General features: G+C 43.2%; 7 protein-coding genes and 2 long non-coding RNA genes across 16 annotated transcripts in view; 4 read left to right on the forward strand and 5 right to left on the reverse strand.

Annotated features, from left to right (window-relative positions):
- The first annotated feature begins 9,301 nt into the window (after positions 1-9,301).
- LOC4325271 (uncharacterized) lies at positions 9,302-12,263 on the forward strand. The gene has a single exon (XM_015780064.3). It carries the CDS (start codon positions 9,339-9,341, stop codon positions 12,135-12,137), a length of 2,799 nt encoding a protein of 932 aa, XP_015635550.1. The 5' UTR covers positions 9,302-9,338; the 3' UTR covers positions 12,138-12,263.
- Positions 12,264-16,299: 4,036 nt separating this feature from the next.
- LOC136351319 (uncharacterized) lies at positions 16,300-17,350 on the reverse strand. Its single transcript, XR_010734330.1, has 2 exons — positions 16,783-17,350; positions 16,300-16,670 (listed from the first exon to the last, which is right to left on the reverse strand). It is a non-coding gene; the product is annotated as an uncharacterized lncRNA (long non-coding RNA).
- A 2,204-nt stretch (positions 17,351-19,554) lies between these two features.
- Positions 19,555-33,894, reverse strand: LOC4325272 (two pore calcium channel protein 1-like). The gene is made up of 24 exons (NM_001406232.1): positions 33,537-33,894; positions 32,255-32,398; positions 32,041-32,148; positions 31,520-31,615; positions 30,891-31,000; positions 29,648-29,708; positions 29,004-29,170; positions 28,811-28,916; positions 28,610-28,687; positions 28,126-28,187; positions 26,914-26,986; positions 25,994-26,059; positions 25,500-25,643; positions 24,811-24,868; positions 24,041-24,148; positions 23,393-23,456; positions 22,821-22,989; positions 22,402-22,466; positions 22,171-22,261; positions 21,631-21,717; positions 21,360-21,431; positions 20,758-20,798; positions 20,580-20,679; positions 19,555-20,007 (listed from the first exon to the last, which is right to left on the reverse strand). The coding sequence occupies exons 1-23, from the start codon at positions 33,750-33,752 to the stop codon at positions 20,592-20,594; spliced, it is 2,274 nt and encodes a 757-aa protein (NP_001393161.1). The 5' UTR covers positions 33,753-33,894; the 3' UTR covers positions 19,555-20,007; positions 20,580-20,591.
- A 1,368-nt stretch (positions 33,895-35,262) lies between these two features.
- On the forward strand, positions 35,263-37,283 carry ASL1 (Albino Seedling Lethal1). The gene is made up of 3 exons (NM_001406233.1): positions 35,263-35,442; positions 35,524-35,729; positions 36,756-37,283. The coding sequence occupies exons 1-3, from the start codon at positions 35,295-35,297 to the stop codon at positions 36,990-36,992; spliced, it is 591 nt and encodes a 196-aa protein (NP_001393162.1). The 5' UTR covers positions 35,263-35,294; the 3' UTR covers positions 36,993-37,283.
- Positions 37,284-37,845: 562 nt separating this feature from the next.
- LOC4325274 (transcription factor-like protein DPB) lies at positions 37,846-41,394 on the reverse strand. Of its 2 annotated transcripts, XM_015776206.3 has the most exons (9): positions 41,263-41,394; positions 41,045-41,163; positions 40,030-40,073; positions 39,395-39,448; positions 39,176-39,316; positions 39,022-39,090; positions 38,818-38,913; positions 38,302-38,372; positions 37,846-38,221 (listed from the first exon to the last, which is right to left on the reverse strand). In XM_015776206.3, exons 1-9 carry the CDS (start codon positions 41,364-41,366, stop codon positions 38,134-38,136), a joined length of 786 nt encoding a protein of 261 aa, XP_015631692.1. In that variant the 5' UTR covers positions 41,367-41,394; the 3' UTR covers positions 37,846-38,133. The 2 variants fall into 2 exon arrangements, with proteins under 2 accessions (XP_015631692.1, XP_015631684.1); XM_015776198.3 differs by having other exon boundaries at positions 41,045-41,394.
- Positions 41,395-42,958: 1,564 nt separating this feature from the next.
- LOC4325275 (heavy metal-associated isoprenylated plant protein 39) lies at positions 42,959-43,974 on the reverse strand. Its single transcript, XM_015769242.3, has 3 exons — positions 43,803-43,974; positions 43,631-43,703; positions 42,959-43,542 (listed from the first exon to the last, which is right to left on the reverse strand). The coding sequence occupies exons 1-3, from the start codon at positions 43,806-43,808 to the stop codon at positions 43,184-43,186; spliced, it is 438 nt and encodes a 145-aa protein (XP_015624728.1). The 5' UTR covers positions 43,809-43,974; the 3' UTR covers positions 42,959-43,183.
- A 3,062-nt stretch (positions 43,975-47,036) lies between these two features.
- Positions 47,037-47,914, reverse strand: LOC4325276 (uncharacterized). Its single transcript, XR_010738965.1, has 2 exons — positions 47,547-47,914; positions 47,037-47,409 (listed from the first exon to the last, which is right to left on the reverse strand). It is a non-coding gene; the product is annotated as an uncharacterized lncRNA (long non-coding RNA).
- Positions 47,915-51,761: 3,847 nt separating this feature from the next.
- On the forward strand, positions 51,762-59,918 carry LOC4325277 (uncharacterized). Of its 7 annotated transcripts, none has more exons than XR_010738966.1 (14): positions 51,762-51,873; positions 52,012-52,156; positions 52,246-52,352; positions 53,519-53,610; positions 53,771-53,915; positions 54,362-54,508; positions 54,705-54,815; positions 55,234-55,333; positions 55,801-55,941; positions 56,983-57,020; positions 57,134-57,226; positions 57,430-57,595; positions 58,787-58,936; positions 59,591-59,918. XR_010738966.1 is itself a non-coding variant. In XM_066306938.1 (14 exons), exons 1-14 carry the CDS (start codon positions 51,805-51,807, stop codon positions 59,687-59,689), a joined length of 1,521 nt encoding a protein of 506 aa, XP_066163035.1. In that variant the 5' UTR covers positions 51,762-51,804; the 3' UTR covers positions 59,690-59,918. The 7 variants fall into 7 exon arrangements, 4 of the variants coding, with proteins under 4 accessions (XP_066163035.1, XP_066163036.1, XP_015635009.1 ...); XR_010738968.1 differs by having other exon boundaries at positions 59,681-59,918; XR_010738967.1 differs by having other exon boundaries at positions 53,519-53,606; positions 53,767-53,915.
- A 9,671-nt stretch (positions 59,919-69,589) lies between these two features.
- Positions 69,590-70,119, forward strand: part of LOC4325280 (aspartic proteinase NANA, chloroplast) — a 4,841-nt gene continuing 4,311 nt past the window's right edge. Inside the window, exon 1 of the mRNA XM_015774375.3 lies at positions 69,590-70,119. This exon is cut by the window's right edge and continues 316 nt beyond it. Within this exon, the coding sequence (XP_015629861.1) occupies positions 69,882-70,119 (238 nt within the window). The 5' untranslated portion in view covers positions 69,590-69,881.

Below are 70,119 nucleotides of genomic sequence, written 5' to 3' on the forward strand. Positions count from 1 at the left end.
TTTTCACCGGCTTATGCCCGAGGATGGAATAACGGAGTGGTGGACCCAACTCGGCAACAGAGCGAGGAGCTTGGATCGATCTACACATGTTTTCCCACGTGTCCAATCTGAATCGGTATTAACCAGACCAATTCACATGTGTACACGTAGGATACATCACCAAACTGTGTCCCTGTGCAATAGCAAACATGCATACGTGGATACAAATTGAGTACTGATGCACGAGCAGCTACCAGTACTCTTATGTCCATCAATACCCCGCTAAGGTAATTAGCAGATTGATTTTTTTAAATTAATCTACTAATTCCGTAGATACATCCTGCATGTATCTACAAAGGTACGCAATATTTTATACACAATTTACCGTACCTATTTTCAGATATTGTCAGACCAATAATTTATTATGTTTATCTAGAGCATGTTTTTTATACAATATCTATTGCGCGAGTGTCCCCGATGTTAAATCGACTACGATCTAACGCTGGGGGCTCGCTCTATTTTCTTCCGCATAAGTCATGCTTGTTTACGGTCTACATAATGCCTGATATTTACATCTGCTCGTTATGTCCTGATAATGTTAGAAGATCCATGCAGTTTTTTAGTACATACTCGATATTATCTGCTATATGTCTTGTCTTCTAGAAAATATTTTTCAGGAACAATTGAGCACTCGAGTAGGTTGTGGTCAAGTACACCGCATTATCGAGAATGATCTTGACGAATGCAGAGTCATCGCGTCCAACCTACCAACGAAGACCGACGACCTATCTCATAGCACCGGCCATGGCTGGACTACTCGAGAAAAGGTTGTTAATGGATAATTCCTCGCAAACGCCGTCGGCTTGATCACCCGACATGATTGCGAACGAACATCCGGATATACTACAAGTTGGGTGTGTGAGTCATGCTAGCCACATGAGACGCACATGTAATAAACCAACTCTAGCACCTCCATTGGTGTTCGAGAGATGATTTACTCACTTGCTGGTTCTCGAACTAGTACGTAGCAATCTCCCACACCATAACCTCCATTGGTGTCCGAGAGATGATTCTACTCGCTCGCTGGTTCTCGAACCAGTACGTAGCAATCTCCCACACCACAACCCCCATTGGTGTTCGAGAGATGATTCTACTCGCTCGCTGATTCTCGAACCAGTACGTAGCAATCTCCCGCACCGCAACCTCCATTGGTGTTCGAGAGATGATTCTACTCGCTCGCTGGTTCTCAAACCAGTACGTAGCAATCTCCCGCACCGCAACCTCCATTGGTGTGCGAGAGATGATTCTACTCGTTCGCTGGTCCTCGAACCAATATGTAGCAATCTCCCGCACCGCAACCTCAGATGGTCGAGGTACAACTACAGCAATAACACAACGGTCCTCGCACCACGACTTCAAATGATCGAGAGACACCTACTCACTGGTCCTCAACCAGTCAATTGTAGCGATCTCTCGTACATTACTTCTAGTGGTTGAGTTACGACTACTACCTGGTTCTTGACCAGAGGTGTAGCGATTCTCCCATTACCTCTACTTCAACAAAGTTGATATCAGGTACACAATATCGCCAAGTGTTTTACCTAGAGATCCCTTACCACAAAAGACACCTAGCGTTGAAACCTATCCTAATGTCTCTTTACGCCGTCTTGACAAAGCCTCTGAGGAACCTAAGGGAACTTCGGCTGGGGACGCCCAGAGCGGATAAGGCTTTGTCGGATCCTTCAGAGACGAAAGACCATGTAAGATCTGGTCGTGTAAGAGTTCTCGTCGTGCGTATTAACCAAGCCGTGTAATAGGAAATTGGGTTTTCCAACTTCACGGCTGGGGGCTAGGATCAGTGCTTGTTCAACCGAGGCAGGTCAAAGGTCCAAGAGTCTTATCTTTCGAGAACGATTCTCCGACGACAAGGCTGGGGGCTAGAGAGAGTGTATAACTCAACAAACTGACTGATCGAAGTCGGTAAAAGAGTAGACTCTCATATACAAAACATTGGTCTATAAGTTTGATTCATTTTCGGTTTTCCATACATATTATAACATGTTACCCTTTGAGCACTCGCTCGGGGGCTATTTCTATCTTATATTCTTTTCTGAGTATTGATTTCAGGAAAATTCTATTCGACATTGTCGAAGACTTCATGTCTCTATGGTTCTACACGAAGATCGACTAAGGCGAGTATGACAAATGTTGACAAGGCTCCGTCGCAGACTCTACGCCTACTCGATTACTCGAGAACGATTGGTGGATCTCGACAATGAATGCGGAATGAAGAGATGGTGTACTCGCCGAGATAAAATTTCTTGACTTCAATCCAAATTCTCGATTACAGCAAGACGGGAGACTTAGTCATATGCTCTGTACTTTCTTGGTTGATGTCGGAGATTGACTCAGACAAACCCTTTAGGTGCCCGCACGAGGCTGATAAAGGAAGTATAACGTTATCTCTGAACTCACCAAGAACGGTCACATGAGCTCGATAACAGTTACTCCAAAGTCTGCGCGCGGTTGAGAATATGAATCCGTTCATTTGCATTGAAGTCGGGGGCTACTATCAGGGTTATGAATACCACATACCTAATAGTAGTTGACTAAATCTCGGCAAGACCCACCACATACCATGTCCTATATGGAAACAACCTGCAGATATAGGAGGAGTTCCGAATAAGGAAAGACAACTAGAGTTCTACATGGAAACGACAAGGACTACTCGGATTGTATCCATATTGGTTTCCCTAGTTCTACTTGGACAAGGGGACACCTATGGGTATAAATACAAGGCCCCCTAGGAGGAGAGGGGACACAGACAACATAGACGCCACAAGCCAATACAAGCCAACATACGCCAAGACAAGACGCCGGATATCGACTTCAGAGATAGGCACGGCTAGTCCCCTACGGTGTCTCCGGATGCTGATAGGAGAGACATTGCGCTATTTCTGATCTCGCCGGGCACGGATTCGAGGAGGAAGACTACCCTGTTGTCGACTACGAGTCAGAACTACAGACCGCCATATCGACAATAGTTAGATAGGCTACCCCAAATATTGTACTGGTGTGATTATGATGAATAAAAGCGACGACCGGCTTCGACCAACAGGATGTAGGGTTATTGCCTGACAATTCAGGGGCCCGAACCTGTATAAAAATCCATGTCTCCGTCTCTTTTACCTCAGTCTCGCGTAAACCCTAGTACCAACGATCCCCATACTATGCAAATACCGGAATCGCGACATCAAACGTCGACAACTGTGAATATACGTTAACTAGTCATAGTTTAATTTATTTTTTTCATTATAATTATTAGAAGTTAAATTTGACCTTATAGTTTTGTGAAGTGGTCTATCATATATTGTTATAAAACCAGCCCCGAAATCGACATCGGTAGCTAAACGCAGAAGAAAATGCCATAGGAGATCCAAAACAATGACGACACCGAGGCACAGTATTTGATAACGGAGTTCAGCTGAGGCCTACATCTCCGGGGCACTGATTACAGGTGCTCCTCCCCGATCCAGCATATTACAGCGTATCAGAGTTACAACGACTCACGGTCAGTCGTCGCCGGCAACCGCTCCCTCTCGCTATGCTATGTCGCCATGCAGTTACAACAGGCACGCCCCTCTATTTATGAGAGATCCTAGGATAGAGTCCGACTCATACTCTATTCTTATACCTACTACAACTCTAAGTTCTAAACTGTAACCAACTACGTACACATATTTGACACAAACTCTAATAAACTCCACCTTGGCGAATATGCCATGCCAACCTGAATCTGTTACTCGCTCGAACTTCCGTGTACTAGGACTTGAGTTGATCCTTTTTCGCCGCTCACGCCGAGCCGCCCCGACAAGCCTCCACCAGGCTCACCGTAAACAAGAGACACCGCTATCCCTGCAACTTCTTCCACTTGACTCCACCTGCAACAGTGCTCCACCTTCTCTCATATCACCACAGTCGTCTTGCCAAGCGAAATTGGATTCTTTTCTAGCTGTCATGTCATAGGCTTCCCGAAGAGCATGTTCACCTCCATCTACCGTCTTAAATTTGACTTGATCAAACCCATGGCTAGATAACCGACGTCATCACCAAATAGATAAATCAAACTCACCAGACTTGAAGAGAACCTTTTCTTCCTTGTCATCTTATGAATCAAGCTAATAAATCCAACATACACGCTTTCCAGCATTCATATATTGAATTCCTGATAATCTAAGAAAATTCACTATTGCCTTGTATCACCCGAAGAAATTACCACCATAGCGCTTACTCTCCTCCTTCAGTGACGCAGATTTCATATATCCCCATCATGCAATCCCCGCAGATCCTGGATATACCCCTGTACTGCCAAACAGCCCGTTGACGCCCTCAACGTTTTCACCCGCTGTTGCTCGGGACCTTCACCTGTACAACTACTTGACAAGTCAAACTACCACCGTGCTGTCTTTCTGTCGAGCCATCGCTTTGACTTAACATGCCCATCTTGCTACAGGAGCTTCTCTGTACATAGCATGGTTCTATAAACCAAGTCTCTATGCACCATCAAATGACATGCAACTTACTCAGTAATCACGTTAAGCCACCAGTGACCCAAACCGAACAAGCACATTAAGGTCAATGACTAGTCAACAACCCTAGTACTTGAACCAACCGGACCACCGAACCCACCTTTTTTTCAGAAAAAAAAAAAGAACCGCTCGGTTTCTATCCTTGGTCAAAGAAAACCAGTCAACAGGAAGTCTGGAGATCAGATCGATCCCCTTCCTTCCTCGCTCCTTTCTACTCGCCTTCCTCAGCCCAATAGCGCCGCTGCCCAGCGCCTATCGCGCCCTTGCCGCGCCGCTAATTCCTGCCAACCGTCGAGCACTGGAGCCGCGCCGCCTCACCGTCCTCCACGCCGCCACCGAAGACACCGCCGCCGATTACGTCGGTCGCCTTGACGCCGCCGCCCGCCTCCCTGCGGGACCTTGCCGGTGAGGGCTAGTGCCGCCGCCACCATGGGCTTCCCGCCGGTGAGGATGCCGACACCCACGAGAGGCTGCCCTTCCCCGACACAAGAGCCTACCGCCCCTGACGCCGGTGTCTGCCGCCTCCTCCTGGAGCCGGCCCGCGTCGAGCTCCTCCATGACATGTACTGCTGCTCGCCGAAGCCATACACCGCCGCCCAAGTTCGTCGCCAACAAACCACGCTGCCCACGAAATTGATTTCGCCCTTGCCTTGTGATTTGCTCGATTGCATGTTGCAATCCCGTGGAGTCCCTTTGCTGTAATTTTGGGAGATTAATCATCCGATTTTGAGTCCAAATCGAATCCTCCTCGTCCCCCTTCCGTGTCCGACGCGGTATCCTTCTCGATCTCTTCATGTCCGACGCGGTATCCTTCTCGATCTCTTCTTTGTCGTGTGTATTGAAGCCGAACCTGTGCTCGACTCCTTTTCTACCACAGCCTCTCCGAGTCGAGTCCTGCATGAAACAAAACGGTTTGCTACTACCAGCACTGCTTCTGTCTCCGCCGCCGGCTCAGCCTCAAAACCGCACACACCGCCGTGATCCTGACCTCCAAGCTGTTAGTGATATGCCCTAGAGACAATCATAGAGATGATTGTATCACATACTATGTTTACATATTTATCCGACATTGTTTCTTGAAATAGATAACTCCTTATTGGTTAATGAATATGTGATTCTTTCATGAGACTCTTTATGTTGTTTGTTACTATTTCTAAAGGTTCCCTGATCAAATATCATATGTGGAACAAATATGTTTATATGATTAGCACATGTATTAATTGATGATCATGTCTCATGAATCATGGTATAGAGATACCAAATTAATAATGTGGACACATGTTGGTGAACATGTTGTTGGATAGACCCAACATGAGACACTGCAAGAGTCATATGTGTTGTGTCATCAGTGATCTCATTGAGTGTTGGTGTTGAATCCTTAGACCTGAGATTATCATGGTTCTCAACATGTGTAGTAGCTTACTTAGGGACTGCTAAACGCTACTCCGTAATTGGGTAGTTATAAAAGTAGTTTTCGGGTATGCTATGAAACATGTAGTGGGATATGAATAATCAAGATGGGATTTGCCCCCTCCTATGGAGAGATATCTCTGGGCCCCTCAATGTTGTAGATTATGGAAGTGCATGGCCATGCCAAAGGTGATTGAGGAGTCAATCACAAGTTATATAATCTATCAACAGGTTCGAGTGAATGATTGAGCTATTAGAGGATGGCACATATCTAGCCTTGAGCTTAATCGATATCGTGAGGCAAAGGGGTTCATACAAGTATACACTAGAGGTTTAGCCGATATGATCTTTATGTATGCCCGGTGGGTCAATACGTTCTGCTAGGGGCCGCTGTTGATGCATGGACCGAAAAGGAGTTTTCAGGTTACAGCCGAGTATATATGAACCTACAGGGTCGCACGCTTAATGGGTCGGAATAAGGGGATTGGATGGAGATCCAATATGAGCTTACTTCGGATAGGGATCCGAATAGGAGTCCTACGGGCTTTGAAGGCCCGAGTGATGGATCCTATATATTCGTGAGAGGTGTGACCGGCGGAGGCATTGCATCACGTGAGAAACCCTAGCCGTCACTTCCCTCCCCGAGCAAAACCCTAGTCGCGCGCGAGTGCTAGCACATCTGCGTGTGGCGTTCCGTCCCTGTACGTGTGGATACCGGTAGAGGCGCCGCTGGTTTGCGGTGCTGATCGGCGTGAGAGTACGGCGAGGAGAACGCACGAGGAGGAGAAGGTCGAGCCGGTGCGATCGACTACTTCCTCTACATCAACGCGTGCTACTTCGCGAGAGTTCCTTCGACTTCTCAGCGTCTTCTTCCGCTGCACAGCGCGTCGAGTGGTAACGATATATGATCTAATACTTACATGGTTCCTGGTTTACACGATAGAAAATTTTGATTTATCCTATCGTAGCCTACGCATATCCCAACACAAGCTTCACGTACCCCTAGCAACGTCCTGGTTCCAGATCAAACGCTTCTCTGTTCTGCCATCCATTGCATGTACGCTACTAAGTAGCAATCCCCCATGCAGTACCTTGTCGTTAACACCTCCAAAACAGCCTGTAGGATCCACCCACTCCGACTTCCGATTGAACGCCATCAATCTAGTCACGAGCCAAAGCCGACAAGTCGCATGCCGTCTTCCCAGCCACCAAACGACCCAAGCGCTACATCTAGCCATCTCCCTGTCGAACGCAGCTCATTGAAAGGCCCAGGCCACCCCGCCAAGAGTGTTCGATCCACCGACCGAGAACGCCGATCGCCTCCAGCTTCAATCAACGTGAGCATGGGGCCCCACGTCTCCCTGTTGAGAGTAGCTCACCGGAAAGTCCGGGCCACCCCGCCCGAAGTGTCCGACCCACCGATTGGATCGCCAATCGCTTCCGCCGCCATCAACCCGAGCACCACGTCTAGTCATCTCCCTGTTGAAAGCAGCCATCTAATGGTTCAGACCGCCGCCTAAAGTGTTCGATCCACCGATCAAATTCCGTTGATCACCGTCGTGCTCCACCTTGCGCACATGTCCCTCCCTAGACATAAACCGCGAGCGGCGCGGTGTGAAGTACCTCCATCACGCCTCTAACATGGATCTCCCGCAGGCTCTGATACCACTTGTTATAAAACCAGCCCCGAAATCGACATCGGTAGCTAAACGCGGAAGAAAATGCCATAGGAGATCCAAAACGATGACGACACCGAGGCACGATATTTGATAACAGAGTTCAGCTAAGCCCTACATCTCCGGGGCACTGATTACGGGCGCTCCTCCCCGATCCAGCATATTACAGCGTATCAGAGTTACAACGACTCACGGCCGGTCGCCGCCGGCAGCTGCTCCCTCTCGCTATGCTATGTCGCCATGCGGTTACAACAGGCACGCCCCTCTATTTATAAGAGATCCTAGGATAGAGTCCGACTCATACTCTATTCCTATACCTACTACAACTCCAAGTTCTAAACTGTAACCGACTACGTACACATATTCGACACAAACTCTAACATATATTAATCTATCTTATTGAATTTTCTGAATTTTTTTCATAATCGTTTGGATGATATGCAAACAACGAGTTGACGTTTTCTCGAGAGTTTAGAATCCACTCCCCGTACTGAACAAGTTGTTTCTGAGTTTGTGAGTGAACAAGTTGTTTCTGAGTTTGTGAGTGGTCTCAGTGTCTTGGGCTGTGTAGAGTACTTCAGTAGTAGTAGATAGCTGGTCATGTTAATGTACACGCTGGTGTGTGTGTTTTAGTCTTGTTAGAACCAAGAACAGCCTAATCTTTATCATGCTTGCTAATGAAATAAAGTTTATTTGTTTTATGTTGGCTTAACTCACTGTGAATGTGGTGACGTCTTTTTCCTCTTGTGCTCACTTGCCAAATTGAGACTTAGAGAGAGCCACAGAAATGACGTGATTGACGGCAGGGTTGTTGGACGGCAGCCTTTCTATCGGAGAATTGGGTATATCTTTTCTTTTACGCTTATACTTATCAGTAAAAATTTAAATTTTTAATTTTTAATTTAGAGTTGATTTTAAAGGTTTTTTTTATTGAAATTTATTTTTCAGCTTTCACTTTAAGATCGCTAAGAACATGTATATAAAAGTTTTATTTATAAATTATTTTTCGTTTGTAAATATGTCGTTTGACTTATTTAAAAATAAGTGAAACAATGGGGCCAAAATGGGCCTGGCCCAAATTGCGGGAGCTTACGCATGTTGCCCAGGCCGTATCATCAGTGATGCACACTGTAGAGTGTAGACGGTACACTTTCAAAGTATTAGCTTGACAAGTGGCAGAATAGTCAAATCACCTCTTTGCTGGAGTAGGACTGCTTATCAATTATCAAGTCGAAGTTTGGCTATTGGGTAGTTTCGGCGATCCATCAGGAACGTGCCCACCGTAACACCCGAATTAAAGAGCATCCACCATCCTTAAACTCCCCACCCTTATCAACTTAATCCATCTGGAAGTATCTCAAAAGTTAAGATTCCATTCTCTTAAAAAAATGGCTAAATCCCACGTTTTCGAAAAGAGCATTGCATCGGAATCGCCATTTAATTGCATCAGCATTGCTGAAGAGAAGGATAGTGCCATATGGTTCAAAAGGGCTTTGACGTTTACTTTGAAGTTGGTAAGCATTTACGTTAGCTACTTGCAAATCCAAGGACCAACGGCGGGAAGCAAGCGTGTTTCCGGGCGTCTTCCGACGACGACGGCAGACAACGCCGTACTATTTAAATGTCTCACCGTGGGCGCAAGGTATCGAACTTGCTAGCCTCATCCTCCCTCGGTGTCTCTCAGATGGCGGGGCTAACCAAGAATCGTAGCACCTCTGCTTGCCGCCTCTGCTTCATCCTCCTCCTCGTCCTATCCGCCACCACCACCACCCTCTCCACCGCGCTGTCCGGACCCTACTCCTCCCGGTGCGCGTCCCCGTCACCAGCTGCCGACCAACACACCGGCGTGGACGACGCCTCTGCGCTCCTCCGATCGTTCCGGATTACCTCTGGCATCTTCTCCGGCGAAGGGGCGGAGACCCTGTTCTCCCCTCGTTCCTACTACTCAATCGTGGGTCAGCACTCGTTCACCGACAGCTTCGCCAGGCGCTCCTTCTCCCTTCTCCCCCACGCCGTGTCCCGCACCACCGAACCCAGCGTCATCCACCTCACAGCCACCCTCACCCTGTTCGGCAGCCGCGTGCAGTTATTCGAGAGCGACCTCACACGTGAATCCGCGAAGGAAGGACATTCCATCTCCTTCTACCTCGACGGATACTACTCGTCCGCAACCACGCAACTCTGTATGGTCGGCAAGGGGAGTGACCTTTCCATTGATGGTTCAGTGAAACATTACATGGACGTCGCTCTCCGCCTCCGGATCCCCAGCATTTCCAGCCTCACCGACCCCTTCGTCACCGGCATCCTCGAGGGCGCCGACTTCGAGCCCTTCTCCCTCCTCACGTACGCCGAGGGGAGCAGCTACAGGTACAGCGAGAACACATCCTGCCTGCCGCTCCCGGTGCCGGAGGCCGCTGCTGCCGCGCGGCGGGCCATCCAGACGACGCCGGACGGCAACTTCTCGTGCGACACTCTCAAGGCGCGGCTCGCCGCGTCGTACCGGCTGGAGTACGGGCGCGCGCACGCGGTGAGCTTCCCCTCGCTGCACGAGCCACGCCTGCACGTCAACCAGCTGCACTGCACCGCGGGCGGCGCGGTGCGAGCGTACGCGGTGTTCTCCAACGACACGGCCAACATGTGGGGATTCAGGGACTTCTTCTCGTCCCAGGAGGCGGCGGTCGTCGCGGACGGGCACTGGGACAGTGACACCAACCGTCTCTGCCTCCGCGCGTGCCTGGTGGCGCGCTCCTCGCCGGCGACGCCGTCAGCCAGCACTGAGCTTGAGGTGCGCGAGTGCGGGATCGGGATGAGCTTCTGGTTCCCGGCCGTGTGGACGGTACGGGACCGGAGTGTCACCGCCGGCGTGCTCTGGAACGCGACCCAGCTGAACAGCAGCGACAACCACGCAAGTGTAGGCTCCGACGTCGCTCTGATAACCGCGTCGAGCTTCGAGGAGTGGAAGGGTAACCTCTCCGACGTGAACTACAACTACAGCTTCACCATGCTTGAGGAGGCCAAGAAGCATTACCTCAAGACCGGGCCGAGCGATAGCAAGAAGAATAGCAAGGGTTCGTTCCCGGGGAACTACTCTCACTCATACCGTGACTTCCGTTTCCCGTTCTTCTTGGAGGGAGAAACAGGGTCTGGAACCGCCTACCCGGTCGCGATCGGCTCGGCGATGGTCGACGGTGACAGGCTGGCTGCCGAACATTCGTTCTCACGGCACGCGGCGGCGCAACTTGAGCAGGGTACACTGGTGAATGTCAGCTATGGTGTGACGTACTACGTTGCACCTAAGAATTGGTCTTCCTTTGGCCAGCTCAAAGACCGGTATATCAGGGCAGAGGGTGTTTACGATCCTACCACGGGCTCCCTGTGCATGGTTGGCTGTGGAGAGCTGAACGGCTCAATGGACTGCCAGATATTGATAACCGTTCAGTTCAGTTCGTTTGGTAATGGTACGGGATTCAGCCATGGCAGGGGAAGGATCAGCAGCCTGAGGAATAGCACCGACCGTCTCTACTTCCCAAGGAGGGATATTACCTTATTTGGCATGTACTCGCACGAGGTGTCCAAGTCAATCTGGAGGATGGACACGGAGACCGTCGTGGTGGTGATCTCCACGACGTTGACCTGCGTCTTCACCGTCCTGCAGATCCTCCACACCAAGAGGAACCCCAGTGCGGCTGCTTCCACATCGATCACCATGCTCGCCGTCCAAGCCTTGGGGCTCGTCACCCCTCTCGTAGTGAATTCCGAGCTCCTGGTCATGAACAAGAGGAGGCAATTGGGTGGGCTCGACGGAGACGGGTGGCTCCGGCTCAACGAGCTGATGCTGAGGGTGCCCACGCTGATCGCCTTCGCGCTGCAGCTGCGCCTCCTTCAGCTGGCATGGTCCGGCCGGACAACGGCGGCATGCAGCAGCGAAGGCGAGACCTCGCCGGCGCCGGCGCCGGCCGCCGAGAGGAAGGTGCTGCGGACGTGCCTGCCTCTGTACTTGCTCGGAGCCGCCGTCACCGCCGTCGTTCACGTGGTGAACGTCCGCGCCGCGAGGGAGGCGGGGCTGGTCGATCGCCGTTTCGCTCCGGCAGAGGTCACCACGCTGTGGGCTGACCTGGCGTCGTACGCCGGGCTCGTGCTGGACGGGTTCCTGCTGCCCCAGGTGGTCTTCAACGCGGCGTCCGGCTCGAGGTCGAGGGTGAGGGCGATCTCGCCGTGGTTCTACGCCGGGGGAACCGTGATCCGCGCGGCGCCCCACGCGTACGACGCGTTCAGGGCTGTGAGCTACGCGGCGACCCACGTATACGCGAGTTCGCGCGATGACTTCTTCGGCGTCGCGTGGGACATCGTTGTGCCGTTGGGAGCGGCGTTGCTGGCCTTCGTGCTGTTCTTGCAGCAGCGGCTTGGAGGTGACTTGTTGCTTCGTTCAAGGAACAGGAGGAGGCCGTGTGATTATCAGTTGGTTTCCACTTTCCAAAGATAGCTCAATCTCAGTAGAAAATCGAGAACGCAGGCACTCAATCGGAATGAAGCCTGTCAGATGTTGAGATTATGGGCATATAATGATTTAATTTATTCCATAAATAAATCATGACATTACAGATGAAAACTAGCATGAACGCATCATTAGATCTACACATGTAAACTACGCAGAATAACATGAACAGATCAAATATGCGCAACATATTGAACACGTACCGAGGTGACGAAAAGACCGGCTGCTTGGTCGAAACTTTTCGCAGGTGTCTACGAAGGCACGAAACACGCGAGCGAAGAGGAAGGCGAGCCGTCGCGAACGAACAGGGAGCAGTCGCGCGAAGCGCTTCCCAAAAACCTTATTGCCGCCTTCTCCCGGTGCAGGACGTCAAAGGCAGAGGTTCCGGAGACCTGCTCTCCCGATCGCTGGTGCACGCCGGCGAGCGGGATGGAGTAGTCTACGAGCGACGGTGCAGTTCAGAGTAGGAGGCAAACCCTAGATTGATTTTCGCATATCCTGCGTGAAGACGGCGGGTCGGTTTATATAGAGAAGGGTCGCTTGATCAGGGCGCCCGCACGATCTCTACTGCGCGTAACCGAACCGGATAAGTCGCGCGTAACTTATCCGGACTCCACGCCGTTTGCACGCACCGGATTTTTCGGAACGTTTCCAAAACAAAAACGAATCCGAATTTGCAGCAAAACAAAACTGCAAAAGGAGGCTGCATCTGCGCAAGGGTGAGGAGCCAATTTTTCGGACCATTCGACGCGTACGTCGTGCACGCGCGCCGCCTGCCCTGCCCTGCCCTGCCAGGCCAGGCCAGGCGAGCGAGCGCGCACGTGTTTCCCCTCTTCTCTCCACCACACATGCTTCAAGTGGTTAGGAGGGCATCCTCCCTTTTAAGGAGGTCCCCCTCTCCTAGAATAAGCAAGGTGGTACTAAACTCCACATGCATGCCATCCCATGAGGTGGGCTTTTTGTGATTTTCCAAAGAATTAATCTTCGAGTGGGCTAAGGCCCATTCATTAATTCCAACAATCCCCCACCAAATCTCAAAATCCCACTGAGATTTGCCTTTTCCAATGTACTGTTTATATACCAGCGGTTCGATGGAGACCAATTAAGGTTGAACATCCACCTAGAACTCCAAGCTACACTTACTCACAACTTGAACAATGGACTACGCCTTGAATTGCAAGTCTTGTGCAAGCAAGTTTCACTCAAAGTCTTATCTGGTACTAGACCGTCTGTAGACTACCCCTCGGGTGGAGCGTATAAGTCATACTCCTAGGTCTTTAGTAAGCTTCCTAGAAGATTCACCCAAAATCTTCATAGACTGCGACCAACAGTCAAGCTCACAAAGGTGAGTTCTTTCAAGAATGCTCTGCAGGACAACATCTTTGCTAATTAAAGCCAACAGAACTCATTAAGGCATAGCCAACCTGCCTTGCAGCTCACGAGAGTATATGCATCTTCACTTGGAGAGGGTATATATATTGGTACTCTCCTATAGTTTATTAATGGTTTGTTCTTCCCAGGATCTAATTCACGGGATCTCCGATCACATAGACTGGGTTACCACCATAGTATAACTCACATGGGTCTCAAACCCATCTCCTTCGATGCATTGTCTATCACATTTCGTGATAGTCCCTTCGTGAAGGGATCTGCCAGGTTTCTCGCTATTTGGATGTAATCCAACGTTATAACTCCGGAGTTTCTTAATTTCCTGACAGACTTCAATCGTCTTTTCACATGTCTAGACGATTTCATATTATCCTTAGAACTATTCACTTTGACAATTACCGTTTGATTGTCACAGTTCATAAGATTAGCCGGCACCGGTTTTTCAACAACAGGCAGATCCATTAATAGATCACGCAGCCATTCTGCCTCAACAGTAGCAGTATCCAGTGCCGTTAGCTCTGCTTCCATGGTTGACCTCGTCAAAATTGTCTGTTTGCAAGACCTCCATGAAACAGCACCACCACCCAGTGTGAAAACATATCCACTAGTGGCTTTGATCTCATCCACATCAGAGATCCAGTTAGAATCACTATAACCCTCCAGTACCGCAGGATACCCAGTATAGTGAAGCCCCAATTCCACAGTACCTTTCAGATAGCGTATTACTCGCTCAAGCGCACGCCAGTGATCATCTCCCGGATTAGAGGTAAATCGGCTCAACTTGCTCACAGCAAAGGAGATATCAGGCCTAGTTGCACTAGCCAGGTACATCAACGAGCCAATGATTTGGGAGTATTCCAGTTGATTCCTAGCAATTCTCTTGTTCTTGCGAAGCAACAAGCTAGGATCATAAGGTGTTGGAGAAGGCTTACTATCAATGTAGCCAAAGCGATTCAAGATCTTCTCCACATAATGGGACTGCAAGAGTGTAATCCCATTCTCACCTCTAATTAGCTTAATGTTTAAGATAACATCAGCTACTCCCAAATCTTTCATATCAAAATTTTGAGACAAGAATGATTTAACCTCATTTATCACCTCAAGGTTTGTCCCAAATATCAGTATGTCGTCAACATACAAGCACAAAATAACTCCCTCACCCCCACCATGGCGATAGTACACACATTTATCTGCCTCATTGACTCCAAAGCCTGCAGATGTCAATGTTTTGTCAAATTTCTCATGCCATTGCTTAGGAGCTTGTTTCAGACCATACAAAGACTTCAACAATTTGCACACTTTGCCTTCTTGACCTTCAACTACAAACCCATCAGGTTGATCCATATAGATCTCCTCATCCAGCTCTCCATTAAGAAAAGCTGTCTTAACGTCCATTTGATGAACGAGAAGACCATGTGAGGCTGCTAGGGAAAGTAGCACACGAATTGTGGTCAATCTAGCAACAGGTGAGTAAGTGTCAAAGAAATCTTCGCCTTCTTTCTGAGTATAGCCCTTAGCAACAAGCCGAGCCTTGTACTTTTCAATAGTACCGTCAGGCCTAAGCTTCTTCTTGAACACCCACTTGCACCCCACAGGTTTACACCCATAGGGTTGCTCTGTCACCTCCCAAGTCCCGTTAGCGATAATGGAATCCATTTCACTATGGACAGCCTCCTTCCAGTAGTCTGCATCAGGAGATGCATATGCTTCTGAAATTGACTTAGGAGTGTCATCCACGAGGTACACAGTAAAATCATCACCAAAAGACTTAGCCGTCCTTTGTCTCTTACTCCTTCGAGGAGCTTCACTGACATCCTCCTCAGAGACAAGTTCATGTGTATGTTCAGTTTGTTCTGGTGGTGTGATTGAACTGGGAATTATTTCAGAGGGTTGGTTCGAACCACTATGTGTATCCTTCATTGGGAAAAAGCTCTCAAAGAAGGTAGCATCACGAGACTCCATAATTGTACCAACATGCATGTCCAGTACCTCGGATTTAACTATTAAAAATCTATAGGCAATGCTATGATGAGCATATCCCAGAAAGACACAGTCCACAGTCTTAGGTCCAAGTTTGCGCTTCTTCGTTATTGGTACATTGACTTTCGCCAAGCACCCCCATGTGCGCAAATAAGAAAGTGATGGTTTTCTACCAATCCATATCTCATATGGTGTTTTGTCCTTATTTCTGTTAGGAACTCTGTTTAACACATGATTTGAGGTCAACAATGCCTCCCCCCACCATGCCTTAGGCAGTCCCGCGGTGTCTAACATGGCATTCACCAAGTCAGTCAGTGTGCGGTTCTTCCTTTCAGCAATCCCATTAGACTCGGGAGAATAGGGAGGCGTCCTCTCATGTATGATGCCATGTTCCCCACAAAATAAGTCAAACTCGTGCGAGAAAAACTCTCCACCACGATCAGACCTAAGCCTTTTTATCTTTCTGTCAAGTTGATTTTCAACTTCTGCCTTATAAATTTTAAAATAGTCTAGAGCCTCGTCTTTCGTTTTCAACAAGTACACATAGCAAAATCTAGTAGCATCATCAATGAATGTCATGAAATATCGTTTTCCACCCTTCGTCAACACCCCATTCATTTCACAAAGATCTGAATGTAGGAGTTCTAGTGGTGCCAAGTTTCTCTCCTCGGCAGCCTTGTGAGGCTTGCGAGGTTGCTTTGATTGCACACAACTATGGCACTTAGAACCTTTGACAATGGAAAACTTAGGAATTAAACACATGCTGGAAAGCCGAGACATCAAGCCAAAATTAATATGACATAAACGTGAATGCCAAACATTAGCCTCATCATCCACACTGCCACAAATATGGTTCACAGACTTATTGCAGAAATCAGAAAGAGAAAAGCGGAACAGGCCTCCGCACTCATAACCTTTACCAATAAAATATCCATGTTTAGACACGACTACTTTATTAGACTCAAAAACCAACTTAAATCCGTCTCTAGTCAGACGGGAGCCACTAACAAGATTCATGTCGATAGAAGGGACATGCTGCACGTTCTTCAGCTGCACGATCTTTCCCGAAGTAAACTTCAGATCTACCGTGCCAACACCATGAACAGAAGCATGTGACCCATTCCCCATTAGGACGGTGGAACCCCGTGCGACCTGATAAGAAGAAAACAATGAGATGTCAGCACAAACATGTACATTGGCCCCAGTATCAACCCACCAATTAGTAGATTGATTAACTGAAAAAACAGTAGGTAAATTACCATACCCGCTTCCATCTCCAGTGTTGCCAATGGTCACATTAGCAGACTTAGAAGTCTGCCCTGCAGGTGCCTTCATCCCCTTGCGTTGTGGACACTTCCTAGCCAGATGACCAACTTGGCCACACACAAAGCAAGTCCTCTCATCCTGATTAGGATTGTTGTTGTTCTTCTTCTGCTTCTTGAAGTTGGTGGTCTGCTGAGCTTTGTATTTCCCCTTGCTCTTTTTCTGGGCCTTGTGCACAACATTGGCGCTGGACTGCCCACCATCGCCCTTAGACGCGGCATCTTTTTCCCGAGCTTTCTCCTCAACATCAAGAGACGCTATCAACCCCTCAACGGAGTATTCCTGTCTCTTGTGTTTGAGTGCAGTACCGAAACTTCTCCAAGATGGAGGTAGTTTCGCAATAATGCACCCAGCCACAAATTTGTCGGGTAAGACACACTTAATGAGTTCGAGTTCCTTAGCCATGGTTTGTATCTCATGAGCCTGTTCGACTACAGAACGGTTGTCAGCCATCTTGTAGTCATGAAACTGCTCCATGATATACAGATCATTGCTAGCATCAGTAGCACCGAATTTAGTATTCAGTACATCCCACAACTCCTTAGCGTCGGTCATATGCATATACACCTCGACCAGACGATCGCCAAGAACGCTAAGAATGCATCCCACAAAGAGAGTAGTGGCTTCCTTGAATTGCTTCTGCTGTTCAGCAGTAAGAACTCCTTCAGGTTTGCCAGTACTCACCCAGAAGCATTTCATAGCTGTCAGCCACAGAGTGACCCTGATCTGCCATCTCTTAAAATGCACACCGGTGAATTTATCCGGCCTCAGTGCATCGGCAAAACCAGCCATAGTAAAATCACAGTGCCTATAATAAGGTTTTTGGATTGTTGAGATTATGGGCATATAATGATTTAATTTATTCCATAAATAAATCATGACATTACAGATGAAAACTAGCATGAACGCATCATTAGATCTACACATGTAAACTACGCAGAATAACATGAACAGATCAAATATGCGCAACATATTGAACACGTACCGAGGTGACGAAAAGACCGGCTGCTTGGTCGAAACTTTTCGCAGGTGTCTACGAAGGCACGAAACACGCGAGCGAAGAGGAAGGCGAGCCGTCGCGAACGAATAGGGAGCAGTTGCGCGAAGCGCTTCCCAAAAACCTTATTGCCGCCTTCTCCCGGTGCAGGACGTCAAAGGCAGAGGTTCCGGAGACCTGCTCTCCCGATCGCTGGTGCACGCCGGCGAGCGGGATGGAGTAGTCTACGAGCGACGGTGCAGTTCAGAGTAGGAGGCAAACCCTAGATTGATTTTCGCATATCCTGCGTGAAGACGGCGGGTCGGTTTATATAGAGAAGGGTCGCTTGATCAGGGCGCCCGCACGATCTCTACTGCGCGTAACCGAACCGGATAAGTCGCGCGTAACTTATCCGGACTCCACGCCGTTTGCACGCACCGGATTTTTCGGAACGTTTCCAAAACAAAAACGAATCCGAATTTGCAGCAAAACAAAACTGCAAAAGGAGGCTGCATCTGCGCAAGGGTGAGGAGCCAATTTTTCGGACCATTCGACGCGTACGTCGTGCACGCGCGCCGCCTGCCCTGCCAGGCCAGGCGAGCGAGCGCGCACGTGTTTCCCCTCTTCTCTCCACCACACATGCTTCAAGTGGTTAGGAGGGCATCCTCCCTTTTAAGGAGGTCCCCCTCTCCTAGAATAAGTAAGGTGGTACTAAACTCCACATGCATGCCATCCCATGAGGTGGGCTTTTTGTGATTTTCCAAAGAATTAATCTTCGAGTGGGCTAAGGCCCATTCATTAATTCCAACATCAGAGACTGAAGGAACTGCTCCTGTTCTGAGTGTTCTGACTGGAGTTGCTTCATTGCTCTCTGCATTGGGTTTGTGCTTGAGTGTCATCTTTGAGAGGCAATAGTCGCCCACCAGATGACTCGAGTCATTTTGGCCATCTGAGTCGTTTGAATTTTACTGTACTGTTCTTCCTTTTGGCTCACGCCAGTTGTACAATTTCAATGCATCTTAGGCCTTGTTTAGATTTCAACTTTTTTCTTGAACCTTCCAACTTTTCCGTCATATCGAACTTTTCTGCACATGCAAACTTCCAACTTTTCCGCCACATCGTTCCAATTTCTTCAAACTTCCAATTTTGGCGTGGAACTAAATACAGCCTCACCAAAATTAAAAGTTTGACTAAAATTGAAATTTGAAGAAAAAAGTTGGAAGTTTATATGTGTAGGAAAATTTTGATGTGATAAAAAAGTTAGAAGTTTGAAGAAAAAGTTGAGGACTAAACAAGACCTTAATAAAGGATTCAAAGTTTGAACTCTTATCTTGGAGCCTGTGCAACACGACCAAACATGAGAAAATTTACAAGGTGTTCTCTTATTCTTGGATAGGTATATACCCCCTTATAATTTTGAGAGGTAAAAAATTAAACCGGATTAACTGATTAGAAAAACTAAGTTTATGATTAGAACTGGCAGAGTTTTCTAATTGTTGTGAGGTATAGAGAGGTATATATAGCTTACAGTGTTAGTTCGGAGGTATATACTTCTTATGGTGAAAGTATGTATACTCTACCTTTTTTTTTGCGATTATATATATTCTTCCTCTTAATAAGCACAAATATCTATGTCTAAAAAAATGTAAGAAAAATCACAAATATTTATAAAGATAAGTTTCCAATCATATTCCAACCTGTAAGATTAATTCTAGTACCTTCTTTTATGAAAAGGTATATCTCAAATATGGGGAGGTATATACCTATTGAAGGATGAGAGAAAATATCAAAACTTATAACGTGTATATAGTATAACAATAAGGAAATGTGGAGTATTATGGCTATAATAACCTGTAAAGTTTTCAAAAAAGAAAATCACCAGAACCATTAGCACATTTTAATCCTATACAAAAAGAGCTCCTTTGTATAAATATATATGCACTGTAGGAGAATCTCCTACAATATTTACTTTTAAAAAAAAGCTCCTTTAAGGTCTCCTTTGGAGCAGAAAGAGAACACATCTGCTGTTCTCCTTGACAACTAAAGTATGACAAGCAGAGTCCTTTCCATCACCTCACCAAGATTCCTTTGCACCTGAGTACCTGACATAACAAAACATAACTCCATGCTCGAGAACCGGCTCTAATCATTTCCTTTTTTTTTTCTGTTCTTGCTTTCTTCCTGCAGGGCCTTTTTTTTAAAAAAAAAAAAGACCTGAGTTAAAAATATTAATCATGGTAAAAGAAGCAATTGATTTACGGAGTTGCTAGAAATATGGCGCCATATGCTATAGTCGATTTTTTTCAGCCACTTACACAGTAGTTACACCTCATTTACACCCCACTTACATATGTAATTAGTATGTAATTTTTGAATTTACATATGTAATTTTAGTACTTACATATGTAATTTTGAGACTTACATTGTAAATACACTAAAATTACATATGTAATTTAGGGACTTACAATGTAAATACATGCCGACTATTTTTTGATGAAAAATATGGCACCATAAATATAGCTACACCCTTGATTTAAATGGAAGGCATAGAACGCAAGAATGCAAATGATGTGGCTGATCGGCTGATCTAATACAGTAATACCGATTACCTATGCTAGAGTAAAAAACTAAAAATACATTAGCACACAGTGACATGGTATAGGCATCAGAAATATTAGAAATGGCTGGTAGCATTTTCAAATCATGTATTCGGTCATCTAATTTTACGGGAGTTGCCATTGGAGAGAAAAACAGGGTAGTACCATGAAGATAAGCTATTGGTCACGGTTTTGAGATCCATCAAGTTCATTGCTCAACATATGGTGAAGAAGAATATCAACCATGGTCCCCTTTGTCCTCACACTGCACAACATCAATGGTAAATTAATGTTGCAGAAATATGTTATCATGCCATAACAACTAATCGTTTTCTTTTATTACCGCACAGATCGCCGCCTGTTTCTTCCTTCCAAAGTAGGATCCTGCATGGATGAACAGATGCCCTCAAAAAACTACTAGCTATTTCAATCCAGGTAACTGCTTAAGTTTATACAAACTAAAGTTATTTTATACTTTATAATCCACAGTTTGTGTAGGCGAAGCTAGTAACGCCAAATTCTTTCTTGATTTGACATAACAGAAAGTTAGAAACAACCAAACAGATATAGTACTACTTCCAATCAAAAGCTCAAGAGAAGTGGGATTCATGAGTCGTTTGATTGGTTCCCACACTTAGCCACAATTTGGAGATGACACATGACATGAGCGCACAACCAAATGGCAACTGGCAAGCTGGCTCAGAAAGTGCAACTACAAACCAAACGTTAGCCTCAACCATCCCTCAGCTGCTCAAACTCACCTAAGGCAACACTGGCAAGGTTTCGATTCGTACTTATTCAAATAATTGTGCGATAATAGTGTAGTGTGAATCGATGTTGTCAAAGGACAACTAGGCTACCTGTAACCAGTTAATTACTGGCTTTTCAGCAGTTTTCTAAATACAAGTAAAGAGAATTTGTTGTCGGCACAAATATTGTTCTAACCTGGATATCAGCTTCGCCATCTTTCTCCAGTTCCATCTCAGCAAAAAATGCCTCCAACACAAATGCTACAATCTGAGGGAAAAAAAAGGGAGGACACAATTTATTTAATCAACAAATAATCATCTAAAAAATATAAGTAGGATAATAGGAATGTCAACAACTTTCTAACTGCATGCACATAAATAATAAAAACAACAGTATCATGCAATATTAGAAATGCCATGAATGTCACTGCATGAACAAAAACTGAAATAACTATTTAATATCTTACCAGATTAAGCAGCAGTAATACTGAAATGAGGTAAAAGCTGACAAAATAAATCAGGCTCCAATAACTTCCAGTCAATTGCCTGTAGCTCTGAAAGAAAGAAAAAAGGAGCTTCATTCAAAAGAACAAAGATAAGGAAACGAAGGTTAGCAAATAAAATAAGTCACTCAAGACATTTTGGCAGATTTTACTTAAATTATTGTAGGCAGATGATCCAGATCAATGAGCTAAATTTATAAGAATATAAATATAAGAGAGAAAATATTATCCTTTTCCTTCTGATTTATTACTCTTAACTATCTTTTTTCTAGTTGCATACTTTTTAACATCTATAGGGTAAACTTTTAAACTTAATTTCACAGATCTTAAGCATTCATTTGGATACAGTAAAATGGGCAGGCTCTACATGAGTCAACTTATCAAGGTGAAAAATAGTAAAGTAAATCAGTGCATACAAAACCACCCTCTCACCCCTCAAAATATAAAATATTCAGTGTATAGAACAAGCAAGATTGAGCACATGCATGGCTGCCATGTTCTTACCTCCATCCAAGCTTGCCAATTGCCCATCACTAACAAATTGAACAGAGTTACCATACCACTTGGATAGTCATTGAAGTTAAAAAGAAGATAGCTGCACATGCCAAGGTAAAAGAGTGAGAATTTTGTCAAAAATAAATAGAAGGTGAGATTTTAGTATAGAAGTTACTGGAACAAAAACACTTCTAAAACTTTTTAGAAATCAAAACGGTGAAATAAGAACAAAAAGGGTACTCGTTACTGAAGAGATCGGTTTCTTCTAGTGTTGGATTTCCTGCATACACAATGCCCCCAAATATCTGCAAACAGAAGACTCGAGACTGTCATCTAATGACAATAATTGAGGTGTGAAAAGTGTTTATGATATATAGACAGCAATGACGTGCTGTTTAGACAAGGAAAAGTACAAATAACAATAGTAATTAGTAACTGGACAATCTAAGAACAAAGAAAAGGAACTCCAATCACTAGTGTAAGTAACAGATTGCTGTGACCAGTAAACAAACTGGACCAGCAATTTTGTCAAGACTGCATGTGAGGGGAAGCACTGAAGAATGAGCACAAATATTTATGTTTCCCCAAAAACTTTAAGCTCTTGGATGAACTATTTAGGACATTAAACTTGATATGGAAAACCATTAGTTTATTCCAACCTGCAAACCAAGGGAGCAGTAAATGCAAAGGGTGCAGAATACAATCCCCAAATATGGCATCAAGCTAGACATCAGAGTAAAGAATGTTGCAACAAATGCTCTGAAACGCCGAACTTGCAACAGAATTCTTGTCAAGCGTAACATCCTTCCAAGAAGAAGGTACCGAATCCTGCCAGGCAAAATTCAGAGGAAAATCAGGATTATTAGAGCAAGGCAGTAAACAACGATAAATAGTTAACAGAGAATTCTGTCAGAACTGTTATCCACTCAGAACCTGTTTAAGTGACTTAATGTTAAAGTGATGATTCAAAGTAAAGTTCAGGGCAATTATTAAGATTCAACAACCCATATAGCTCAACATGATATTTCAGGTTAGAGTTTATTTTTTATTCACATGGTAACTTAAGTACATAGTTCTTAAATCACCATCATATTAGGAAAGAGGTTATTAATTTAGTTTCAGCAATTAAAGAGCATGATGCATACTAAAAGGATTGATGTTTGTATCTTGATGTACATATGATGGATTGACTAAATTTTGGAAAGTAAAGCATCCAAAACAGTGAAATTACCATTCTCCATTTGAAAGAAAAGAAAGCTTCGATGGGAAGGCAAATGTTAGAGTCTCTCCAATAACTACAATGAAATGAGAAGTCAGATGCCACAAAGTAATTGGCAAGAAGATTACTATATGCAAAAAAAAAAAAAAAGTTCTCTTCCAACGATACTCCTTTTCAGATATGAATTAAGGCAGTTGAATATACAGTACTAGTTATTTACTTATTTTCAGCGGAAACTGCATGGAACAAGAATATTTGGTTGTCCAGGTTAGGCAAAAGCTAAATTTGAAGAACATAACGCATTTGATATGACCAGTGTTATTTTCTTGGAAAGGAAACATGGTTTTGAAGTTGAGAGTTTATCATCATCCAATCATGACCAAGGGAAAATCAATTATACTCCATAGTTTTTCAGTAACAGTGAATGCACACACCTATTCTTAAATATAGTATTCTTAAAATATAACCTCTCACCCATACAATATTTTTCTAATTCAGTTTTGTTGTGAAATGCAACTCTTCTTTTGAACCAGAAATACTTCTTGGTAATATGGATTTTTCTTTAAAATGCAAGGTGAAAAGTAGCAATGGAAGAAAATAAGCAACTACACAGAACTGTTACTAAAATCGTCTCAAAATAAATTAGTAGGATTAACTTACATATAGTCCAAGTAAGCACAAAATCAAACTTGTTTTGACCTTCCATCCAGTAGGCACCAAATCCTAATGAAAATATTTTGAGTGCCATCTCTATAACGTAAATCCATCCTGCAACATTATAGATTTGTATTGACATACTTACATACGTGAAGACAAGGATATGAACATATTATTACATTACAATGCCAGCACTCCATAACATCGTGCACCATATGCACCTTATAAAAAAAGGACAGAATGGGTACTTTCTTATGAATATACTCGTGAAGTTCAATAAACTACGAATTTAATTGTGTCAAACCTCAGTGTAAGAACTTTTTTTTAAGATGATGGATTAAACCGGCCTCTACATCCAAACAGATGTACACAGCCAAGAATTGAAATAATTAAATTCACAAACGGATGTGAAAACAGTGTAAGAAGTTTGATTACATGATTTCTGATACAATATACATTTCTAAATAGAGGGAATAAACTTATGACCATTGCAATCATATGCGATTCTGTATCGACCCCACAGTACTGCAGCAACCTAAATCAGGAAAACACAGTAGACCCTTTCAACAAAATTTAAGAACGACAGACTACTACAGTAGAATACAAATTCTGAAGTTCGGCTACATAATCATCAAACCTAAGAGAAATGGCAATTATTCTTCAAGTGTCAACTTTAAGTTGGAAACTCAAGATAATATGCCAGGGAGATTTTATAGGAGATAGTTACTGCTTACAGAGCATTGTTGAAACAAAGTTCACCAAAATATGCTTACCAAAGACAAACTCAACTTCTTGCCACACTTTCTGCGAGGAGCTGTTTTCTATATCCAGCTGCAAAAATCATATCCCAGGGATTACATACAGTTTTCACATCCGTTTGTGAATTTAATTATTTCAATTCTTGGTTCTAAAATGAAGCCATGCTTCCTTGTCTACAAAACGTTGTTAAACACTAGCATAATGCCCGTATGTTGCAACAAAATTTGTTTCTAATTGTCTAATATATTATCATTGTGCTAATTTTGTTGTCATTTCACAAAGATGAAAAAATCCATAATATTCTATTGTCATATTTTCCTTGCGCTGGGGTCTATAGCATGTGGGGGCTGGGAAACAAGCAAAGTTTTGTCTCACTGTTCGTAGGTCCCGCATGGTAGTTGGGTGGTCAGGTGTTGGTGGTGGTAGACTCACCATTACCATCTTTTATATTAGCATAGATAACTTAGATTGAATAATTTTGTAGTCAACAAACTATTGCAAAGCTAATATAGTAGGCTGATTACGCTGCCATGTACTCAGTAGTTGATAGTAAACAAAAAATAGAAAACAAATACTGAGAAGTGCTAAGAGTATAAATTTAAGTCTAGCAGATATGGAAATAGAATACTGCTAACAATATAAAGTATGATTCCAAGTTGAATAAAAATAAAACACAAATTAGAAGAAAAAAAAACTGCCATACCGTTGTTTCAATAATGACAGCGACTAGATTCATCAGAAGAACAAAAATAACAATATACTCAAACAGTGGGCTCCGCACAAAAGATTTCAACCATTCACACAGTGCTGAATGATAGAAAGATGGATACTTCTCGAGATAGGATGGCTGCAAAAATATGTACAACATTAGGTCAAACAAGGTAGAATGTTGCTGCAAACAGTGCAACATCGACGTATTTATATCCTTGACACTCTTAACAATATTTGGTCATTGATACATTTGCAATTGAAGTATTCAGATTGTGTAAACAAGGGAAGGGCAAAAACATAATGTCACAAAACATTTCCTTAAACTTTTGCTAAAAGTAACAATAAAATAACAGCCAAGATTTTGCATTGGGGTTTGTGGCAAGTCAAATAGAGGGTATTTGTTTTAGGTTGAAGGAGTATAGCTTTCAATTTTCCATGATAAAGAAAGAGTAGAAAATTATGAACATCAAAATAAGTACAACTTACAGGTGGTTCTTTCTGGAATTTTATTGCAATGGTATTGCACAGTGTAGCAAATTCTTCAGAGGTAACCTGGACAAGGATAAATAAGTGAGATAAAAAAACACTAACATGCCATACCATCAAATGAGGATAAAAATTAACATCAGAATTAAGACCTCACTGAGGCATGTATACTTTCAGAAAATGGTACAGGTGATAATTAGGCCATCCCCAACCATGCCATCTAGTCTCCATAGCATTTAATGCATTGCCACATAAGCAAAAATCTGATGTGGCAAGAGAGCTAAAGAGGAGAGAGGTAAAAAGATGAATAAACCATTTCTCATGCAAGAAACCATCTCTACACAAGAACCAAGAATGAAAACAAGGGGATAGGTAGATAAAAGGAGAGAGAAGAGAGGTGATTGGATGAGAATTTAATTTGAAGACACCATCCATTGAATTGTAGTTTCTATACATAGTGTCTATATGACATAGCAAGTACGGAAACTATTTGATAGTTTCTGGGTTGGGGATGGCCTTAGTACCAGCTTCTTAGGCTGCGTTCAGAACTCAAGTTTCCCAACCTCTACTCCCTCGTTTCCCATGAGCATGCTTCCCGAACTACTGAATGGTGCTTTTTTGCACCAAAAAAAAAGTCTATAGAAAAGTTGCTTAAAAATCATATTAATCCATTTTTAAGTTTTTAGCTAATTCTTAATTAATCATGTGCTAATGTGCTACCTCATTTTCCGTGCGGAGGGAAAAGGTTTCCAACCACCACTAAACACAGCCTTAAGTGTTTTTGTTATAAACATTCTTACAAGTACTTTTTTTTTTGGGGGGGGGGGGGGGGGGGGTTAGGGGGAGAGGATGGAGGGTGAACGTGCTTGAAGAATTATTAAAACTAAGACATGCCTACTGAAGATAGTAGGAGCACGTACCTTAAAATCACCACTCTGATCAAGCTCGGCAAAAATTAATTCAAAATCTTCCCTTGAGGTTTTAGGTAACGATCTACAAAAGGAGGCACCATTCTGTGAGACCCATAACTGATCCAGGAGCTAGCAGGAATTTGGTAAAATGCAAGGATAACATCTGTCGTCATCAACTTTGGAGGGGAAGGGATGTCTCCCTACCATGTTATGATAATAAGCAAAACTAACTTACACTTACAAACCATTAAGTTGTTGGTTCAATAAAATCAATAAATGCAAAACCGAAAAGTGGACAGCATGATATGCTGCAATTGTAAGAACCATGTTCTAGGCTTCTAGATATTAATTTGACATTTTCTACACAATTAATTCTGCTGATTTCTGATATATGTTATGAATGTCAAAATAATGGAGCAAAACTGAAATAATGTAATTTGGAATAGCATTGAGATTGTAATAACGAAAGCAGACACCCATTCTGACCTGTGTTCTCTTCGAGATGGCATGTCATCTAATGAGTATTCAAGTACCAGTGCATCATCATAAAAATGGATATTTGGCTCTACAGACCAGTAAGGATGCCCATCTTCCAAAGGCAGTCACGTCATTGTTTAAAGGGTTTTTCTTTTGCTTACCATTTGCATGAGTTAGTTACCCTTTTCAGTTTTCAGTGTAAGGATAAAAAAAAAAAGACCTTCCTTAATGGATCGGCCACTTTCACAGATAGCATCAAGCTTGCACGGAAGTGGGGCAATTAGAGACTTCTTATACCCTTGGCATGGACATGGAGTTAATTTTGTTGGCATCTGGGTTGGGTGGGATCTCCTTCAGCACGTTTGCTAACCACTTTACCTACTATGGATTTAATTTTGAAGATTGGTTTCATGCATGACAGATATTGATTTTGACTGACTTAAGATTCCTTCAGGAAATGGAGGAACATCTCCACAAAAAAGATTGTAAAAATAAACTTACTACCCATAAAATGCAGTGTTTACATTCCTTGAGGATGTACCGGGAGGTACTGTATTTTCAGTGTAAATTTTTGGTACCTCCCTTGTGTTGAGGTACTTGAAGGTAGCACAAATTTAAGTTGAGGTACCTGAAGGTAGCACAAATTTAATACTAAAAGGTATGGTACCCCCTCAAGGACTAAATCACTCTATAATGTAATAAGGAGATTTGAAGGAGTGTAATGTAAGAGGGCATTTTGGTTACCTGTATTTGTTGAGCTCATCTAGTAATGATAGGCACTGTTCTTTGTTGAGATAACCCTGACCCTGATGTCCACAGATAGGGAAGAAAGGGATATCAGCAGCCAATATTAATAATACTCATGAATAACACAGCCAAACAACTAAACACGTCTATATCATCTCAATAGCAGCAGGACCTTGATTTTCTTGCTAACTCGTTTTCCCTAATCTAAGATCTATAATATTAATCTCATCACGCCTTGCGAAGGTGAGCTAGTGCTGCTTATTTGATAATTTGAACATTTAAAATAATCCCAACTGAGAACCGAAGTGATCAGACTATACTCTGATGAAGGATAACCTGAACATCAAAGTTATACTAAAGTACTGAAGTACTGCTGAGGTGCATCAGTTTTCAGGAAAACATAAAAAATACTTGCACTAAAATACGTTGCCAAATTGTGGTGCACTAGTTTGCAGGACAACATAAAATGGAAAACACTTACAGTAGCATCAATGATACCAAATGCCTTCTCTAGTATACTTTTCCTTGTACAGTCTGCCTGAGAAACTTGCTTTGCTAGCTAGATCACAAAAAATATGCCATGTTAGCAGTATGTGAAGCATAATAATAATAATAACTCAGAATTCATAACAAAAAAAAATAGCGATCATCATGTGAATTAGGACAGAGGTGAGGAACCCACCTGCTCCTTAAAGCTATCATAAATGACAGCAAGAATTAAATTTGTTAGGAAGTAAACTCCCAAAAGTACGTAGACAATAAAAAATAGTGAGGACCAACGAGAGCTCCTGCTCAAAGATGTATAAGGTTAATTTGTATGCATGTCATATGCAGGAACTATCATAAACACTTCAGTAATAGTGATGCCTTCTTACTTATAAGCAGGAACCCATACATCAGGATTATTGGAGGTGGTGAAGAGAATAAACATCTGATATAACGTGGTACCATATGACGAGAAAACAGTCTTTCCTTGTGGTGTATCCTCAAATGTTACATAAGCTAGCCAGCTTGCGAATAAGAGGAACAATAGTGAAAGGGCCTACATAATGCAAGCGACCAAAAAGATATGCATCAAAACTGAACACATAATGTGCACTAATGCAGACATAAATATGAACATGCAGAACCATAAGAAACTCATGGAAAAGTAAATTGAGGTAAACATCTTTGTAATTAGTATTCCAATAACTAGGCCGTAAAATGTAGTTCAAAATTGACTTTTATATTGGAAAGCAGAAAGGGCAGAACTCAAGAATGAACAGGATGTCAGAAGAGAACAATCTCCCCCTCCTTCCCAGCCTACCTAAATCTACAATGGTCCCACACTATTTATAAGTTGGTGTCCACAATTTCAATTCATGCACCACAAACCATCAGATGAAGAGAGTAACGAAAGGTCCCCGTGACTCTCAAGCATAGACAAAAACTTCTAATGGCTTATTCTGAAGGAATATAATCATTGTATGTCCTACAGTGCTAGAAGTATAGTAATTTTGCATAATTAATAAAGTCTTACCAAAACATTAAGGTATGTCCCAACCATACCAACCAGTGTAACAGCACACATTCGCAGTTCCCTGTCACAAAAGGAACAGTTAATACATCTGTCAAACAATCAAAAAAATAACATATATCTTAACTAACATTGACATGTATCTTTTCCTAAATGGGACAGGTAAGTGTTTGCCTATGTGTCTATGTGAACGCTAATTATAATTATTTATGGGTCTTCTCTTTGCTATGCAGTATGATTATCCTGCAGAAATCTAGGTCATCTATCTATCTATTATATTATTAAGATAGCATTGAAAGGAGGCACCACGTTCGTTGTGGAGGCTAGAAATTACCACATTAATCGGAGAAAAAGAAAGAAGAGTCCAAGTAGGAATACAATTTTAAAATAACTGAAATTTGGAATTAAAAATAAGCAATATTAGAAAAAGAGTCCATATAAGAACCCAATACACGATTAATTAAAATTTGGAATAAAAAATAAAATAAATTAAGAAATTATTAGAAAAATAAAATAGAGTTCAAATATTAATACAATTTTGAAACAACTAAAATTTAAAATAAAAAAAAAGTAACATCGAAAGAATAGTCCATATAGAACACAAAACAAGATTAATTAAAATCTAAATAAAAAATAAAATAAATTCAGAAATTATAAAAAGGAAAATAAGAGTTCAACTAGGAATACAATTATAAATAATTAAAATTCTTAATAAAAAATAAAGACAATTGAAAGAAGAGACCATCAAGAACACATGACGAGATTAATTAAAATCCGAAGTAACAAATAAAATAAATTCCAAACATAGAAAAATAATTATAAGAGTTCAAGTAGGAAAACAATTTATAAATAAAAAAATATCAGGGTGAAAAATATGGAATTTTCAAAAAAAAAAGTCCATCTAGAACACAACGATGACAAATGAGGAGGATGAATAGAAACGGTGGTAAATCGGCAACAAATAAAGGGGTAGCGACTAGCGTGACTTCTAAAAAATATAAAATTAGAAACACTTGGATGATAAAGTTCGGTCTTTCAAAGTCCTAAGACAATGAGTTAGCTATTTAACAAAATTTAAGTAAAATAATATGTAAAAAATAGATAATTTTGTATGGGTGCTAGCCGCGCAATTGCGCGGGCCACCCAGCTAGTTTTCTTTGAGATTGATTCAGTAACGAACCTTCATACTGAATTCAGAAAGCTAGCAGCAGAAACTGTAGTCTAGAGTAGATAAAACACTGCAAACCTGATATTCATTATTAGAAACGCAACACGGATGTAAGGAGCTACTCTGAAAGGTTGGGGACTAAATGCAAACACCAGTATGTCACATGCTAAGATGAAGAGAAGAAGAACCTACAAGACAAAGCAGAAATATGGATAGACCACAGTTTGTGAAGCAGTAAGAAAGACACATTTTTAGAGAGAAACATATGCTTAATTAAAGTAAAACAACAGGATTACAGTCTGTTTGCAGCGTAGGAATTAAAAGGGGCAGAGTTAGCACAATGGGTAGTCTAGTTAAAACAAGGAAGTTTATTTAGCTTGAATGTAACTGTATCAAAAATTGGAAGGGCCTAGTCAAATCTAACAAAAAAAATAGCCATCCCTCATACGTAAAAGCACATAGTTAATTTACAAAAAGTAGTTAAATATGTGAATGTTCACTCACATATGCCTTCAAATTTTAGATTTTATCTCAGTAGGGCCAGATGTAATCCACATCATCCATTATTTTTTGCAGTTACATAGTTTTATTTAACTTCAGTTTATACTTGTATGCTATCCACATCAATGGATCTTAGAAAAACAAACATGTATGCTATTCTTGCTATTTATACTCATATATATCTATTTTATAAACAGATGCCATACCTTCAGTTTATTTATTGTGTTCTTCCAGAATAGGTTTAAACCTTCATAGGACAGTGGATAGAAGATATCCATTACAAGAATAACAAGTGTGAGCCCCTGAAATTGAAAAGAACGGCAAGTTTGCGTCAAATATATCAGATTAATGTTTTCAGTCCTCAATACAGACCATTACATGTTCGTTAAAAAAAGCATGTGCATTATCCTGTTATACAACAAATAACCATACAAAATCTAGAATGATGGAATTCAGATTTTAATGTACTCAAATGACCATGCTCTGGCCCAACTAACTATGCAATACATCTCAAAGCTCAACAATAATATTGAGAAGCTGTGATTAGTATAGTCACCAAAGGTTGCTTTAATGGTCACCAACAAAGTTGAGTGTAATTACAAAAGCAAATTATTGACCTGACTTTCCAACTGCTCATTAATCTACTACCGACTGTAGTTTTTGAAGTTTTCTGCAATTAAAGTTTTCAGAGAACATAGAAACACCACTCTTATAGACAAAGCCTTACCTCATATATGAGAGATTCAGTTTTGCTCAAGTATGGCAACTGCCCCAGAAAGTAAAGATCCCTTTGATCACAAGCATGTTGAGAATATCCCCGGCACCAGAGAGGCTTCTGAAATGCAAAAGAAACAACTCAAAACATGACCATAATGGGACTTGCAGGATTTTAGCCGCTTTCCTGTACAATGTAATAGATGGGTTCCATTTTCATAACTAACCTCGAGAAAATTCAAAAGAATCAAAGCAAATAGGTTAAGTGACCACAGCCAATCCAACCGGAGATACACAAAATAGAATCTCATAGCCCTCTCAAACCTTGTGTCATTCAAGACATCCTCAGGGATACCCACACCATCTTCTGCCTGTCAAACCATTGCAATTAATTCCCAGTATATCAGAAAAGGGTGAGGATCCTCTACCATAAAGTCACTACCATTACAGTACCATTACAATCACTAGTATGTGGGTCCTATCCTCCTATTGTCCCACACGTCAGTGCCTGTAATGGTAGTGATATTATGGTAGAGGACGTGAACTCATCAGAAAATGACAACAATATCGCAAACAGGGTTGGAAATTTCGGACCGAAATTTCCAAGTGACCCCCGATACGATATTAATTCGGCCGAAATTTTTGAATTTTTCAATTTTTTCATGAATTTGGATAATATTTGTTCAAATTCAACTAAATTTTGTTTAAAATTTCGGAAATTTTGGACCGAAATTTCAGGATTTCGGTGACCCCCGATAGAAAACCCTGAACCGATAGAGTGAACCCTGATCGCAAAACACAAATGTAGACCTTGTTTTGCATCATTAAAGATACCCTAGTTGTGTTGCAAAAGAAAATGGGATTTACTGCGCTAAGTCCGTTAGCTAAGAGTGTCGACGGATAACATATATTCTTGTTATGGTACTGGGTATTGAGTGAGAATTCACATGCAAATGACACGACAGTTATAGTAAAACGTCAATTTGCACATGATAAAATTTTTAGATGGTACATTTTTAACATAATTCAAAGATAGCGCTTGCAAAAATCGAAACAAAAGTTAACAGCTATATGCAACATCGGAAATAGTGAAAGTCAACTTAAACACTGTTAGTACGTTTTCTGTCATAAAACAGCACAACTGAAACCACGCTTAATTCTGGCATTGGCACGTAAATGTGCGCAAAGTTCAGGTTATCGCCAAGCAACCTATGCCGAGTGGCGCCTTGGCCCTATCTCACGGCTCCGAACAGAGCACAAGCTGCAAACAACTACCTCGACCACGCCAAGCTCCCGCACCACGTAAACATGCCGAGCTCGGGCAGACAATCCATCAAACACCGCCCCTACATCCACGCTCGCCAGCGCACACCACCCACCCCGACAAACCCACGACCACGATCACCGCAATTCCCAACACAGGAGCAGCCTACAGCAAAGCAGCGTCGCGCTTCGCCTAACAACGAGTACGAACGACACAAGAGGGAGGCAGAGGAGGAGGGAACCGACGAGGTCGACGAGGGCGGCCGCCTTCTGGTACCGGTTGCCGTAGGCGAGGGCGTCCGAGCGGCGCTGGTACTGCCTCGAGCCCCTCCACCCGCCGCCGCCGCCGCTGGTGTGGCTGCCGGTGCCGGACGACCCGGAGCCGTGGGAATGGGATATGTGCTCCGCCGCCTCCGCGATCAGAGGCGCCTTCGCCTCCCTCATCTCTCCCCTCTCCCTCATCTCTCCCCCTCTCCCTCTCCCTCGAGTGTGAGTGGATGCAGATGTGCAGGGAGAGATCTGGAACCGCGAGCGGAAGCGGAAGTAGAAGTGGATTAGTTTACAGGAGCGTTACGCCGATATGGAAGTGGGAGTGGGATTAACTAATTCGAAGGCAACGTGCTTCGCCTTAAATCATACCACTACCGGTGGTCGTCGGCCACGTAACAGGCAGCTCTGGCAGTCTGGCGCGAGCCACGCTGCAAGTCCCCGTAATCTGAAAATCCATTGGCAGATTATATTAGAGCGCGACGAACAGCAGACAGTGTGACGCGACACTAGCACGAGGTCCTCGCGTGCATAGGGAGGCTGGTTCTGCACTCCTGATTGGCACGCGCCGGTGGCTGGTGTTTGGGCGGTGAAACGGATCGTTGGGCCAACGTGTAGTTTTCGGTACGGATGGGGGTCTGAATCATGATAGGATACCAGTCCGCGTGGGTGGAGCAGACGACGCGGGGAAGAATGACGTCGCATCTGCCTGATGCTCACTTCTGGATGTTTTTAGGATTAGGTTCCTGCGCAGTCCCCAGTGTGACGCGGGGTTCATTGAAACTGCATCCAACGGTTGAGATTATTTAAGCACTGTTTATGGAAAAAAAAATCAGACATCTACTATAGCCAGTGGCACTGTAACACTTAATCTACACCCTTCGTTGAAAAAAATGAATAGATGAGATCTAATGCAGTCATTAACTTGCAGTCCTAATTGTAACTGCATTTGATCTCAATCCATGTTTTTAAGGCCCCGTTCGTCCCTATTAGGATAGTACTAGATTTTACCTTACTTTTGTTAGCAAGTTCTTTTTACTATCGAAAACATTTTTATATAAAAAATACTCCAAAATATCTAATAAATCTATTTTTTAATATTTGTAATGACTAATACTCAACTAGTGTACATTAATAGCTCGTCTCGTTTTATGTTCACTTATTTTTATTATCATTTTTATCTATCTCAGATACTCCCTCCGTCTTATTTCAAGTGCAGCCATAATTTTTCGTATCCAACTTTAATTGTCTGTTTTATTTAAAAAAAATAAAAAAATTAAAAACATAAGTCATCCATAAAGTGGAGTACTATTTATATTTTATCATATCATAACAATAATAAAAATATTAATTATAAAAAAATTTCAAATAAGACAGATGATCAAAGTTGAGCATGGAAACTCGTGGTTGCACTTGAAATGGGACGGAGGAAGTACCACTTAGTTAAGATAATCTTTTCACGCAGAGTTGTGGTAATTTTGTTGGATTTGAAACTGGAGAGTTGGGAAAATTCGTAGCATTTGTCCGTTTTGGATCTCTTTTACAGGTTACAAATTCAAATCACATAGCCTCGGCCCAGCGCTACCTCAAGTTCCGCCTTGCTGGCTGTTTGGCGTAAAATATGAATCCGCCTTCGACCCAAGCCGACGCACCAGGCTCTGGCTCGTCCCGGATAAGATAACATCATCGGCGAAGGGCACGAAGCGGTGCTCCTCGAGCTCACTCCGCACCGCAGCCATGGCGACCGCCACCTCCACGCTCTTCTCCCTCTCCTCCCTCTCCGCCTCTCTCCCTTCCCCCGCGCAGCCAGCCCCGGCGTCTCTCTCCCTCCGCGCCGTCTCCCCGCGGGCCCGCCTGTCCGCCTCCTACGCCGCCTTCCCCATCGGTACCACCTCCCTCTCTCTCTCTCCTCGAGAGTGTTCTTCCTTTGCTCTTATTCGTCGGTGATGCGAAATGCCTTGTTCAGGTGGGATCGGGGCATGGGCGGCGGCGACGCCGGCGTCGTCGGGGAGGTGGAGGAGGAGGGGACTGGAGGTGGTGTGCGAGGCGGCCAAGACCGGCACCGCGACCGGGAGGCGCCCGGACTCGGTCAAGAAGAGGGAGCGGCAGAACGACCGGCACCGCATCCGCAACCATGCACGCAAGGCCGAGATGCGCACCAGGATGAAGAAGGTAGTACATAAAATGTGGTGCTGCCCTTTCTCGCATTGCCTATGATCCAGAGCTTTCCAATGGTTCCATCCCACTGTAAAAAAAAATGATATAGGAGTACTTAGTTGCACATTGCACGATACACTGTGCAGAGAGAATGGGAAATTAGGCGTAATTAGCTGCGTCAGTGCGTCAATCAGCTCATGAGCAGAGTTTCTTGTTAGTACGCCTTCTTGGAAATGTAGATGGATTTATGTAATGTCCACTGTCCACTGTCAAGCTCCAAAAATGGAGTGAATGTGATTTTAAAAGGTGCTGCTTATTTGAATTATAGTATCAAACTAGTAATGTACCCATGCTAACGCTACGGCGATACTATGTGATAATGTAAATCATACAACCAAAAGATAGTATGTATTTTAGCAAATCAGATTAACTTAAGATACACAAAAAAGAAAAAAGACTAAAGATAAGAAGAGTTATCTTATTGTTACTCTCCCTAGTTATACATAGTTGACGTGTACTCTTCAGTCATAAATATTTGATGTTATGGCACAGTAAAACTTTAAGAGTCTGACTTGCAACATAACAAAATCAGTCTTATATCATAATCGATCAGATTTTGTAGCTTAGCATCATATAATTTGTTTTCATGATCGTAATGAGGCAGTTCAAACTAATTTATACCATTGATACCATTTTACTATAAGACCACATCGAGACAATGGTAATATTCAATATCAATGGATTATAACATCATGTTCGCCAATCATCTACATAATGTAGTAGTTACATTGACATCTCAAAGGAGAAAACTACTAAACTGAATTTAATTTCGCAGTTACCTTTCATGTGAACTATAGTTATTCTGTCAATCTAATGGATATGCTATTATGAAATTTACCTGTTAGAGAAGCAAGAGGGGTTCATTTGTTGTACATATATTCCTTTTGGTTCCTCTAAAATAAGTTACACTTTTATGCAGCATTCAATATTATAAGTTCTTTCTATGGATATGAAATACCATAAGCCTTGTTCTTTGATTAGGTTTTGAAAGCCCTTGAAAAGCTGAGAAAGAAAGCTGATGCCACACCTGAAGATATCATTCAAATAGAGAAATGGATTTCTGAGGCATACAAAGCCATTGACAAGACAGTGAAGGTTGGCGCCATGCACAGGAATACTGGTAACCATCGCAAGTCCCTTCTTGCGAGGAGGAAGAAGGCCATCGAGATACTCCGTGGTTGGTATGTTCCAAACGCTGAACCTGCTGCTACCAGCTAGTCTATTGACAAATCGTCTTCAGGAATTCGCAGCAGATTCATTGTCAACACGTCTTGCCAATTTTGGACATGCATATGTTGTTTAAGGAATTAAATAGCTTTGTTATATTCTCTCCATTCCAAGCGATGTGTATACCTTTGGTCCATGTTATGTGTTCATGTTCTTGCTCTGGAAGCCTTGAAACAGAACTGGGCCAATACTTTTCTCCCACTTCTGTTATCCTTCACATCAGTGTTGTAAAATGACAAGCTGAAATATTTTTTTTCTATGGTAAGGATGTTTTCAAAGTAATGTACTCAGCGTGAAGGTTTTCTTGCATTACTGCCCGCAGGTTTTTGCAAATAATTAGATGTTTGTCACAAGTATTTTCAGACAAAGTGGAGAATTATGAATTTAGTAAAAATGTCAATTTCATCTATGAATATTGTAAGCAGGAGGCCCTAGTGGTATTAGTATACGCAGTAATTCCTACTCTCTCCGTCCCAAAAAAATGAATCTAGAACTGGACGTGACGCATTCTAGTACAATGAATCTGGAAAGAGATATGTCCAGATTTATAGTAATGGGACGGAGTGAGTATTCTGGATCACTGATCGGCAAGAGCTTTACCACACAGAGAGCAGCCTGATCCTCAGAAAACATGGCATGCCTCACAGAGCTCTCTTTGCCCTGCAGCCTGCAGATCGCAGGACATGTAAAGCACGGCTTGCAGATCAGTGTATTCCAAACAATAGTATAGCACATCTTCAGTCTCACGCACAAGAACCAAGAATTGGAGAACCATCATCCATTGACGATAACCATCAGTCTCTCACTGCTCCCAAAAGCATGACCTGCCTACAGCGACACACCGTGGTCATCAATGGAGCTTGTACACAAGCTTCGAATTGAAACGGCAATTGAGTTTATACATAGCAGCACACGCAAGAAAAAACTATTCCATACTCACCTGCTAGGCACAAAAAAGAGGCAAAATTCGCAGGTCATATCTGCTAAAAAGCCTGAGAGACTGTCCTATAAACTAGGTCGAGTTTCCATACTGAAAGGTACGCTATAGCTATACATAACTGTGCAAAAGAAACTGGTGGTGCCAGTTTTGAGTTTTGACACTTCAATTGGTTTTGTCACATTCTTGTGCCTCTTAAGGGTGAATGGAGAGGCCAGCTCTTCCTTTGTTACGCCTGATGGCTTCAAGGATTGATACATCATCATGCATGGTGAATGGTGCACTGAAAAGAGAGTTGTAGGCATTCAGTTAGGGGAAAAAAATCAGCTAAGTAGGAGAGATAGGTAGCAGATAAAAGCATACCCGTTGAAGTCGAACCGTGCAAACTTCGAATCTTCCGAAATCTCAATTTCCACCCTTGCTTTTCGGGATGTCTGCTCGAAGATAAATAAATCGATTAATAAACTATCCTGACCCCTCTTGCCAACACCGTATGACTCACCTGCACTGATTTCTTTTGCTTACAACCTTTGTATCAATTACTAGCATTTTGTTATAACATTACATATGGAAGACTGCAAGTCTGCAAGTACAAGACATTCCTATTCCCTAGCATGGAAGGATATGTATATCTACTAACGTAGTCACTACACAGTATGCATTAGCACCTGTAATCTACATTCTATGATGGATGATTGTACCTCACTATATAACTGCTAGTTAAACAACAAAAAACAATGTCTAAACCAGCCCATCTAAGAAATACAGAGTTAATTGAAATATGGACAGGACAAATCAAGGTACAGCCATATGGTAGGGATTAGTTGAAGGTGGCTGGATTCAAGGAATTTTCCACTGTTACCAAGCAAGAACAACTACCTTGATCAATAAGAACGGAAGGAGGATGCCATTAACACTTTCTGCTGGCCTCTGACTAGCCTGGTTGCGTAATGTAATATTCTGAAGGTCATCAAACTTGAAATAAACAAGAAAGAAACATCAGGCAATAATCAACTGCACCATCATGGTAAACTACGAAAGTGAAATCAAATAAAAAGTTGATATGCTTGCAAACAAACTTACCTGCTTTTCAATTTCCTGGAGAAGCTTCTTCTTATTCTTGATCCTGGTGATGAGTTCTTTGTGAACTTCCTGTAAAACAGAACATGATAGAAATCAAATCATATTCCTATTGATTAGTTTTAATCTAACCTTTGAAGTAAGAGCAAGTACTGACCTCCAACTTCTGTATCTTTTCGTATCTATAATTAGTAAGGCCCATCCACTTTATCTCCTTTTTATCTTTTGCAATAACACGAATTGCAATGAGCACATTGAAAGCATCATATACCCTCCGCCTAATATTCTTCTCATCAAACTACAGAGACAACATTATTTTGTATTAGCTCATCATGTATTTCCTGTAAGTGCATAGACAGCTATAGCATGAACAAACCTCCAGACCGTTCTGCGTAATGGACTTCAGCTCCGCAAAAATCTCATCGGCAACCTAGAATAGGCAATAGCAGATTGAGGAATTAGGTGATTTGCAACGTTAAAGGGGGAGGAAATAAATCACTTTGAAACATAAATATGTTCTTCCTTTGGCATCTAGTATATATTAGAGAATGCAAAAGGAGCCTCTCAAGGATAGAAATTACCACTTTGATTGGGAAAAAGTAGAAAGATTTGCATCATTAATCATGGTGGGTCTATATTATAATGGTGTAGATTGATTGCTATAGATGTATACAAAATACAGTTGTATTTATAGAAATATAGACAAGAGTTGTGTCAAATACAAGTATACTTTCAAATCAACTTTAATCAGCTCCACGCAATTTGTGCGGGAAATTCGGATAGTTTAGATAACAGGATAGGATAACAATTTTGCACTCAGTATTTGCCTATTTGGGGTGTTCTTTGCTCACTATAAGCTCTCCTGAGCTTGTATAGACTTCATCGTTGGATGTTTGAACCATAATCTAAAGCACGGTAAATTCAGAAAGACTTTATTAATGTTCTGACCATGAACCTCCAAAACTAATGTATCACAGCCTACTAGCGCAGGATACATGTGTATGGGAATACCTCATTATATGTGGTTCTTCCTTTGGCCTCAACTTTCTTAGAAACTGCAAAATAAAGTCAAATGCTCATGAAATCACATACAAGGTCAGCATTTTCGTTCACATCATGACAAGAAAACATCTACTTTTAACTGGTAAAACAGATCCATTATTACACATCTGCACCCTCACAAAATTTCTACTGACACAACCTCAGATGTCCTAGCAATTTTACAGACCAACTGCAGTGGGTAATGACCATCGTGTAAACATGATCTGTACAACAGATGTGCATATCGTATCTACATGGTGTACTCAAAATCAAAATGCTGACATAACATCAAGTTGATCAGTGGTGACACAGTGTGCTCCAGTAGTGTAAACAATGCAAGCCACACAAGAACAGACAATGTTTTCCACAAGTGCCCACTCAGACACAGTCACTCATTCCTTCACTGTATAGCCTAATTGCACTGTCTAAAATTCAAAACAGTACGGATAGCAACAGTCACCAGAGCTATCCCTCAACAAATGAAAACCGCAGGAGTTCCCCCACACCAAACAGGGCATCGTTAACTCCCCTATGGCTCAAGACGAAACCCACTCATTAAATCCAAGAGCATCATCCTAAACGCTCGAATCGTTCAATCTGTTTCGTGCGTGAAACAGTAGTACTGTACAGATTCCTCACCAAAGCAATCCACACCAGGGTTCACCATACCGCCGGTAACCGCGCGGTTACCGCGGTTACCGGGCTTACCGCCGGGGTACGGTAATGTAAATACCGCGGTAACCTCCTTAAATTCAAATAAATTTAAAAAATAATTTGAATTTTTGATGAATTTTGCACGGTTTTGTACAGTTTTTCACGGTTACCGCGCAGTAACTGTGCTTACCGCCGGGGCGCGATAACCCCGGCCCTGGCAGTTTGGTAAACCCTGATCCACACACAGGTAGTAATATGAACTCAATTGACCACATCAGGTTCACGAGTAAAAAAAAAAAATCGCTTTTTTCGGCATGGCGCATCATCTGACCTATCTTGCTGAACTCACGGAGCCCCCACCCGGTGATCCTCTGCGCCCCGGTCTTCTCCTTCTTCCCGTTCCTGTTCGCACCGCCCTCCTCCCTCTCTGCCGCATTGCCGCCGCCGCCGCTGCGTAAAGAAACCGATTTTTTTTGGGGGGGAATATCGTCCCCTTCCCTAGAGATTGGAGCAAAGGAATCAGAAGTACAGGGCCGGAATGGCGGGTACCGTTCGGGACGCGAAGGGAGGCCGGCGCCTTCGCGAATGAGCAGGTTGGCCAGGCCGGGCGCGGCGGAGGCAGCCGCCGCGGCATCGCCGCAGGGAGGCGCCATTGCGGCTCGAGCGATGCGTGGGCGTTTCGAGGGAGAGAGGGTAAAGCCGTAAAGGTGGGGTTTTTCTTTGTCGCCCGAGTAAAAATCTGGGTTTTTTTTTTCACGCTGTTGATATTTGGGCAGTACATTACAGTTTTTACTAACTGTACAAAAATTGTTCCAAATAAACACATATATTCATTACAGCCCATTTATAGATTACTACTAACTTTTGTGGCCATTGAAAAAAAATCGTTATGACGGACAGTCCCAGTAGAAGACATTAATCTACTCCTTCATTTTTATTATATTATAAGTCACTTAACTTTCTTTTAAGTCATTTTTAATATATATATATATAGCAACATTTATAACACCAAATTACTTCCACTACATCTAACATTGAACATATCATCTAACATTGAACATATTTTGATAGTTTATTTGTTTTGAGTTTAATATATTTTTATATAAGCTTGATTAAACCTAAATAAATGTGACTTAGAAAAAAAAAAGTTAAAATGACTTATAATATTAAACAAATGTAGTAGATATAGTACTAAACCCAATTTCCACACTAATAATTCAATAAAAGTAAATTTAATGCCTATCACTGCCTCTTAGGGTGCATTCGACACTCCCCTTTCTTATCTTCTACTCCATCGATTTTCGCATATACGCTTTGCAAAGAAATGTACAAGAAAGTTGCTTTAAAAATCATATTAATATATTTTTACGGATTTTTAGTTAATATGCAATTAATCATGTGTTAATGAGCTACTCTATCTCATACAAAACCTAGTTTTCTTCTCTTTCTCTATGGGTAAATGTGATCCACACCATTGTAAATTGGTTGTATTGAAAAAGTAACATTACTACTAACCTATTTATAACCATGCCATTGCAAATACTTTGAAAAATAGATTTATGCCATTGTATACATCAGACATGTTTTGAATAATTTTTTGCTACTGTACTTTGTTTGGGCCAAAATACCCAATTTACATGAGAGAGCTAAGAAGATGATGAAATAATTTCTCATACGAGAAACCATCTCTACATAAGAACCAGGAATGAAAACAATGGGATAGGTGAATAAAAGGAGAGAGAACAAAGATGATTAGATGAGAATTTAATTTGATGACACCATCCATTGGATATATAATTTTTATATATAATGTCTATATGAATGAAAACTACTTGATAGTTTCTAGATTGGGAATAGCTTAATGCACTGTCTCTTGGTCACTATTTCTAGGCCTAAATCATTGTTTTCCTACGCATCTCTTGTTATGAAAACTCTAGTGTCAATAGCGACAGATTGATGCTAGCTAGAAATTGTTCAAATTTGACACTGCCGATAACAAGTGGAGACTTGAGCACATTTGGTTAAAAGTTGGCAAACCACCATTATAACTTATTCAAGCTGTATTCAATTTGTCAATTATCATGAGCAACGGAACTGGTTTGCGCCCACACAACTTGCCATTAAAAAAAAATCAGAACTCACAACTTGCTTATGTAGTTCCATGGGAGAAGCATCTTAATCTTTTCTTTTTCTCTTTTTCTTTTAGTAAGACAGGATCTCAATCTTAACCACTGAAATCTGAATAGGATGGCCTTGGTGTTTCTTGCAAAGGCACAGTCTTCACAATTGCATTTCCACCACGACTGCCCAGCATACACGACGCAAGAAAGTAGGAAAAGATTCAGAGAAGAAAGGAGTGTGAATAGCATCAAGGCTGAATCTTCGAAACCGATGAACACGATTTACACACGAATCTGCAGAGCCTTGAAGGCCAGAGAATGTAGCAGCGGGTTAGATCCGTGGCTCGCGATCAGACGATGGTGCAGGAGTAGCCTGGGTGGTCGTCGACGGCGACGTAGTAGGGCCGGCACGCCCTGCAGCACTGCTGCAGCTCGGCGCACTGCTTGAGCTTCTCGGCGCACTCCTTCTTCTTCTTCTCTTCCTCCTCCTTCTCCTTCTCCTTCTTCTTCTTCTCCTCCTCGTCCTTCTTCTTCTTCTCCTCGGCCTCCTTCTTCTCGTCGCTCACCGCCATCACCTCCACCATGTACCCCTCCCTCTTCTCCTTCCCCTTCTTCGGGTGCCGGAGCTTGTCCACGATCACCACCACGTCCACCTCCCCGATCACCGTCAGCGTGCTCTTCTCGTCGTCGAACGTCAGCGACTTGACCCCTGCCACCAACAACCATCGACGGCGATGAGCAGTAGTGCATTGTATGGGGTGATGAAAGCTAGGAAGAGAAGCAACTAGTGACAAAACCTTTGTTCCTTGAGACGATCTGCAGGATGCAGGATTTGCACTTCTTGCAGGTGATCGGCACCTTGAGCACTATCTGATTCAGAACAATAGCACGGCAGATATAACGAATTGAATTTCATATGTACATAGGAGTGAGGAAAAAACATATGAAAGGGGTGGAAGAATTGCTGACCTTCATCGTCGCGGCGAGATTTTATTAGGATTATATACTTGGGATTAACTGATTGGTTTGTAGTGTACTATATGTGCATCTGAGAGCCCTTTCAAAAGCCTCCTCTCCAATAACTAGCTTTATATGCAAAGGGGGTGATGCTTCGACATGGTCAATGTGCACATACATACAGAGAGAATTATATTATTTTCTTCTGGACAAAATAAAATCCCAGTAGTAGTTGCAATAGTAGTACTCCTAATGATCAATAAAATACCGGGTACTGGGTGATCAGTGACTACTTACAAAATTGTTGGAAATCAAATTTAAGTCAAGGAGCTAGTCTTCAGTAGCAGGTGCAGCTTTATATTCATAAGAGGTTGTTGACATGGATGGAGTAGTTTGGAAGGCCTCTTGTTATCTGTACCTATCGCAGCCTGATAGGAGATGCCAAATCACTCCAACTGGTGCTCTTTTTTATTTCAGTGAAACGATGCAGCAATTAAGATTGCAGTCTAACAGCTGGTTTTGAGCATATAATATCTCAGCTGATCAAAGGGATGGAACGAATGCATGTTCCTGGGTGCTTCACTTCAACTCTTGTACTATATGAATTATCATGTTGACACATACTTTAGTCTTTATTTTTCTTTTAGCGCTTAAATTAACCAGCAAATTAGTAGGTTGACATGGTAGGAAGCAGAATATGCCAGCAACTAATAACACTACACAATTAGTTCTGATTTATACCCGAGTATAAAATGTAGATTTTCAACTGGTATATGTAATATCGAGGAAGAACCTGCCGAGTATTATTTATGTTTCAGACAACAGAGTTGTTTCTCTAATCTATCCATCTCAGTATTACTAGCTTTTAAAAAAATATTCCACCCCTGAATGCTGGTTGTACAGATTACTGGGAATCTAATTCAGAGAATCTTATAAGAAGTGAACGAGTTTAGATTCTTCCTTCAACAAGAAGTTGTGCAATGTACGACATAACAATATAAGATGGTTAGCAGATTAATCAGTAAAATGTCCTTGATGTGCTGCTAACTAGTTGGATGCACAGCACAGTAGTTGGCTCGGTGCTGTTAGCTTATTATTCATGTAGTTGGCTGCTACTGCAAGCCGAGAGGACTATCACCTTTCATGTTAGCCTTTGTCTTTGTACTTTCTTTCCCCAACAAAATTCAATCGGCAGGCGTCTGCCGGCCAGGCAAAAGAATAGTAGATCAGTGAGCAAAACAGTTCACTAGTTCAGAGTTCAGACACTGTCAACTGGAGAGTGGTTCCAATGGCAGAACAGTGCTGGATCTCTTTTCTAATTTCTCAAATTGTAAATACCTTCTTGGCAGATTTCGGATACTTTCTGCTTTAGTTTTGTAAAAACTGGTGTATACACAATTTGTCCGAAAGCATAGATGCATTGTTTGGCTACAATGCCTTCGGATGTGGTGTTGGGATGGACTTTTCGACGTAACGCGAAATGAGATACTCCCTCCATCCCAAAATAAGTACAGCCATGGTTTTCAGCGCCCAACTTTGACCATTCTTCTTATTTGAAAATTTTTTGAAAAAAATTAAAAACATAAGTCACGAGTAAAGTACTATTCATGTTTTATCATCTTATAACAACAAAATTACTAAGTATAAAAAAATTTCAAATAAGACGGACGATCAAAGTTCGGCGCGGAAACTCATGGTTGCACTTATTTTGGGACGGAGGTAGTAAGTCATAAGTACATGATTTGAGTATTAATTTACTGTAAACTTAAAAATGAGTCTATTTGATTTTTTTACAAAGATTTTTGCATAGAAAATTTTTGTATGAAACGTACTCCCTCCGTTTTTTAATAGATGACGCCGTTGATTTTTTTCTCACATGTTTGACCATTCGTCTTATTCAAAAATCTTATGCAAATATATAAGATATAAATCACACTTAAAGTACTATGAGTGATAAAACAACTCATAACAAAATAAATTATAATTACGTAATTTTTTTGAATAAGATGAATGGTCAAACATGTGAAAAAAAATTAACGGTGTCATCTATTAAAAATCGGAGATAGTACTATTTAACATTTTAAGAATCGTGCTTACAAAGAAGGAGGATAAGATGCCAAACCCAAACTCACTTCCCAACTCATCCTTAGCACCATTGTCAGCACGTGACCGGACCTTATCATCCAACTATGCACATAAATTGAGTGGCCGTACTAGGTTTTTATATTTTGAAAACAACCAAATACATTGCACAGCATACAAAATTAGGTCTCTCCCTGGAATGTTACTGTTTTTTTTCCTAAAACTGAGGAGATTTATGTAAAAAAAGAAGAGAACTTTTACGGTACAATATACTACCAGTATATACTGGCAGTATATCAAAGGGCATATTAGGAATTTGATAGAAAATAAAACAACACTTTAGTAATTTTTGGTTCAATTTGAATTTAATTGAGAGTACCTGGTTCCTGGATCTTATCGTGCACTAGGAGAGGAGCATCCTGAGCGCCATTTAATGACAAAGCACGTGACGATAGCACGATTTGATGATAGAATAACGAAGAAAAGATAAAATTATCCTTTCAAACTTTATACTGCAATCTAATTAAATAAAAAAATTAAATCAATCTACACCGTTAGATCATATATACTTACAGTATATACTAGCAGTATATTGTACCGTAAAAATCCTCAAAAAGAAAACCCGCAAAATTTCCATGGAACTCATTATAGTGTAGAGTTTTTTTTTGGGGGGGGGGGGGGGTTGGGGAATTATAGTGTAGAGTTGGGTGGATGTATATTGCCATGAAAGAAAAGCAGTAGGTGGACCGTTGAGGAGTTGACGGCAGGCAATCGAGGAGCAGACAGTAGTGTTGAAAATGTCACCCGGTTGCTTGTCGCTGGGCCGCAAGGACGCAACTTGCGCCCGCGGGATGTCGCCACGGCCACGTTAGAACAAGAGGCCGTCCACCGGTTTTATTCCTTGGAAACACTAGAAATGTCGTCACGGCGATACGAAAAGTCACCGTGCACACCCCCGCCCGGGCTGCTCCCTGACGCCGCATCGAACAAACAAGCACACGTATGCCGATTGGCACCATCCACGACCATGGAATGGAGCTAGCAGCTGAGATCGGTTCGCAGAGATCAAAACGTACATTACCGATATCACATCCACGGACGAAGAAATCGGAGCGGTCAATAACTGCAACCTAAACCCAGATCGGCACGTTGAGCAGGGAGAAATCGACCAATAATAACCAATCATGCATCAAGTTGGTAGTGCTATACAGTCTGCTGCTGCTTCTTGTCTCTCTGTTTTTTTTTTTTTTTGAAAGGAGTCTGCTTCTTCTACTGCTAGCTAACCTACTGAATGCATACATGGACTGCTCAACGCACGACCGAGCCCGCACAGGTCGGTCTTTCACAGATTATATACACATGAGAGAGAGATCGAAGGGCACGGCCGGTTGGTCGATCGGTGTACGGTGCACGGCATGTTGTTCGCGCTCCGATCCGTCGCGCGCGCGCGGTGCGGGATCGTGACGGACGGTCGGCCCCGGCCTTGGCGAGATCGATCGATCGATCGGTGGTCCCTCACGCGACGAACCCGAGGAAGCTGCACGGCCAGACAGACACAGGAGTTGGCAACGGTAGTATAGTAGGATGAGCGGCTGCATATCGAGATGAGGAGAGGAGGAGAGCAAGAGCAACCGGCGCGAAGCCGCGCCCGCGCGTGCGTGCGTGTGCGTTCACCTGATGGGGCGCGCGACGGCGCCGCGGCGAGCGAAGAGCGCGCGGAGGAGGAAGTTGGCGCCGTGGAGGAGCAGCACCACGCTGCTGCACCCCACCAGCAGTAGCTCCAGCATGCTTGCACACAGCCGCAGGCTTCGGACGAAATCGATCAATAGGTAGGTGATCCGTGCTCGATCCGTCCGAGCGCGTGGTGATCCGTAAATAGGTAGGTCGAGTTGCTTGCTTGCTCGATCGGTCGAGGAGTCAAAGGTTTGCTTCGAAGCAATCTGCCGATCTGATCTGCACGGGAGGGTTTTCTTCTTGCTGTCTCTCTTTCCCTTGTTAATTCGGTCCTGGGATTTGATTAGCGGGAGGGGAGAGGCAACTACAACTAGGAAACGGGAAGGCTTTGCTTTGCTTGCTGTTTCTGTGCTGCTGTTGGGTTTTGATTCGCTGTTGCTTTCGGCGGGATACATTACTGGGGTATTTTGACGGGACCGGGGACACAGAAATCTGGAGGAGAGGAAGTCCTGGATAGAAACGAGAGGTCGGGGCCGACGTGGTTAACCCAGCCTGCCTGCACCGCACACTTGTTTTTAATAATAAGTTATAAAAACAACTAAAAAAAATACTGAGATTACATCATTATCATGATAATGATGACGATGATGCAATATTGTAGTACTCCTTAGTAGCAAGCTGTCATCACGAATTCACGATGCAGAGTTCAGACCGGTGTTCCTCTCGGATGCAACCAGCACGGTAATCCACTGAATTATTGGGCCATCTTTTTTCCCATGGCTGTGAAACGGGAACGCTGGCTCCATGCGTGCGGCCTGCCGTGCCGTGCCTTCTTGCGCAGCGTCTCAACCAAACCGTTTCCTTCCTTCTGCCAAAACAGCGTGTGGTTGAGTGACGACCGCTAACGAAGCAATGGCACCTGTGTCTTTGTGCGGTGCGGCCTCTTCCGTGGATAATGCCCGCCGTAATTAGTCCATTTTACTTGGACATGGACTCTGTGCCGGTACCGATTACGATAGGGAGAGATGCTGAGTTGCTGACACCCTTCAAAGAATACAGAATAAAATTAGTGAGCAGCACATGAGGGACGTGCTAAGCAAAATAACCTGGAAACCGCACTAACATTACGTTTTTTGGGGCTATTAATTCAGCTCCCTTCAGTTCTCGATTTGCACAGCAAATTTCAATCATCAATAACCCCAAAAAAAACGTTCAAACCGAAATTCTGTGCAGCCCACTAGTCCTCTCCCATCCAGGCGTGCTGATGAGCTTAATTCCAGGCCCATCTTCAGTTCCCTAACATTCTAAGGCCCACTTAAAGTAACATACTCATTCCATGCAGGGAATAAATCCACTTTGAGTCCCTCAAGAATGGTCCAATCTTATTTGTATCCCTCGATCGCAATAATGGATATCTTGACCCCTCAACTATGAAAACCGGTGCAATTTGTCTCCCTCGGCTATTTTAAGGGCGGCTTTCGTTGACGTGGCGTTCACATGGCAGTCTAGTCATCAAATAGATTAAAAATAAACATGGAGCCCACATGTATGTGACAAAGGAAAATAAATGTGAGGCTTGCACATCAGAAACCACCCTTATTATCCTCTGCTCTTCTTCCTTTCGCACATGGGCGCAGGAACTCGTTGCCGTCTCTCCCCGTGGAGGCGAGTAGCAGTGAAGGCAGAGGAAGTTGAGGAGGCCGCTGCTGCCACTTAGGTCGCCTCTTCTAATGCCAGAGCGCACCACCCTCCTTGTTGCGCCGGCCCGGCCTATCGAACCTTGAGCCGCTCTGCCTCAGGTCCTCCTTATCCAAGGGTCGCGGTGAGTGGCTGAGATGGTCGACGAGATCAGCACTGATGCCGCCTTCCCTGCTCTCACCCCCCTCTGCTCCACCGCATGAAAGGGCCGCTTGGTGGCAACAGGGGCGAGCTGTGTGGCAGAAGAACCAATAGGGCGTCGAGAGGTAGCTGTGTGGGCAGCGGTAGGATGAGAGAGAGAGAGAGAGAGATGAAGAGGGACAGCGGGCAGTAGCAAGATGAGGGGAATCTCTAGCTCTCTAATGCCTTCGCTGGCCAGGCCGCGCTAACCCCGTCACGCTGTCACCACCCAGGGACTCCATCGTCGACCAAGGGGACCACCCCTAACGTCATCACTAGAGGGCGGGCCTCTCAGCCACTAGTGCCATCCTCGGCATCCACAAGTCGTCACCAACACGCAGTTGTCTGGATCTCACCCCAACCTCGCATCAGGCGTGGTGTCGTCATGGATCCCGCATCGATGATAGGCCGCCGGCGCTCGTGACATCCGTCTCCCATCTCCGCCGTCGCCGAGGGGATAGGACCCTCCCTGCTGCCCTGGTCTCCGGTCGCCGGCCTTGGCTACCTACCCACTACTACCAGCTGGCCCTATGCAACGAGGGAGATATCTAGCTCCTCAACGTTGCTCGCCTCCACAGGGAGATATGATGACGAGTTCCTGCGCCCGTGTGCAAAAAGAAGAAGAACGGGGGAGAATAAGGGTTGTTTATGATGTGCAAGTCCCACAAAAATTATTTGTTCCCTTCTCACTTACATGTGGGCCCCATGTTTATCTTTTATTTATCTAATGATTGACTGCCACGTGCATGCCACATCAGGGAAAAACGCTTTCAAAACAGTCGAGGGAGTTTGTCGAGGAGTGATCATCTCTAGCGGGAGGTCGTGAGACCCCCCTTTGTGAGTTCGGCCGAGGGGTAAGGCGCGATGATCAAGAGCGTATCTCCGCTTAGGGTCTGGCTACTAGATCGCATGCGGATCTGTGTGAGAGACGAGGGATTATACAGGTTCGGGGCACCGGGAGGCGTAACACCCTACTCCTGTGCGTGGAATTATGGTGGAGTTCTTACAAGGGATCTCGAGCTCCAGGGAAAACCTAGCTGTGCTTCCTCCAGAGCTCGAGCTATCAAGAGTCGTCCCTTTTTTCAGTGGGTAAGGTCCTCCTTTTATAATTTATAAGGGGATACCACATGCACTGTTCCTACCTACCCCTCCATGGGAGGGGGGGCCCACCTAGACTGGATCAGATCGCCATCCGTGCCTTCAACGGAAGCAAAGTGGTTGTCCGCCCCTAGGTGGGGCCCAACGCCGTCCTCCGCCTGACACGGGGGACATCCCTGTCATTCCCTCTTAAATGTATGGAGATTTTGGTGGACTCATCAGGGGGCACACTTGGCAGTGTGCCGATGGGACGGGGCATACATGCCCCCACTCCGCCTGACACAGGGCGGGACATGGGGTCACTGCCACCCGTCCTATCGCCTGCGACCGGTCTGCGACCGGTCACAGACCGGTCAAGGTCGATTGACATGCGTCAATCGGGCGGTGCTGCGCGTCCGCCTACACCACATTAAATGAGGCGAGGGACGGTTGGGGCACCGCTCATTTATGATGTTGGACAGCGCCTCCTGCTCCGCCCACTCACCCCGCCACGTGGTGGCTGGGTGAGGGCCTCGGGGCGGCATGCCTCACGGGCCCGAGGGGTATGACGTGGCACCCCGAGGTCCCCTGGCCACCTCATTGCTACCTGACCTCCCCTCGAGGGGGTGGGGAAAAGTCAGGCCGCACGGCCACGAGGCCAGATGGGAAGGTTATTTCCCTCTACCGTGCGTACCCTCGGGCCCACATCACCGACAGAGTTAAATTGTATAGATTTTCATAGTTAAGGGTTTATGATAGTTTGATATTGCGGTGAGTGATAGTGATTGGATTGGACACGTAAACGTGGAACGAAGACTCGGTCAATATCGCCATATAGGCGCCACGTGGAACGAAGACTCGGTCAATATCGCCATGTAGGCGCCACGTCAGCAAAACTGCCCTCCAAAACCGTCGAGGGAGCCAAATTGCACCGGTTTTAAGAGTTTAGGGGTCAAGATATCTGGTTTTGCGGTTCAGGGTCATGAATTAGATTCGGGTATTTTTAATGGAGTCAAAGTGAACTTATTCCTTGGACATATATTTGAGAGAGTCGGTGGACTTGTTCCTTCCGTTGCAGTTCCCTAGCCTTCATGGTGCACCGGCCCATGAAGGGCTCCGCCTCCGCGCCTAGTGCCGTGGGCCGTGAAGAAGTCTCGACTCTCGCACGGCGCTCGGTTACACACACAGCCGATCCTCACCGTCCGTCGCATCAAACCCCCACAACCCCCATCCCCACCCCTTTCTCTCCCCCCTTCCCGCGAGGGTTTAGGCGCGGCGGAGCCAAACCTCGCCGCCGGCGACCATGGTGTCGCAGCACGGGATCCTCCTCGCCGTCGCCATCATCTCCGACCACTTCGGCCCCCTCGTATCCGTAAGCCTCCCCCCCCTTCTCTCGGCCTCCTCCCCTTCCATCGTTCGCTTCGTACTCCCCCCCCCCCCCCCGCGCGCTGCGTCTGCGTCTCCTCGTGCTTGTATGCCCTAACCGCCGCCGCCCGATCCCCTCTCGCAGAAGGTGTGCCGCTGCCTGCTCCGCCACGGCGCGCTGCCGCTGCAGGAGATCGTCCGCCGCCTCGAGCTCTCGCCGGGGCAGGTGAAGAACTCGCTCCTCGTCCTCATCCAGCACAACTGCGTGCAGGCCTTCAATGCCCCCAGAGGTGAGCCCCATCTGCAAATCCGCTTGCTTGTATGACCTGATTCGGTGCGCTGATTGTATCATATGTGACTCCATTGTCTGGGTTGTTAGGAAATGGTGATAAGACGGTAACGCACTACCTGGCCATCTTCGACAACATCGTGCACAGACAGCGTTTCTCAAAGTTCCTTTCTATCATCCGTGCAGACATCCCAGAGGTCCTTGCTTGTTTTTGGTTTTACTTTATGCAGTATTACATGGTTAAAATTGAAATTGACCCTAAAAGCTGCCATAGTTTGCGAAATGCTGATATGTGATTTCAATGTAGTCAGATTGTACTTGTTTTTGGTTTTACTTTATGCAGTATTACATGGTTAAAATTGAAATTAACCTTAAAAAGCTGCCATAGTTCTCGAAATGCTGATATGTGATTTCAATGTAGTCAGATTGTACTTGTTTTTGGTTTTACTTTATGATGGTTAAAATTGAAATTAACCCTAAAAGCTGCCATAGTTCTCAAAATGCTGATATGTGATTTTAGTGTAGTCAGATTGTACTGTAAATCTTGTTCTCCACTTTTGTAATGTGGGAGTTAAATGCATCCTGACCATGATTAATGTTCCAGAGTGGATGGCATGCGGCTCTTCTTATTAGCACGCTAATGTTTTTGTATTTCAAAATAATCTAGTATGTATGCACACATAAGTTGTCTTTGGTTGTCCTTGTCATAATTTTTACCATTCATAGCACTAGAAGTGCCACTGATGCAACAGGATAGCTAATACTTTATATCTGGAGTTTGTTATTCAGCACTGTCAAGCTATTGTACTGCTGATCTGATTTTTTTTCTTACTCCATTAAGGAGCATACCTGCTTTTCACTGCTAAACCCCTCTCTTGTACACAATGTTTTCCATCTCATATTCCCCATTTGTTGAGGTTTGCAGATGTAATGTTTGACCTAATGTTTTATTTGTATTGTCGGTACATCATTATAAAAAAATGATAACTGGTAGAAAACATTATGAGTTTTTAGTAATTTACTGTAGAAATTTCTGTATCAAGCCTACATGTTTAACTTGATTAATGAAAGACCTTAGTACCTTACTATGTTGGTTGTAAGAAACAAAATTATATGATCCCCATCCTGAATGTTTGGTTTTTCTGTCAGTTGGTAAGTAGGCCAGCAATTATTGGTTTTTAATATTTATATCCAAATATCTTAACTTATTTTCTGATAGTCTATGCTAGTTTACCCACAAATTTTATCAGTTCATTCTCAAAGCTGAAGAATCTGCTTGAATACCCACTATTTTGTGGTTTCGTGACTCAATTCTTGTGACTTAGTTTGATGACCTTATGCATGCATCTTATATTTCTTTCAGTCAGAAGCGCTGCTTGAAGGATTGCTTCAGAATGGTAGGCTAACATTTGGCCAACTTGTGGAGCGAACAATTTCTAAAGTACCAGAAGGCGAGTCCCATTATTCATGTTGCTATTCCTTCGCCCTTGGTTCCTTTTTTATTAGTGTTCTCTTTCATTTTCTTCTTCTAAACTTCTCTTTTTCTGTGGCCACAACTGACCATTATAGTTTTTTTTTTCTTTCTCAACAATGGGTCATTACATGTTCCAGGCAGTATCACACCAGCAAGGGAGGAAATACGAATGAACTTCAACAAACTTGTATTTGCACATTATGTGGAGCGTTGCCCGAAACCTGAACCTTTCTTTGATCCACTTGTAGATGAACAATCTACCTCGTCAAGGAAACGTGCTCCAAAAGTAAGTTAATCATTAGTTCCTAGCATGGGCATTGATTTGTTTAGGTTTTTGGAGTTTCAATCATCTACTTCTACTTTCTAGTTTCATCTTATTTATGGTTTTCTTTGTTTGGTCCGTTGGCCAATGGAAGATTGGTAGAAAATGACTAGACTTCTATTAGTATAGTACTTTTGTGTTTGTAGTTAGATCACCTAAAAATGATAATTTGTTACCTGCAAATGTGTTAGCTCAGTGGTTAAGGAATTTTGTATCCTGCTTTTATGTTGGCTGTCACTAAAACATATCTCTTTTTTTACGTATATAGATATTCAATATTTAAAAGTGGTTATCTACTAAATCCAAGACCTTGATGCTTCGAAGTGTTCCTGTCTTTTCTTCTCTTGATGCGTTCTGTGTATGATGATCGGGTGGGTGAGCTTCGCCTGACTAATATCTCTTTGGAACAGACTGTCGAGATTGCTCTTTCAATTGATAAGAAAGTTGTCAATACTGCAGCTCTTTCTGATGCAGAAAGATTTTCTGAGATCCCATACATCATGGAAGATGCATCCAATGCTAATGATTCTCCACGTTCTTCTATTTCTGGTGCTAAGGTATTGCACTCTTGAACCCCCTCCAAGAGGTGTATTGGTTCTGCCATTCTGTTAAACTAGAAAAACAAAATGGCATTCATAGATTGATTGTTTTATCAATATGTTATATGCAAGTATTGATGGCCAATGAAGAACCTATTTGAGAAATTTATATACTTTGGTCATCAGCTAATTCTATGTACTGTTATTTCATCAGAGGAAACATAATGCCTTAGAAGGAGATGCAGAGCTCGATTCAACAATTGCAGAGAACGAAGTACTTTGGCGGGCAAATTTTGAGAAATTCACATTCTGTCTAAAGAAGAAGGTTTGCTGCTTTACCTATATATAACATTACTTTCAATAGCCAATTTATGTAGGTGCATGTTTTCATTTTTTTTCCCTGTAGTGGTGCTATGCTATTTTGTGTATTTGCAAAAGGGAATTTTGAAGCAGCAGCCTTATTTTGCTTGGTGCAAGCTCAATGCATTTCTCATATTGCTACTTGATATGATATTTTTAACAAACAGTAGAAAGGATCCTAATGAAAAAATTATAAGTATATGCACAGAGAAGCATAAAGAGGAGATAAGAAATCCCAGGGCCTTCTTGAACAGTCTCCATCTCGAAGAAGAGAATTGCCAGTTTTTAAGTATCTGTCTCTGCATGTATGCATGATGCAACTGAATGCAAGGCAATGAATTTTGTTATCGCCTACAATTGAATTCTTTCTTCTCGTATTCAAGTTTTGTGCAGACCGAAAGAAACCTAAGTTGAAGGTTGGCACACATCCTATCTGGGAAGCATTTTTCGAGGCCAGTTTAATGGAAAGGGACAACAACTCTGGTAATAGCCATATAAGTATATCAAGTAATCTTTCAATATTAGAGCCAGAAAATACCTCAATATTATGTTATGGCTGTAGCTTATCATTTATATGTCTGAACATAATTATTTTTGTTTGTTAGGAAGCTTATATAGTTATATAGAGGTCATCAAGAAAGATCAGGCATGTTTTGTGTTGTTTTCTACTGTTGACCAAATTGCGCTAGCTGTTCATTCGAACTGCTTTTTTAGTTATGTTTATGCAATGACAACTGATCTTCTATGAGCAAGATGAGAATGACAGTGGTAGTTTTTTTTTTAATTAATTTTCTTATCTCCTCTTCCTTTGTACTTTCTGTTTTCCTTTAGATTTTTCCATTTGAAGGGAAAGGGGTAAGATAGATATACTGGCACAATGACATCTTACCATTTAAAGTAGTGGTTTAGTTTAATTCAAGTATTTACCAGTAGATTTTCTATTTATTCAGTGACATCTCCAATAAATGGTATTATGGAGAGGCTAGGACAGAAGGAAGGAGGTACATCGATGACACTTGATCATATAACAAGAGTTTTGGAGGAGTTGAATTGTAGTCCTTCCTCAGAGGACCCAGATTCATTCATTTTGGGTAAGAGATTATTAAATGTTATGTTATTTTTTGTTACTATGGTATAGATATAATTCATCAAAGCGACAATTCATTTATAGCACTTGGTAAATAGGAGACTAGAGTATCCAAGCAGTAATAGTCTAGTTTTGAACTTGACTCTGGTCATTGATTTGATTCCTTGATATATTACAAAATAATGTCAAATGTAACAGTTGATTTGCTTATGGACCTAATGGTGTAGAGAAGAAAATATAAAGCTGCTGCTATCTTATTCAACGTTTCCTATCCTTACTCAATATGAATGCAGATTGGTGATTTTTGGTGCTACTCTTCCTGTCTTCCTGATGCAATATTATTTTATCCTTGTTTTCTTCTTTTTTCCTTTTTAACTCTTCTCATGCTTTTCTTTATGTTCCCTTTCTTCATTTCTTTCATACGATGGCCAACTTTTTTAAGAAAAAGAATAGGAATACAATATCATATTCCCAGGTTTGTGGTGCCACAGCCATGTGGTTTGATATGTAGCCAAGTAGGCATTCTGTATTAGTGTTATCAATGGTGGGAAGGAAAGTGGGAATTGCAATTCTTGCATGTTCACTCAATTTGAAACTTTGATATGCCCCTTTATTTGGAGTTTCACAAATCTATTAACATATCATTAGATTTCCAACTCTATTGTGTTGAGTAATGAATGACCTAGAGTTGACTTTTGGTGATACCTTTGCTGTATGGTTTCTCTTGGGGGTTGGTACCTAGTGCAGAATATCTATACACAGAAAAATGCAATGGTAGCTAAGAGACTAAAATGTTTTTGTCTTTAAATATTTGTAAAAAAAAATTAGAACAATGGTTCATATGCTCATCAACTTGATCGGGCACGCTAGATTATTACAAGTAAAAACATAATCAAATACACGAGTTTGCAAAATATACTTTTACATGTGGATAACGAGTTATTTTAAAAAAAAATGTCGCGCGTAAAATTTGTCGCAACCTTGAATAAACATCAGTGCTTCCTTTTGTAAGATTCTTAGATGACAGTGGTACTACTCTTTGTAGATTTAAGCAGAATTGTTGAAGCATCTCGAAATGAGGAGGTACATAATTGCTTCACAGTTTTATGTTCTATTTGTTTGAAAGCTACTATTATACCATTTTACTTGGCGTATAAAGATGACAGCATATTTGTTCCTGTATTTGTGCATAATAGATAGAGTCGCTTGTGAGAAAGAAATACGGGCAAGAAGCTTTTACAATTTTTAGGCTATTGGTCAGAGAACGCGGTCCAGTTGAGACAGATAAAGTAAGTATCTCCTACAGCGAGCAAATTTTAGAATTCTAATATATCAGGTTTTCAATTCATTGCTGTTATGAAAGCATCTAGGCCTTTTCATGCTTTATCTTTATTACATGCTGGTCTTCCTATTTTACGATGTTTGGTTGGCAAAATGGTTTCCTGTTATGAACTGCAGTAAATAACACTGGACATTTGGTCGCACCTTGCAGATTATTGACACAACAATTCTTGACAAGCAGATTGTTCATGGAACTTTGTATAAGCTTTGGAAGGACGACTACATCGATACAGAGGTCTGTTACATAATCTACAGAGAAGTTACATATGTTGTTTGGAGTATGGACTTCCTCTAGTTTACTCCCTCCGTTTCACAATGTAAGTCATTCTAGCATTTCCCACATTCATATTGATGTTAATGAATCTAGATAGATATATATGTCTACATTCATTAACATCAATATGAATGTGGGAAATGCTAGAATGACTTACATTGTGAAACAGAGGAAGTATATTCTAGAGTAAAGAGAAGGCAGCAAACCGCTTTACATGTTAATGAGGGTTTACACCTTACCATACCAGCCAGACAACCCTTATTAGTTTTAGAGATGCATCAGGATATATTGTGTTTATTTCCAGCCTAAATTTATAGAGATTAGCTACCATTAAGAAGGCTGTTTAAGCATTGATGCAAAGCTTTGAACCTGCCATAAAATTGATTGTGATACTAAACATAGGGATTACTGACTTAAATGTGGCTTGACCCCAGAAGAACTTACATGCAAAGAGCAGCCTAATATGTTTTAAAGGCATATCTGGGATGCTGGCTCTTTTCTGAATAGTGCTCCAAACACTAATGTATGCCAGTCAAAAAAGACTGTATTTTGGAACATTTAGGTGTTCTAGAGGCACTTATATTTGATATTTGATCCAGAGCAAACAATTTGTAAATTTTCATGCAACTAGCAAAAATGCACATACTTATTTGGAAATATGGTATTCACTTGATTCAAATGAATATTAGACTATTACATACTACTAGAAAAATATCAATGACTAATTTGTAAGACGTGCAAATGTAGTGGTGGTGGGTTGGCAGAACCACCACCACTATTGTATTTTATAGTAGTATAGATATAGATAGATGTTGCCCAAAAGGGGAGAAGTTTTTTTATCTGGCAGCTTTGAGCTTTTGCTTTTCTGGAGCAAAATTTTCACAACACCTATGTTAAGCCAAGGAATCTAGTCAATTGACCAATCTGTTATGAATCAAAGCTGATGACAATAACTCCTACACTATTATAGACATGTATAACCATGCAAAATATTTGTAGGGGTGACTGTGTCCGTGCAACTTTATAGTTACAATTTTTTTTATGTTTTCCCTCCCATATCATTCTCCCAAGTACACTTCCTCACCTGTAGGATAATTAGTGGAGTTAAAGTGCATAAATTTCATATGCATGCACCATGCCACTGAGATAGTTGTATATGGATGTTCTGTATGTTAAACAATAAAACTATGCTTCGTTTGAACTTCTATTGATGGTAATTTCATTGTGTTTGCAGAGAATCCTTTCTGGAACAGGAACAGGGAACACACAATATTTTGTATGGAGAGTGAAAAATACATTCCGGGAACAGTTCATCGATAATCTATGTCATGCTGCTTTAAACCTGCGGCAAATGGTCAATTACATAGCTGAACTCCTACTCGAGGTCACATACTGATCTTTAAAGCATTGCAAATTTACAATCTTCAAATAAGTCTTACCTTGCTTAAATATGTGCTTCCATTGTGGATCATCATAGTACATGCAACACCACATTCATGGCAAATCAAATTGTGGTGCATATATTTTAATCATGTTCTTATAAGCTTATTTGGTCAGGTCCAGGCTGTGCCTTTCACTAGTTAATTGCAAATTCAGAACAGGAATATAAGTAGCCACTAGAACATAGACAGTCTCGAATTCACATGTTTGATCGTTACCTTTTCTACTCAGTTCTACAAAAATATTAAAAATCTAACTGCATGAAAGCATTTTTCACGACAAATCTACTAATGTCATTTTCAGATATTAAATCTTAATGTTGCATGTACTAATGTTTTAAAATAAGGTTTGGTTGTGCATATTCCAATATGTCATACTATTAGATATTCCAGAAATACCAACATGTAACAAATTATAATGTATTCAATGCTCTGTGGCTGTCATAACCAGAACTGGCTGTTCTGCATGGTTGATAAAACGATGTAATACTAAATTATGAATTGGGATGGCATTTATATTTGGTAGCTTAAAGGAGTTTTCACTCAAACTGCTATGTACTCAAGTGAACCTCACATTGTTTATACATAATGCATTTCAGGGCTCAAAGGATGACACAAAGTTGCGGAATAGAAAAAATATTTTGATCTTAGCCCTGACTAGACATGACGATTCTCTCATGCTGTTTCAGGATTTTTGAAACGCTGTAGCAGGTGTTCCAGCATCTTTCTTCCATACTTAATCATACTTCTTTTGAGCTAGATGGTGGAATATCATAGTTTATTTTGCACCCAGGCTTTTATTGGGTCAACTGGCTTAGGATTAACCAACGCTTTCCCTAGGCCAATCGAACCAACCTTTCCTTTTGGCATTTCGTTTCAAACCAAAGTTCGGAAATGAAATCCTTTGGTATATTGGACCCTTGTGAATTTTTGTCTTTTTGTGACTAATTAAATTTTGGTAACGTCACATTTCGATTTATAAGGGTAATTTTCGTTTCCACCGGCCTTTTGTTTTCCACCTGGTACGTCAGAAGCGTCAGGTCGCCGATGATTAGTGGATAATGGCAAGTTGCAAGAACTCCAATATTGCGCCACTTGTAACGGATTATGATTATCATCTGAAGTCGCAAACGCGTAGCAGGAAATATATGACCATGGACTTTTGCATGCCGTGCGGTTGCACTACCGTATCGCGTCCATGTGCGCATGAACGCTTACAGCTAATGTATATTACGAGGTCAACTGCAATTAGCTGGAAAACAAATGGCCTAAAACACGGAGGCAATAATAATCCACTAATTCGTCTTGTCTATGGGGAATGTTCTTCGAAAGTAGCAGTGCCAACTTCCGTGAACGACGGTATGAATGAAACGGCTGTGCGGTGGTGATGCGCGTACGAATAATGTACTGTCTTATGATTGTGTCCACACGCACATGACTGGGAGTATTCGTATCCACTACATGTACGACACTACGACAGCAATCATGGGCCCATACAGCATGATACGTATTCAGGTGGATATGAGGAAGCTGAGCATACGTACGTACGCATGCATGTCACGGGATCGAGTTCAACTACATGCACCACTGTACATATATACAATATACTCACCATGAATACGTCTCGTAACACAAATTCAAAGAGGAGACTAGCAGTGGGCCCCTAGCCTTCTCGAAATCTTATTGAAAACGTACTCACCCATGTGTACGTAATTGGTAGATGGAGAGTCATGCATGCACACACACCGCGCCTGTGTTTCTTCCCTAACTACTCCTTTTTCACGGTCAAGTATGTAATCTCGAATCATTCAATAATTGTATTTGTATGGTTAGACAGGCTTTAATAGTGTAACTCGGATGCTTAAGAAAATATCTATGTATCTAGTGTAATTATATTTATTTGTAAGATATCGTGTACATTTGAAAATGATAGTGAATTCTAAAGGAAAAACACTCGTAAGCTAACATAATTGAAGTATGCGTTTTGATCAAATAAGATAACGACTAAGAATAATAAGTTGTTCTTGATGATCTTCAAAATGCCATCAGCATACACAATAGGCCCTTTAGTCTATATGAATCATATTTAGAAGGGAAATTGAGAGAGATCACTTCCATTAGAAATAGAACAGATTATAATGTTTTTTTTTCCAATGGAGTTGAATAGGGGCATATTTAGCCCACTCTAGTCAATGTGAAATTCAGGCAGGAGACACCACTTGCAGAAATTATACCAAATTCAATTTGTTGATGGGAATATCTCTTTTCTGAATGTGGATTTGCGGTGGTTGGTTAATTTCTTTCACTTGAATGGAAAGCTGCTAAATTTGCTGGTCGAACGGGCCGCGGTAGCTTCGCTACAGCTGCTGCAACAACTCAAATATGAGCTTGCAGAGCAAGCAATCAGTCAAGTTCTGTATGCCCTTAGAAAGGCACTTTTATATCGTCAGTTTCACTTAAAATACCATACTATACTCCATATCACCTGGGAATGGGATCTCGCTATGGACTACTACTACTCTAGTATTTTACATCTGCACGATGATAGGATTAGTTATCAACTTGCCAATTACTAGTAGTACTAGCACAGGTAGTTCCAGAAAGGTTGCAGTGACAGACATCCGCGGTAACGCTTGATCTACGACTCGACCTACCTACAAAGTGCTAGGAGTAGAAAATTTCAGGCAATCGAATCCTTTTATTGCCTGCAAGCTGCAACTGCTACTAGAGCAGCTGAAGATAAGATAACACACCGGTTTTACTCCATTATTGTAGCAACGCTTGACCTGTGAGCGGCCTATATACGTTTTGTTAAAATATCATAGCCCAGAAACATTTTTGTTCCTGTGCTGCTAGCTATACGCGGCTACATGCACCAAACATGTGGACATGTCACCCTGCGATGATGCTGTAGTAAATGGACGATGAGCTGGAGCCAAACGCACCAATGGCTACTCTACCTCTCACCCTGTGTCCCTGTGTCGTTTGTGCCATGTGATATGACAGAATATTTGCCTTGGCATGTGGCTTTGCTTCAATGCTTCCCCACCCATCTGCAGAGCTTGTTGCGGACAAGTTTGAAGAAGCCTGTGGCATCGTCGCTTTTTGTGAACTTTGCTGTCGATTCGTGTCTAAACCAGTTCGATGATCCTGCACGCATGGAAGAAGTGGGATTCGGACAGTGGACAACGCTTAATACGCTGAAGCACTAGTTAATAGTTGGCTTTCAATAGAAGCTGGGTCATAGTGACTTTTTCTCTAAAACACTGAAGCACTAGCTAGTTCTTGGTAGAACGCCGTGTACTTTCAGATTCCAGTAGGAAAACAAAAAACTGGTAGGTCGCGTTGCTTCAAATATGTCGCGCAGAATAGCTGATCGTGGTCGTGGAGAACAGTTGTCAGGGTAGAAAAAAGAACCCAAGTCGGTGCCCATGTACCAAAAAAAAGAGAGAGAAAAAGATAAGAAACTTGGTTGCGAAACGTAACACTTCCCTGATTCTATCGCATTTTTCAACTTCACAAGATCTGCAAAATAATGCATGTATATATGTACGAGCAGCTGCCGGCAAGCTAGGGTCTATTTCTGTAATTAATTTTTCCGAGAAAGTTCTTTTGGATACTCCCTCCGTCTCATTTTAAGTGCAACCATAAGTTTCCGTGTCTAACTTTAATGGTCCGTCTTATTTTTTTTATAATTAATATTTTTATTATTATAGTACTTTTATGCGTGACTTATATTCTCAATTTTTTCAAAAAAAAATTCAAATAAAACAAACGATCAAAGTTGGGCATGAAAAATCATGGCTACACTTATAATAGGATGGAGGGAGTAAGTTATAGAGAAAAAGAAAGTATATCAAAAATCATGAATTAATCCTTCCTTGGTTATTTGAGACTTTGAGTATGAATTAAGAGTATGTTTAGAGATATTCTAACAAATGCAGCTTCTTTCAGAATCGGAAGCTCTCCAAGCAATCTAGTTTTTCATTTAAATTTTAAGAGAAATTTAAATTGTTAATTAAAAACTAGAAGTTGAAAAACTTATATTTTTAAAAGCTACTCCCTCCGTTTCATATTATAAGACTTTCTAGCATTGCCCACATATATATGTATAGATTTATTAACATACATATTAATGTGAACAATACTAGAAAATCTTATAATATGAAACGTAGGAAGTACTAGCTACCAACCAGGTAAATCATAAGGCCATCACCAATGCGTACCCCCGAACGTGTCCCTGCTCACGGCCGTCTCCGTTCCGTCGCTTTGCCGTCCCCCATAAGAGGGGCGCGGCTCTATGAGCGCATCGGCTGGGGGGCGCGCGGGGGAGGGGGAGGCGAGCGAGGAGGCGCGTTGGGCGGGGCGTGGCTAGGGAGTAGCCCAAGGGCACCGCTCTGTCCTCCTGTTTTTCCCCTTCTACCCTCGCCGGCCGCTGGAGGAAGAGAGAGGCGGAGACGAGAGAGAGACCGACCGCGCGCCACGACGATGGATCCGTGATGAGGCCACCGCGCGTCGCGGCAGCCGTCGGCCCAGCTCGCCTTAGCCATCGGTGGAGGGAGCGGCGGGATCTCGAGCTGTGGCCGAAAATAGCAGCGGAGAGAGAGAGAGAGAGAGAGAGAGAGAGAGCGGCGACGGATCCGCGGGCGGAGTAGGCGGCTCTCCTCGTCGCCCTCACCGACGAAGCTCCGGCGGCCGCGACGGTCCTCCTCATCACCCTCCGTTCGCCGCTGGAGAGAGAGAGAGCGCCGGGGTGGATGGTAATGATGGCACGACGGAGGAGGCCGAGGTGGATGGCGACGGGAGAGAGAGAGGTGTGGCGGTGGACACCGGCGACGGGAGAGGCGGCCCTCCTCGTCATCCTCGCGACCGCTGGCGACGGGAGAGGCGAGCGGCGGCGACGGTGAGAGAGAGAGGCAAGTGCAGCGGCGAAAAAAGGAGAATGGGGGGCGGGAGAAAGAGATTAGGGTAGGGTAGTAAAAATAAATATGGGGCTTTGTAGGCTGGGATACCCATTATGGGTTGGAGTGTCTCTATTAAGGCCCTGTTTGTTTCAGCTTAAAATTACTGTAATCTAGATTATAGAACTAGATTACTATAAGCTGGATTATAATAAATCGACATAGAATAAGCTGTTAGCTGTTTGTTTCTCTGAATTATTAGTTGTTTGTTAGCTGTTAGCCACCCAATAATCTAAAAAAACACCTTTATGCCCTGTTAGTTTCAGCTTAAAATTATTGTAATCTAGATTATTGAACCAGATTACTATAAGCTGAATTATAATAAGTCGACATATAATAAGCTGTGAGCGGTTTGTTTTCCTGGATTATAAGCTGTTTGTTAGTGTTAACCACCCAATAATCTAAAAAAGCAATTTTAGAGTGGATTAATAGATTATAGTAATCTGGCTTATAGATTATAATAATATATCATAATAAGCTATTTGTTTATTTTAGCTTATTTCTAATAATCCAGATTATAATAATCCTAAGCTGAATCAAACAGGACGAGCAGCTTACCGGATTATAGTAATCTAGCTTATAGATTACAATAATCTATCATAATAAGCTATCTGTTTGTTTTAGCTTACTTCTAATAATCTAGATTATAATAATTCTAAACTGAATTAAACATGGCCTAAGTTGCTTCAGTTTTTTAGGAGCCCATCAGGGATATTCTCCATTGCGAGCTGAGTTTCTCTACTAGTGTTCTTAGTTAGTGAGGAAACTTTAGCAGTGGCTTACATTACATTATAGATGCCTAGACCACGGTACAGCGGCCAGCGCGGATAAATCCTCCCTAGGAGTAAATATTGCACCAAACCAAATCATATGGCAGCCTCGGTTGCTCGGTGCCCACATGCCCCCGACAATTTCACCAGCGCATGCAGGCAGAAACCGGCACCTGCATGGACGCAAGTTCCGAGGCGCACCCCCGTGACGTGACGGGCTAGCCGCCGTGGTACCGCCACACGGCGGCTTCTAGCTACTCCGTAGAAAAGACGCGCTCCCCGGCGCCGCGCCCATGCACCGCGCGCTCGATCAAAAGACGGCATATTGGCATGTTTTCTCCGTCATCACGAGACCAGCGCCGCGCGCGGGCGCGCCTCCGCCCCCGATCGAGACCGAGAGGCGAAAGCCCCCGCACGGCACGGCGCGCGCGCACGCGCGGATACGTGGCGTGGCGTGGCGGGTTGGCGTGTGGTTGATCGATCGATCGATCGATGCGTATGCGTACATGGTGGCGCGACGGGCGGACGACGTGGTGGTCGTTTGGCGTGGTGATCCGATCGAGCTGGACGGATCGACTATATGCATCCGTCGTTATCCCTTCACCCTTCGATCGATCTGGAATAATTCTCTGGATGTGGCCGTGACGAGGACGCGACCGGCCTTTTTGTCACTCGCGGCGCTGGCCGCTGAGTTGGTTCCGTTTCCGCTCTCGCTAGCTATACGCCTATACCCCACCCGTCGTCAGTCGTCACTGCGCTCCATCCCGGATATATTCCGGCCGCGCAGCCGCGCTGATGCTGCATTGCTACTTGGGCTTGTGCGTGCGTATATTGCTCTCTAGCTGGCATTGGCAAGGCAGCTGTGAGCCTGTGACACCCAAATCTATCACAAGTAGTGTAATTTTGGCCACAGCTAGCATGCAGGGCACGTCATTATCGATCATCACCCGATCCATCGAGCAGTACCTGCAGGCACTTTCACGGGTCATATATATGCACGTAAGACCAATCGGAATTGCGCATATATATATGGTCCTTCGTGTACATGTTTCCCTGATTTTCTTTCCTCGAAACATAGATTTCATGCATGTTAGTATCTCCTTACCTGGTAGGTTTAACCTCCATGGTCAAACTGTCTATAATCTGCCAACTAAACAGGGCACCAACGTGACTATGTGAGATATATCATTAGTCAACGAATCTATATCCAAACCAAGATCAACGTCCTCGAGTGCTGCCATGATAACCCAATCCACTAATTATCTATATACCCTCTCCTAGCTAATTATAAAACGTACGGACACCAGCTAATCATGCCCACCCTAGCCTAGACTCCGTTGCTCTCGCGTCGCCACGCAACTTAATTAATTTAGCCCCTAATTAATTAGCAGCCAATCAACGGGGACGATTGCACGCCTGATGCTAAACAGAAAACGCTTCAATTCCTTGAACGACTTTCCTAAGCTGATTTGGGGCCTCGCCCGCCCGCCTGGCCTGGCGCGCATATAGCTAGTCTCGCGTGCATGTGCCCGCGTCGCCGCCTCGCGAGGCGCTGCCGCTATTAGCGCAGGGCATTCGGGAGCAGCAGCGTATCGCCATATGATCCACCCGCTGTCGCGAGGCGCGCGCAAGCAAGGCCAAGGCGGTATATGCACAGCGCAGCCAGCGCGCAGCGGCCGGCCGGGCGGTGCGGCGGTGTGCCGATGCGAGGGCGTACGTGACAAATCATCGTTTGCCGCGCGCGCCGCCGGATCGGTCTGCTTACTGGTGGGTGGTGGCGCCTTGTGCGCGTAACCTCCCGGAACATGGCGAGCGAAACGGCAAGATTCCAAGGCGCCGAGGTACAATTGTACTTCGGATACGTACAACGACTAAAAATTTGGGGCGGATAATGCGAGATTGATTACTCTGCCACCACGACGTGCATGCCGGATCGAGCCACGTCGTATTCGGTTGAGGCTTGGAGAGATAACCTTTTGTAAAAAGAAAGCTAGTGTTTGTTTTGAGGGATATGTGGACTCGTGATCGGTTTTGCTGATGATTTTTCCTTAAAAGATGATGGTACAAGGTATAAATTAAGTCAGGTTTGTCACCATTCTGTTTCTTATGACTATAGCGTACGTCAACGGAAATAAAGTCATACGATCGAGCATGCTGTGCTGCGTGAAAAGGCAAGTGATGTTAATTTGTAAGTCAACTTGTGTTTTCGTGAGTCACATTCTCGAACCTGATTAGATAGAACTGGATACGTGCAGGTTCTGAGAGATATACCAATCCAAATGCTAGGGAAAAAAACTGGCGTAGAGTTTATGCAGATGACGTGACGCGTGAACTATGTTGTGCAGAGAAGGCGACGATGCAATGGGTCCGCTTTTACGCTTTAAGCTTGTTGCGTGGGTGCGTTCGTAAATACAAACAGAATGACGAAACACGAACGCCTGCACTTGAGTGTGGACGATGGATATGAGCCTGCAAGGATGCGTGAAAGATTGTACCAAAGCATGATTTTGTTTTCTTTTGAGCAATGTGATACCGTTAGTACTCCCTCCGTCATATAATATAAGGGATTTTGAGTTTTTATTTACACTGTTTGATCACCCGTCTCATTCAAAAAATTTTAAAATTATTATTTTTTTTTACTTACTTTATTATCCAAAGTACTTTAAGCATAACTTTTCGTTTTTTATATTTGCACAAAATTTTTTTAAATAAGACAAGTAGTCAAACAGTGAAAGAAAAACTTAAAATCTCTTATATTATGGGACGTAGGGAGTAGTTAGTAGATGCTACTAGCACATATTTTCTCCGTCCCATAAAAAACCAACCTAGTATCGGATGTGACACATACTAGTAGTACGAATCTAGATTTGTATATTCAGATACTAAGTTGAATGTATGTCCAAATTTGTAGTACATGGATGTATCACATCTGATACTATGATGATTTTTTATGGGATGGAGGGAGTACTAGTACGCCATATTAGCAAAACTAGTACTTTGTAACACTGTAATAGCATGATTTGACGTGATGCAACATTACTGCATACACGTCTGTTTAGGGATGAAAACGGTCGGAAAAACCCTCTACCATTTCCATTTTCATTTTATTTTTTCGAAAATGGAATCGGAACGGTATACTCGAAAACGGTAACGATATCGGTAATGTCGGCATATCGGAAACGGAACCATCGGAACGGGAATCTACCGTTATCGGTCGGAAGTCGAAAATTCATGTCGGAAACAGCGAACCGTGGTATCATCCCACATTTAACTATGTATGAAGATGACCTTATAATTTCACCCTTGCATGATCACGATGCCACACAACACCGTTATATGATGATTAATAAGTTGACAATAAGGTCGACAAACAATATAAACAAAGTTCAACGATACTTCAACATTAATGTGGCTACAGCATACAATAGGATGATGATGCAGTCACACCCACATGATGACTTCCACTTGCACTTCCAGATGCAGCAGATTGAGATTCTTAAAAAAAAGAGGAAGTGATTAACGATTAACACAAGGCTCAAGCTATACATCTTAAAAAAACATGCTCAAGGATTAAGCTGTACATCTACAAAAATCGCGCTTGCACATCAACAAAAAATCGTGCTCAAAAACATTAAGGCTCAGGCATTCATCTGTACATGTAAAAAAATCATGCTCAAGCATTCAAGCTATATGCCTATACCTGGTGGACCTGGCAAACGCAACGGTGGCGAACTCAATGTTCATGTCTCTGTTGTTGCCGTCGGATGGATCCAGAAGCTAGGATGCGGCGTTTTCCTCCGGCAGGTGCCATCTTGCTTCTCCGGCAAGGGACGCGGCGAGGCGCGAGGATGCGACGGCTAGGACTAGCAAGCGGCGGTGTGGCGGCATGGACATGTGGTTGCGGCGGCGGCGGTGTGGCGAAGAGCTGTGCGATAGCGCGAGAGTCGCGAGAAAGGGAGAGGATGAGAAGGAGAAGCGACACGCCGGCTGACGCCCTAGGGTTTTTCTTTCCGGCCTAAATGCCTAATGTGCTGCTCCTGCTAGCAAGGTCCAGCCGGCTTCCTTCTTCGGAATTTTGTCGGGGAAATTTGACGAAAATTACCAATAAAAAACGGTTACCGACAAAACGGTCGGAAAAAACCCCATATCATTTCCGCTACCATTTTCGGAAGAGATTACCGTTTCCATTTCCGATACCGACAATTACCGATACTGACAATTATCAATACCGACTGAAACGGTTAGTGCAAACCGGAAACGGTAGCCAGAATTCTCGGAAATTTCCGTACCGTTTTCATCCCTACAACTATTGCGCACATAGATACCCCATCCGTAACATGTATAGTACTACATCCAAAGCGGAAAGCGATGCGACCCTATCCCGACAAGCCCAACTATGCCCAAGCATTGCAAGCTGCTGCTACTACTACTACACTATTGTAGCAAACCAAAAGTGACTGCTTGCTCGTCTGTAGCCTGTAGATGAGCAGCGAGCGCTGAAAAGAGAAAAGATAAAAACTGCAGAGATGCCCGTCCCTGTCCCGTGGTAACGAACGGATCCATCCATCCAGCCGAATTCCGGCGCAGCGAGCGTAACTTTGACCAAGCGCCGCGCCGCGCCGAGCAGCAGCAGCTGCAGCCATCCATCCAATCTCCGAGCCAGCACGGCGCGCACAAGCCCGCGTCGCCACCCGGACTCCACCACCAGTCCACCACAGCACAGTTCCCCCCGCAACAACTTGAGGCCAAATGCCCCAAATGTGCAGTTACCCGCGGCGCGATCCTAAACCAAAAAAAAAAAAAAAATCGAGCTGCGTGCCCCGCCCCACGCAGAGATAAATACGCACTCCGACGCAGCCCTGCTGCCGCATACGGACACACACGGAGCCCGAAACGCGAGCACAACACCAACGCACAAGCCGATACAGCACCAGCAGCCGCAGCAGAAGCGCTCGCGAGTTTGCGAGAAGTGAACCCGCGGCGGCTTTTGCCTTTGCTCCTGCTTTGCGGTGAGGAGACGCGCGCGCATTGGCGCCGCCGTCGCCGCGACGCCCATTGCCGTGTCGATCTCCCCGTCCCGGTGGACTATCGCGCGCGTTTTTTTGGCGGGGAGCGAGGCGGGCTAGCTTGCTAGCTAGCCGCGGGGCGGCGGGTCGGGAATGGCGGGCCGCCGCCGCGTGGTGGTGCTGGTGGTGGCGGCAGCGCTGTTGGTCGCCGTGGCCTCGGCCGGCGCGAGCGGCAAGTCGGCGCGGTTCGAGCTGCTCCGGCTCGCGCCGGCGGCGTCCCTGGCCGACCTGGCGCGCATGGACCGGGAGCGGATGGCGTTCATCTCGTCGCGCGGGCGGCGCCGCGCGGCGGAGACCGCGTCCGCCTTCGCGATGCCGCTCTCCTCCGGCG

This window comes from Oryza sativa, chromosome 1 (assembly GCF_034140825.1).
Source record: "Oryza sativa Japonica Group chromosome 1, ASM3414082v1".
NCBI lineage: Eukaryota > Viridiplantae > Streptophyta > Magnoliopsida > Poales > Poaceae > Oryza > Oryza sativa.

Bases quoted from the DNA above. Each gene is read 5' to 3' on its own strand.
- LOC4325271 (XM_015780064.3), top strand. From the start codon at position 9,339: ATGGCGGGGCTAACCAAGAATCGTAGCACCTCTGCTTGCCGCCTCTGC.
- LOC4325272 (NM_001406232.1), bottom strand. From the start codon at position 33,752: ATGAGGGAGAGGGGAGAGATGAGGGAGGCGAAGGCGCCTCTGATCGCG. The intron at 32,149-32,254 runs GTTAGTTATGAA...TTTGCATTTCAG, and splicing joins TTCTTTTGAATTTTCTCGAG to AAGCCTCTCTGGTGCCGGGG. The intron at 20,680-20,757 runs GTAATAAAAGAA...GATGTTGTGCAG, and splicing joins AACAGGCGGCGATCTGTGCG to TGTGAGGACAAAGGGGACCA.
- ASL1 (NM_001406233.1), top strand. From the start codon at position 35,295: ATGGCGACCGCCACCTCCACGCTCTTCTCCCTCTCCTCCCTCTCCGCC. The intron at 35,443-35,523 runs GTACCACCTCCC...TGCCTTGTTCAG, and splicing joins CTACGCCGCCTTCCCCATCG to GTGGGATCGGGGCATGGGCG. The intron at 35,730-36,755 runs GTAGTACATAAA...TTCTTTGATTAG, and splicing joins TGCGCACCAGGATGAAGAAG to GTTTTGAAAGCCCTTGAAAA.
- LOC4325274 (XM_015776198.3), bottom strand. From the start codon at position 41,366: ATGGCGCCTCCCTGCGGCGATGCCGCGGCGGCTGCCTCCGCCGCGCCC. The intron at 39,449-40,029 runs GTATTCCCATAC...TGCCTATTCTAG, and splicing joins GAAGAACCACATATAATGAG to GTTGCCGATGAGATTTTTGC. The intron at 38,222-38,301 runs GTATGCTTTTAT...CTCTCTTTTCAG, and splicing joins GCACGGTTCGACTTCAACGG to TGCACCATTCACCATGCATG.
- LOC4325275 (XM_015769242.3), bottom strand. The intron at 43,543-43,630 runs GTTTTGTCACTA...TGTTGGTGGCAG, and splicing joins GATCGTCTCAAGGAACAAAG to GGGTCAAGTCGCTGACGTTC.
- LOC4325277 (XM_066306938.1), top strand. From the start codon at position 51,805: ATGGTGTCGCAGCACGGGATCCTCCTCGCCGTCGCCATCATCTCCGAC. The intron at 57,227-57,429 runs GTAAGTATCTCC...CGCACCTTGCAG, and splicing joins GTCCAGTTGAGACAGATAAA to ATTATTGACACAACAATTCT. The intron at 57,514-58,786 runs GTCTGTTACATA...TTGTGTTTGCAG, and splicing joins ACGACTACATCGATACAGAG to AGAATCCTTTCTGGAACAGG.